General features: G+C 36.9%; 1 protein-coding gene across 1 annotated transcript; it reads right to left on the bottom strand.

Annotated features, from left to right (window-relative positions):
• Positions 1 to 36,543: 36,543 nt before the first annotated feature.
• On the bottom strand, positions 36,544 to 60,095 carry LOC306844138 (DBH-like monooxygenase protein 1 homolog; the record flags this gene model as incomplete). Its single annotated transcript, XM_079376080.1, has 12 exons — positions 36,544 to 37,618; positions 37,797 to 37,965; positions 40,634 to 40,776; positions 48,378 to 48,437; positions 49,441 to 49,632; positions 50,490 to 50,656; positions 50,904 to 51,006; positions 51,087 to 51,266; positions 57,374 to 57,457; positions 57,910 to 58,077; positions 58,338 to 58,484; positions 59,826 to 60,095. The coding sequence occupies 12 exons, from the start codon at positions 60,093 to 60,095 to the stop codon at positions 37,457 to 37,459; spliced, it is 1,845 nt and encodes a 614-aa protein (XP_079232206.1). The 3' UTR covers positions 36,544 to 37,456.
• Between the last annotated feature and the right edge of the window lie 11,994 nt (positions 60,096 to 72,089).

The following is a 72,089-nucleotide window of genomic DNA, read 5'->3' as shown; positions in this document are numbered from 1 at the left end:
TCTAATATTAAAAATATTATGTTCATTGTAAGTTCATACTATCAATGAAGAATTAACATGCTTTAAAAAATATATTTTTCATTGTTAGTTCATGTTAATTAATGCATTCCCTACTGTTAACAAATGAGACTCAATTATAAAGTGTTATCAAAACCTTTAATGCTTTAAGCATTTTTTAAGGATTTTATTGAGAAGTTTAAACAGACTCTCTCTCTCTCTCTCTCTCTCTCTCCACCCCCCTCCCCCCCTCCCCCTCCACACTCACTGAACTCACAGTCAGTCGCCCACCCAGTCACCCACCGCACACATTAGAAGCACAGTGACAGGATATCTCTGATAAGTTTTAAAATTTTCTTCTCGCCATAGTGTACTGTAAATTCATGGAATTAATCACATATCCTCAGACTGTCTTGTTCTGTGTTTGGTGTGAATTTGTGGTTTCTGCTTGGAGGTGTATGAATTTGTTTACAGCCCGTTTTGAAAAAAAAAAACACATAAAAAAAAAAAAGCCGACTTCCTGTTGGTCGTAGCTAATGTCTGTAAATTAGAAAGTTGTCCGGCTTAATGTGAACAATTTATGTACCAAGTTTGGTGTCTGTAGCTATCATTATATATATATAATCATTAATAATTATATTCCATTTAATGTTGATCAATATTAATTCCAAAATGTGTTAATATATTATTAAATTTTAAAGTTTCTCTTTTGAACATGACTATTTTTCTAACATTAAAAATATTTTGTTCATTGTTAGTTCATTGTAAGTTCATACTATCAATGAAGAATTAACATGCTGTAAAAAATTATATTTTTCATTGTTAGTTCATGTTAATTAATGCATTCCCTACTGTTAACAATTGAGACTTAATTATAAAGTGTTATGAAAACCTTTAATGCTTTATAAGCATTTTTTAAAGATTTAAAAAAAACAGACCCTCTCTCTCTTTCTCTCTCTCACCCAGCTCCTCAATCCACACAGTCACTCACACAGTCACTCACACCCCACCCCACCCCCACCCCCTCACTCAGCTGCAGGCTGACAGGGAACTCTCACTCATAGAAGCATTGTAACAACTGTCTGATAGTTTTTAAATTTTCTCCTCTGCATAGTGTATTGTAAATTCATGAAATTAATCACATATCCTCAGACTGTATTGTTCTGTGTATGTAATTTTTTATGAAGTGTTTGGAAGCTGCTCTTAAAAGATAAAAAAAAAAAAAAAATCTCTTTTTTACTGTAACTTTAATAAATTGCCATTAAATCATCGTTCAAGATATCCTAAATCCGTCCGCAATTTAGCATCTTCAGTATTTTGGCATCATGAGAAAAAATGTTTGGTGTGATTTACGTGTTTCTGCTTTGAGGAGTATGAATTTGTTTACAGCCCGTTTTAAAAAAAAACCCACATTAAAATAAATATAGCCGACGTCCTGTTGGTCGTAGCTAATGACTGTAAATTAGAAAGTTGTCCGGATTAATAAGAACAATTTATGTACCGAGTTTGGTGTCTGTAGCTAAAACTAACCCCCCCATTTTTGACAAAAGGTGGCGCTATAGAGTGCCTCTTCCACGCCCGTTTATGAGGTTTTTCCAGTGTCTAACTATCATTAAAATGGATATGTGTGTTGAGTTTCATGACATTCTAAACATGTTATCTGCCTCAAAATCACCAGAAACGAATTTTCAACTTTGACACGTTGCCATGGCAACATAATTTTAGATATCAATATTCCCTTCACAGTTTTACATCGGCCGTGTTTTGACATTATTCTGGTGAAGTTTGAAGCAAATCGAGTAAAAATAAGATGCTGAATTCAAATAATTTTGAAAACGACACACTTCCTGCAGCCAGTTGGTGGCGCTATAACTTTCAGTGATAATAGTCACATCTATCCGATCGGCATCATACAACGAACAAACCACTGGAGTTTGATCTACATCATACAATGTATGTGGACGTTATTAGGCATTTCCTGGGTCTCATTTTTCGCCATAACTTCATCGCCTCGCCACGGGCAAACCGTTCGACATATCAAAAATATCTTCGCAATTTAGCGTCCCCAATGTCTTGAGATCATGTTCACCGAGTTTGGTGGCAATCGTATGGAAATCCTCAGAGGAGTATATCAAATTCCAGAGCATGCGCTTTTTAAACAGCCCTGAATAGCCGACTTCCTGTTGGGCAGACCCTAAGACATGCAGCGTGAAAGTTGTTCAGCTCAATGAGTTCTATATGTGTACCGAGTTTCATATGAATACGTGCAAGTATGTGTGAGCTATACATCAAGCTTTCTGACAATTTTCCAGGGGGCGCCGTAGAGCCCCTGTGCCACGCCCGGGTCCCAGCCTCAGCGGCGTCCTAATGGCCGCAGGTTCCAATGTGCGTGCCAATTTTCGAGAGTTTTCGGGCACGTTAAGGCCCCCAAAAGTGCCCGGATGATTGAAATAAAAAAAAAAAAAAAAAAAAAAAAAAAAAATAATAATCCTTAGAAGAACAATAGGGCCCTGCGCCTTACTGGCTTGGGCCCTAATAAATATAGCTGCGAGCAGCGATGACGGGCCCAAGCCGTCAGCATACGCCACCCCGGTGGCATCGATAAAACGGTGCCCAGCGAGCACAAGCATCACAGTAACCCTCTGGCAGTTTGGTTTTAAGGGATACGGCAATTAAAGGGTTAATCCAAACCATCAACTCTGTGAAACACACACACACAGAACAACATATAAAACTTTAAATTCTATGAAAATATATTTTTCATTGGTAGTTGATGTTAGTTAATGCATTTACTAATGCTAACAAATGAGAAATTATTATAGTTACCAAAGGTTTTAATGATTTATAAGCATTTTTTAATGATTTATTTTTCCATTAACTAAAATGAATAATTTTTTCTAACACAAATGAATAAAGTAAAAAATATATTGTTAATATTTAATGTTATTTGTGAATTAACCAATGTTAAAAAACAACATTATTTAACTGTTGTTAATTTACATCATTAATAAATATATACCATTTAATGTTGAAATCAATGTTTTAATGTTTAAAATCAATTCCAAAATGTGTTAATATATTAAATTTTAAAGTTTTATCTTTTGAACATGACTATTTTTCTAATATTAAAAATATTATGTTCATTGTTAGCTCATTGTAAGTTCATACTATCAATGAAGAATTAACATGCTTTAAAAAATATATTTTTCATTGTTAGTTCATGTTAATTAATGCATTCCCTACTGTTAACAAATGAGACTCAATTATAAAGTGTTATCAAAACCTTTAATGCTTTAAGCATTTTTTAAGGATTTTATTGAGAAGTTTAAACAGACTCTCTCTCTCTCTCTCTCTCTCTCTCTCTCTCTCTCTCTCTCTCTCTCCCCCTCCACACTCACTGAACTCACACAGTCAGTCACTCACCCAGTCACCTACCGCACACATTAGAAGCACAGTGACAGGATATCTCTGATAAGTTTTAAAATTTTCTTCTCGCCATAGTGTACTGTAAATTCATGGAATTAATCACATATCCTCAGACTGTCTTGTTCTGTGTTTGGTGTGAATTTGTGGTTTCTGCTTGGAGGTGTATGAATTTGTTTACAGCCCGTTTTGAAAAAAAAAAACACATAAAAAAAAAAAAGCCGACTTCCTGTTGGTCGTAGCTAATGTCTGTAAATTAGAAAGTTGTCCGGCTTAATGTGAACAATTTATGTACCAAGTTTGGTGTCTGTAGCTATCATTATATATATATAATCATTAATAATTATATTCCATTTAATGTTGATCAATATTAATTCCAAAATGTGTTAATATATTATTAAATTTTAAAGTTTCTCTTTTGAACATGACTATTTTTCTAACATTAAAAATATTTTGTTCATTGTTAGTTCATTGTAAGTTCATACTATCAATGAAGAATTAACATGCTGTAAAAAATTATATTTTTCATTGTTAGTTCATGTTAATTAATGCATTCCCTACTGTTAACAATTGAGACTTAATTATAAAGTGTTATGAAAACCTTTAATGCTTTATAAGCATTTTTTAAAGATTTAAAAAAAACAGACCCTCTCTCTCTTTCTCTCTCTCACCCAGCTCCTCAATCCACACAGTCACTCACACAGTCACTCACACCCCACCCCCTCACTCAGCTGCAGGCTGACAGGGAACTCTCACTCATAGAAGCATTGTAACAACTGTCTGATAGTTTTTAAATTTTCTCCTCTGCATAGTGTATTGTAAATTCATGAAATTAATCACATATCCTCAGACTGTATTGTTCTGTGTATGTAATTTTTTATGAAGTGTTTGGAAGCTGCTCTTAAAAGATAAAAAAAAAAAAAAAATCTCTTTTTTACTGTAACTTTAATAAATTGCCATTAAATCATCGTTCAAGATATCCTAAATCCGTCCGCAATTTAGCATCTTCAGTATTTTGGCATCATGAGAAAAAATGTTTGGTGTGATTTACGTGTTTCTGCTTTGAGGAGTATGAATTTGTTTACAGCCCGTTTAAAAAAAAAACCCACATTAAAATAAATATAGCCGACGTCCTGTTGGTCGTAGCTAATGACTGTAAATTAGAAAGTTGTCCGGATTAATAAGAACAATTTATGTACCGAGTTTGGTGTCTGTAGCTAAAACTAACCCCCCCATTTTTGACAAAAGGTGGCGCTATAGAGTGCCTCTTCCACGCCCGTTTATGAGCTTTTTCCAGTGTCTAACTATCATTAATACTCATATGTGTGTTGAGTTTCATGACATTCTAAACATGTTATCTGCCTCAAAATCACCAGAAACGAATTTTCAACTTTGACACGTTGCCATGGCAACATAATTTTAGATATCAATATTCCCTTCACAGTTTTACATCGGCCGTGTTTTGACATTATTCTGGTGAAGTTTGAAGCAAATCGAGTAAAAATAAGATGCTGAATTCAAAGCATTTTGAAAACGACACACTTCCTGCAGCCAGTTGGTGGCGCTATAACTTTCAGTCATAATAGTCACATCTATCCGATCGGCATCATACAACGAACAAATCACTGAAGTTTGATCTACATCATACAATGTATGTGGACGTTATTAGGCATTTCCTGGGTCTCATTTTTCGCCATAACTTCATCGCCTCGCCACGGGCAAACCGTTCGACATATCAAAAATATCTTCGCAATTTAGCGTCCCCAATGTCTTGAGATCATGTTCACCGAGTTTGGTGGCAATCGTATGGAAATCCTCAGAGGAGTATATCAAATTCCAGAGCATGCGCTTTTTAAACAGCCCTGAATAGCCGACTTCCTGTTGGGCGGAGCCTAAGACATGCTGCGCGGAAGTTGTTCGGCTCAATGAGTTCTATATGTGTACCGAGTTTCATATGAATACGTGCAAGTATGTGTGAGCTATACATCGTGTTTTCTGACAATTTTCCAGGGGGCGCCGTAGAGCCCCTGTGCCACGCCCGAGTCCCAGCCTCAGCGGCGTCCTAATGGCCGCAGGTTCCAATGTGCGTGCCAATTTTCGAGAGTTTTCGGGCACGTTAAGGCCCCCAAAAGTGCCCGGATGATTGAAATAAAAAAAAAAAAAAAAAAAAAAAAAAAAAAAAAAAATAAAATATAGCTGCGAGCAGCGATGACGGGCCCAAGCCGTCAGCATACGCCACCCCGGTGGCATCGATAAAACGGTGCCCAGCGAGCACAAGCATTACAGTAACCCTCTGGCAGTTTGGTTTTAAGGGATACGGCAATTAAAGGGTTAATCCAAACCATCAACTCTGTGAAACACACACACACAGAACAACATATAAAACTTTAAATTCTGTGAAAATATATTTTTCATTGGTAGTTGATGTTAGTTAATGCATTTACTAATGCTAACAAATGAGAAATTATTATAGTTACCAAAGGTTTTAATGATTTATTTTTCCATTAACTAACATGAATATTTTTTTCTAACACAAATGAATAAAGTAAAAAATATATTGTTAATATTTAATGTTATTTGTGAATTAACCAATGTTAAAAAACAACATTATTTAACTGTTGTTAATTTACATCATTAATAAATATATACCATTTAATGTTGATCAAAATCAATTCCAAAATGTGTTAATATATTATTACATTTTAAAGTTTTATCTTTTGAACATGACTATTTTTCTAATATTAAAAATATTTTGTTCATTGTTAGTTCGTTGTAAGTTCATACTATCAATGAAGAATTAACATGCTGTAAAATATATATTTTTCATTGTTAGTTCATGTTAATTAATGCATTCCCTACTGTTAACAAATGAGACTTAATTATAAAGTGTTATCAAAACCTTTAATGCTTTATAAGCATTTTTTAAGGATTTTATTGAGAAGTTTAAACAGACCCTCTCTCTCTCTCTCTCTCTCTCTCTCTCTCTCTCTCCCCCTCCACACTCACTGAACTCACACAGTCAGTCACCCACCCAGTCACCTACCGCACACATTAGAAGCAGTGACAGGAGATCTCTGATAGTTTTTAAATTTTCTCCTCTCCATAGTGTATTGTAAATTCATGAAATTAATCACATATCCTCAGACTGTATTGTTCTGTGTATGTAATTTTTTATGAAGTGTTTGGAAGCTGCTCTTAAAAGATAAAAAAAAAAAAGTTCTCTTTTTTCTGTAACTTTAATAAATTGCCATTAAATCATCGTTCAAGATATCCTAAATCCGTCCACAATTTAGCATCTTCAGTATTTTGGCATCATGAGAAAAAATGTTTGGTGTGATTTCTGTGTTTCTGCTTGAAGGAGTATGAATTTGTTTACAGCCTGTTTAAAAAAAACCCACATTAAAATAAATATAGCCGACTTCCTGTTGGTCGTAGCTAATGACTGTAAATTAGAAAGTTGTCCGGATTAATAAGAACAATTTATGTACCGAGTTTGGTGTCTGTAGCTATCATTATATATATATATATATAAAAACATTAATAATTATATACCATTTAATGTTGTTCAATATTAATTCCAAAATGTGTTAATATATTATTAAATTTTAAAGTTTATCTTTTGAACATGACTATTTTTCTAACATTAAAAAGATTAATAAATGCTTTAAAAAAAAATTGTTCTTTGTTAGTTCATACTATCCTGGAAGAATTAACATGCTGTAAAAATATATTTTTCATTGTTAGTTCACGTTAATTAATGCATTTCCTAATGTTAAGAAATGAGACCTTATTATAAAGTGTTATCAAAACCTTTAATGCTTTATAAGCATTTTTTAAGGATTTTATTGAGAAGTTTAAACAGACCCTCTCTCTCTCTCTCTTTCTCTCCCCCTCCCCCTCCACACTCACTAAACTCACACAGTCAGTCACCCACCCAGTCACCTACCGCACACATTAGAAGCACAGAGACAGGAGAACTCTGATAAGTTTGAAAATTTTCTTTTCGCCATAGTGTATTGTAAATTCATGAAATAATCACATATCCTCAGACTGTCTTGTTCTGTGTATGTAATTTTTTATGAAGTGTTTGGAAGCTGCTCTTAAAAGATAAAAAAAAAAAAGTTCTCTTTTTTCTGTAACTTTAATAAATTGCCATTAAATCATCGTTCAAGATATCCTAAATCCGTCCACAATTTAGCATCTTCAGTATTTTGGCATCATGAGAAAAAATGTTTGGTGTGATTTCTGTGTTTCTGCTTGAAGGAGTATGAATTTGTTTACAGCCTGTTTAAAAAAAACCCACATTAAAATAAATATAGCCGACTTCCTGTTGGTCGTAGCTAATGACTGTAAATTAGAAAGTTGTCCGGATTAATAAGAACAATTTATGTACCGAGTTTGGTGTCTGTAGCTATCATTATATATATATATATATAAACATTAATAATTATATACCATTTAATGTTGTTCAATATTAATTCCAAAATGTGTTAATATATTATTAAATTTTAAAGTTTATCTTTTGAACATGACTATTTTTCTAACATTAAAAAGATTAATAAATGCTTTAAAAAAAAATTGTTCTTTGTTAGTTCATACTATCCTGGAAGAATTAACATGCTGTAAAAATATATTTTTCATTGTTAGTTCACGTTAATTAATGCATTTCCTAATGTTAAGAAATGAGACCTTATTATAAAGTGTTATCAAAACCTTTAATGCTTTATAAGCATTTTTTAAGGATTTTATTGAGAAGTTTAAACAGACCCTCTCTCTCTCTCTCTTTCTCTCCCCCTCCCCCTCCACACTCACTAAACTCACACAGTCAGTCACCCACCCAGTCACCTACCGCACACATTAGAAGCACAGAGACAGGAGAACTCTGATAAGTTTGAAAATTTTCTTTTCGCCATAGTGTATTGTAAATTCATGAAATAATCACATATCCTCAGACTGTCTTGTTCTGTGTATGTAATTTTTTATGAAGTGTTTGGAAGCTGCTCTTAAAAGATAAAAAAAAAAAAAGTGTTCTTTTTTACTGTAACTTTAATAAATTTCCATTAAATCATCGTTCAAGATATCCTAAATCCGTCCGCAATTTAGCATCATCAGTATTTTGGCATCATGACAAAAAATGTTTGGTGTGATTTCCGTGTTTCTGATTGGAGGAGTATGAATTTGTTTACAGCCCGTTTAAAAAAAAAAAACACACATTAAAATAAATATAGCCGACTTCCTGTTGGTCGTAGCTAATGACTGTAAATTAGAAAGTTGTCCGGATTAATAAGAACAATTTATATACCGAGTTTGGTGTCTGTAGCTATCATATATATATATATATATATATATATATATATATATATACAAATTAATAATTATATACTATTTAATGTTGATCAATATTAATTCCAAAATGTGTTAATATATTATTAAATTTTAAAGTTTATCTTTTGAACATGACTATTTTTCTAACATTAAAAAGATTAATAAATGCTTTAAAAAAAATTGCTCTTTGTTATTTCATACTATCATGGAAGAATTAACATGCTGTAAAAATATATTTTTCATTGTTAGTTCACGTTAATTAATGCATTTCCTAATGTTAAGAAATGAGACCTTATTATAAAGTGTTATCAAAATCTTTAATGATTTATAAGCATTTTTTTTTTAAGATTTTAAAAAACAGACCCTCTCTCTCTTTCTCTCTCTCACCCACTGGCTCAATCCACACTCAATCCACACAGTCACTCACACAGTCACTCACAGCCCACCCCACCCCTCACTCAGCAGCAGTGACAGGGAGCTCTCACTCAGAGGCAGGCTGGCAGGGAGCTCTCACTCAAAAGCAGCTCTGATAGTTTTTAAATTTTCTCCTCCGCATAGTGTATTGTAAATTCATGAAATTAATCCCATAACCTCAGACTGTATTGTTCTGTGTATGTAATTTTTTATGAAGTGTTTGGAAGCTGCTCTTAAAAGATAAAAAAAAAAATGTTTTTTCTTGTTTACTGTAACTTTAATAAATTTCCATTAAATCATCGTTCAAGATATCCTAAATCCGTCCGCAATTTAGCATCATCAGTATTTTGGCATCATGAGAAAAAATGTTTGGTGTGATTTCCGTGTTTCTGTTTGGAGGAGTATGAATTTGTTTACAGCCCGTTTAAAAAAAAAACCCACATTAAAATAAATATAGCCGACTTCCTGTTGGTCGTAGCTAATGACTGTAAATTAGAAAGTTGTCCGGATTAATAAGAACAATTTATGTACCGAGTTTGGTGTCTGTAGCTAAAACTAACCCCCCCATTTTTGACAAAAGGTGGCGCTATAGAGTGCCTCTTCCACGCCCGTTTATGAGCTTTTTCCAGTGTCTAACTATCATTAAAATGGATATGTGTGTTGAGTTTCATGACATTCTAAACATGTTATCTGCCTCAAAATCACCAGAAACGAATTTTCAACTTTGACACGTTGCCATGGCAACACAATTTTAGATATCAATATTCCCTTCACAGTTTTACATCGGCCGTGTTTTGACATTATTCTGGTGAAGTTTGAAGCAAATCGAGTAAAAATAAGATGCTGAATTCAAAGCATTTTGAAAACGACACACTTCCTGCAGCCAGTTGGTGGCGCTATAACTTTCAGTCATAATAGTCACATCTATCCGATCGGCATCATACAACGAACAAATCTCTGAAGTTTGATCTACATCATACAATGTATGTGGACGTTATTAGGCATTTCCTGGGTCTCATTTTTCGCCATAACTTCATCGCCTCGCCACGGGCAAACCGTTCGACATATCAAAAATATCTTCGCAATTTAGCGTCCCCAATGTCTTGAGATCATGTTCACCGAGTTTGGTGGCAATCGTATGGAAATCCTCAGAGGAGTATATCAAATTCCAGAGCATGCGCTTTTTAAACAGCCCTGAATAGCCGACTTCCTGTTGGGCGGAGCCTAAGACATGCTGCACGGAAGTTGTTCGGCTCAATGAGTTCTATATGTGTACCGAGTTTCATATGAATACGTGCAAGTATGTGTGAGCTATACATCAAGCTTTCTGACAATTTTGCAGGGGGCGCCGTAGAGCCCCTGTGCCACGCCCGGGTCCCAGCCTCAGCGGCGTCCTAATGGCCGCAGGTTCCAATGTGTGTGCCAATTTTCAAGAGTTTTCGGGCACGTTAAGGCCCCCAAAAGTACCCGGATAGTCGAAATAAAAAATAATAAAAAAAAAAAAAAAAAAAAAAAAAAAAAATAAATATAGCTGCGAGCAGCGATGACGGGCCCAAGCCGCCAGTGCATACGCCACCCCGGTGGCATCGAAAAACGGTGCCCAGCGAGCACACACAATACAGTAACCCTCTGGCAGTTTGGTTTTAAGGGATACGGCAATTAAAGGGTTAATCCAAACCATCAACTCTGTGAAACACAGACACACAGAACAACATATAAAACTTTAAATTCTGTCAAAATATATTTTTCATTGGTACTTGATGTTAGTTAATGCATTTACTAATGTTAACAAATGAGAAATTATTAGTTATCAAAGCTTTTAATGATTTATAAGCATTTTTTAATGATTTATTTTTCCATTAACAAACATGAATAATTTTTACTAACACAAATAAATAAAGTAAAAAATATATTGTTAATATTTAATGTTATTTGTGAATTTACCAATGTTAAAAAACAACATTATTTAACTGTTGTTAATTTACATCATTAATAATTATATACCATTTAATGGTGATCAATATTAAAAAAATGTAAAGTTTTATCTTTTGAGCATGACTATTTTTCTAATATTAAAAATATTTTGTTCATTGTTAGTTCATTGTAAGGTCATACTATCAATGAAGAATTAACATGCTGTAAAAAATATATTTTTCATTGTTAGTTCATGTTAATTAATGCATTCCCTACTGTTAACAAATGAGACTTCATTATAAAGTGTTATCAAAACCTGTAATGCTTTATAAGCATTTTTTAAGGATTTTATTGAGAAGTTTAAACAGACTCACTCTCTCTCTCTCTCTCTCTTTCTCTCTCTCTCTCTCTCTCTCTCTCTCTCTCTCTCTCTCTCCCCCCCTCCACACTCACTGAACTCACACAGTCAGTCACTCACCCAGTCACCTACCGCACACATTAGAAGTACAGTGACAGGAGATCTCTAAGTTTTAAATTTTTCTCCTAAGCATAGTGTATTGTAAATTCATGAAATTAAGCACATATCCTTACACTGTATTGTTCTGTGTATGTAATTTTTTATGAAGTGTTTGGAAGCTGCTCTTAAAAGATAAAAAAAAAAAGTTTTCTCTTTTTTCTGTAACTTTAATAAATTGCCATTAAAACACCGTTCAAGATATCCTAAATCCGTCCGCAATTTAGCATCTTCAGTATTTTGGCATCATGAGAAAAAATGTTTGGTGTGATTTCCGTGTTTCTGTTTGGAGGAGTATGAATTTGTTTACAGCTCGTTTTTAAAAAAAAACCACATTAAAATAAATATAGCCGACTTCCTGTTGGTCGTAGCTAATGACTGTAAATTAGAAAGTTGTCCGGATTAATAAGAACAATTTATATACCGAGTTTGGTGTCTGTAGCTATCATTATATATATATATATATATATATATATATATATATATATATAATCATTAATAATTATATACCATTTAATGTTGATCAATATTAATTCCAAAATGTGTTAATATATTATTAAATTTTAAAGTTTATCTTTTGAACATGACTATTTTTCTAACATTAAAAAGATTAATAAATGCTTTTAAAAAAAATGTTCTTTGTTAGTTCATACTATCATGGAAGAATTAACATGCTGTAAAAATATATTTTTCATTGTTAGTTCATGTTAAATAATGCATTTCCTAATGTTAAGAAATGAGACCTTATTATAAAGTGTTATCAAAATCTTTAATGATTTATAAGCATTTTTTTAAGATTTTAAAAAACAGACCCTCTCTCTCTCTTTCTCTCTCTCACCCACTGCCTCAATCCACACAGTCACTCACACAGTCACTCACACCCCACCCCACCCCCACCCCTCACTCAGCTGCAGTGACAGGGAGCTCTCATGAAATTAATCACATATCCTCAGACTGTATTGTTCTGTGTATGTAATTTTTTATGAAGTGTTTGGAAGCTGCTCTTAAAAGATAAAAAAAAAAAGTTTTCTCTTTTTTCTGTAACTTTAATAAATTGCCATTAAAACACCGTTCAAGATATCCTAAATCCGTCCGCAATGAAGCATCTTCAGTATTTTGGCATCATGATAAAAAATGTTTGGTGTGATTTCTGTGTTTCTGCTTGAAGGAGTAAGAATTTGTTTACAGCTCGTTTTAAATAAAAACCCACGTTAAAATAAATATAGCCGACTTCCTGTTGGTCGTAGCTAATGACTGTAAATTAGAAAGTTGTCCGGATTAATAAGAACAATTTATGTACCGAGTTTGGTGTCTGTAGCTATCATTATATATATAAAAACATTAATAATTATATACCATTTAATGTTGATCAATATTAATTCCAAAATGTGTTAATATATTATTACATTTTAAAGTTTATCTTTTGAACATGACTATTTTTCTAACATTAAAAAGATTAATAAATGCTTTAAAAAAAATTGTTCTTTGTTAGTTCATACTATCATGGAAGAATTAACATGCTGTAAAAATATATTTTTCATTGTTAGTTCACGTTAATTAATGCATTTCCTAATGTTAAGAAATGAGACCTCATTATAAAGTGTTATCAAAATCTTTAATGATTTATAAGCATTTTTTAAAGATTTTAAAAAACAGACCCCCTCTCTCTCTTTCTCTCTCTCACCCACTGGCTCAATCCACACAGTCACTCACACAGTCACTGACAGCCCACCCCACCCCCACCCCTCACTCAGCTGCAGTGACAGGGAGCTCTCACTCAGAAGCAGCTCTGATAGTTTTTCAATTTTCTCCTCTGCATAGTGTATTGTAAATTCATGAAATTAATCACATATTCTCAGACTGTATTGTTCTGTGTATGTAATTTTTTATGAAGTGTTTGGAAGCTGTTCTTAAAAGAAAAAAAAAAAAAAAAGTTTTCTCTTTTTTACTGTAACTTTAATAAATTGCCATTAAATCGCCGTTCAAGATATCCTAAATCCGTCCGCAATTTAGCATCTTCAGTATTTTGGTATCATGAGAAAAAATGTTTGGTGTGATTTCCGTGTTTCTGCTTGGAGGAGTATGAATTTGTTTACAGCCCGTTTTTTAAAAAAAAACCACATTAAAATAAATATAGCCGACGTCCTGTTGGTCGTAGCTAATGACTGTAAATTAGAAAGTTGTCCGGATTAATAAGAACAATTTATGTACCGAGTTTGGTGTCTGTAGCTAAAACTAACCCCCCCATTTTTGACAAAAGGTGGCGCTATAGAGTGCCTCTTCCATGCCCGTTTATGATCTTTTTCCAGTGTCTAACTATCATTAATACTGATATGTGTGTTGAGTTTCATGACATTCTAAACATGTTATCTGCCTCAAAATCACCAGAAACGAATTTTCAACTTTGACACATTGCCATGGCAACAGTATTTTAGATATCAATATTCCCTTCACAGTTTCACATCGGCCGTGTTTTGACATTATTCTGGTGAAGTTTGAAGCAAATCGAGTAAAAATAAGATGCTGAATTTAAAGCATTTTGAAAACGACACACTTCCTGCAGCCAGTTGGTGGCGCTATAACTTTCAGTCATAATAGTCACTTCTATCCGATCGGCATCATACAACGAACAAATCACTGAAGTTTGATCAACATCAAACAATGTATGTGGACGTTATTAGGCATTTCCTGGGTCTCATTTTTCGCCATAACTTCATCGCCTCGCCACGGGCAAACCGTTCGACATATCAAATATATCTTCGCAATTTAGCGTCCCCAATGTCTTGAGATCATGTTCACCAAGTTTGGTGGCAATCGTATGGAAATCCTCAGAGGAGTATATCAAATTCCAGAGCATGCGCTTTTTAAACAGCCCTGAATAGCCGACTTCCTGTTGGGCGGAGCCTAAGACATGCTGCGCGGAAGTTGTTCAGCTCAATGAGTTCTATATGTGTACCAAGTTTCATATGAATACGTGCAAGTATGTGTGAGCTATACATCAAGCTTTCTGACAATTTTCCAGGGGGCGCCGTAGAGCCCCTGTGCCCCGCCCGGGTCCCAGCCTCAGCGGCGTCCTAATGGCCGCAGGTTCCAACGTGCGTGCCAATTTTCAAGAGTTTTCGGGCACGTTAAGGCCCCCAAAACCCCCCGGATAGTTGAAATTAAAAAAAAATTCTTAGGGGAACAATGATTCAATATAGCTGCAAGCAGCGATGACGGGCCCAAGCCGTCAGCATACGCCACCCCGGTGGCATCGATAAAACGGTGCCCAGCGAGCACACGCATCACAGTAACCCTCTGGCAGTTTGGTTTTAAGGGATACGGCAATTAAAGAGTTAATCCAAACCATCAACTCTGTGAAACACACACACACACAGAACAACATATAAAACTTTAAATTCTGTGAAAATATATTTTTCATTGGTAGTTCATGTTAGTTAATGCATTTACTAATGCTAACAAATGAGAAATTATTATAGTTACCAAAAGGTTTTAATGATTTATAAGAATTTTTTAATGATTTATTTTTCCATTAACTAACATGAATAATTTTTTCTAACACAAATGAATAAAGTAAAAAATATATTGTTAATATTTAATGTTATTTGTGAATTAACCAATGTTAAAAAACATTATTTAACTGTTGTTAGTTAACATCATTAATAAATATATACCATTTAATGTTGATCAAAATCAATTCCAAAATGTGTTAATATATTTTTAAATTTTAAAGTTTTATTTTTTGAACATGACTATTTTTCTAATATTAAAAATATTTTGTTCATCGCTAGTTCATTGTAAGTTCATACTATCAATGAAGAATTAACATGCTGTAAAAATATATTTTTCATTGTTAGTTCACGTTAATTAATGCATTTCCTAATGTTAAGAAATGAGACCTTATTATAAAGTGTTATCAAAATCTTTAATGATTTATAAGCATTTTTTTAAGATTTTAAAAAACAGACCCTCTCTCTCTCTTTCTCTCTCTCACCCAGCTCCTCAATCCACACAGTCACTCACACAGTCACTCACAGCCCACCCCACCCCACCCCTCACTCAGATGCAGTGACAGGAGCTCTCACTCAGATGCATTGAAACAGCTCTCTGATAGTTTTTAAATTTTCTCCTCTGCATAGTGTATTGCAAATTCATGAAATTAATCACATATCCTCAGACTGTATTGTTCTGTGTATGTAATTTTTTATGAAGTGGTTGGAAGCTGTTCTTAAAAGATAAAAAAAAAAAAAAAAGTTTTCTCTTTTTTACTGTAACTTTAATAAATTGCCATTAAATCATCGTTCAAGATATCCTAAATCCGTCCGCAATTTAGCATCTTCAGTATTTTGGCATCATGAGAAAAAATGTTTGGTGTGATTTCCGTGTTTTTGCTTTGAGGAGTATTAATTTGTTTACAGCCCGTTTTTAAAAAAAACCCACATTAAAATAAATATAGCCGACTTCCTGTTGGTCGTAGCTAATGACTGTAAATTAGAAAGTTGTCCGGATTAATTAGAACAATTTATGTACCGAGTTTGGTGTCTGTAGCTATCATTATATATATAATCATTAATAATTATATACCATTTAATGTTGATCAATATTAATTCCAAAATGTGTTAATATATTATTAAATTTTAAAGTTTATCTTTTGAACATGATTATTTTTCTAACATTAAAAAGATTAATAAATGCTTTTAAAAAAATTGTTCTTTGTTAGTTCATACTATCATGGAAGAATTAACATGCTGTAAAAATATATTTTTCATTGTTAGTTCACGTTAATTAATGCATTTCCTAATGTTAAGAATTGAGACCTAATTATAAAGTGTTATCAAAATCTTTAATGATTTATAAGCATTTTTTAAAGATTTAAAAAAACAGACCCTCTCTCTCTCTCTTTCTCTCTCTCACCCACTGGCTCAATCCACACAGTCACTCACAGTCACTCACAGCCCACCCCACCCCCACCCCTCACTCAGATGCAGTGACAGGAGCTCTCACTCAGAAGCAGTATATCAACTCTCTGATAGTTTTTTAATTTTCTCCTCTGCATAGTGTATTGTAAATTCATGAAATTAATCACATATCCTCACACTGTATTGTTCTGTGTATGTAATTTTTTATGAAGTGTTTGGAAGCTGCTCTTAAAAGATAAAAAAAAAAAAAAATCTATTTTTTACTGTAACTTTAATAAATTGCCATTAAATCATCGTTCAAGATATCCTAAATCCGTCCGCAATTTAGCATCTTCAGTATTTTGGCATCATGATAAAAAATGTTTGGTGTGATTTCCGTGTTTCTGCTTGGAGGAGTATTAATTTGTTTACAGCCCGTTTTTTTTAAAAAACCCACATTAAAATAAATATAGCCGACTTCCTGTTGGTCGTAGCTAATGACTGTAAATTAGAAAGTTGTCCGGATTAATAAGAACAATTTATGTACCGAGTTTGGTGTCTGTAGCTAAAACTAACCCCCCCATTTTTGACAAAAGGTGGCGCTATAGAGTGCCTCTTCCACGCCCGTTTATGAGCTTTTTCCAGTGTCTAACTATCATTAATACTGATATGTGTGTTGAGTTTCATGACATTCTAAACATGTTATCTGCCTCAAAATCACCAGAAACGAATTTTCAACTTTGACACGTTGCCATGGTAACATAATTTTAGATATCAATATTCCTTTCACAGTTTTACATCGGCCGTGTTTTGACATTATTCTGGTGAAGTTTGAAGCAAATCGAGTAAAAATAAGATGCTGAATTCAAAGCATTTTGAAAACGACACACTTCCTGCAGCCAGTTGGTGGCGCTATAACTTTCAGTCATAATAGTCACATCTATCCGATCGGCATCATACAACGAACAAATCACTGAAGTTTGATCTACATCATACAATGTATGTGGACGTTATTAGGCATTTCCTGGGTCTCATTTTTCGCCATAACTTCATCGCCTCGCCACGGGCAAACCGTTCGACATATCAAAAATATCTTCGCAATTTAGCGTCCCCAATGTCTTGAGATCATGTTCACCGAGTTTGGTGGCAATCGTATGGAAATCCTCAGAGGAGTATATCAAATTCCAGAGCATGCGCTTTTTAAACAGCCCTGAATAGCCGACTTCCTGTTGGGCGGAGCCTAAAACATGCAGCGTGAAAGTTGTTCAGCTCAATGAGTTCTATATGTGTACCAAGTTTCATATGAATACGTGCAAGTATGTGTGAGCTATACATCAAGCTTTCTGACAATTTTGCAGGGGGCGCCGTAGAGCCCCTGTGCCACGCCCGGGTCCCAGCCTCAGCGGCGTCCTAATGGCCGCAGGTTCCAACGTGCGTGCCAATTTTCAAGAGTTTTCGGGCACGTTAAGGCCCCCAAAAGTACCCGGATAGTCGAAATAAAAAATAATAAAAAAAAAAAAAATAAATATAGCTGCGAGCAGCGATGACGGGCCCAAGCCGTCAGCATACGCCACCCCGGTGGCATCGATAAAACGGTGCCCAGCGAGCACAAGCATCACAGTAACCCTCTGGCAGTTTGGTTTTAAGGGATACGGCAATTAAAGGGTTAATCCAAACCATCAACTCTGTGAAACACACACACACAGAACAACATATAAAACTTTAAATTCTGTGAAAATATATTTTTCATTGGTAGTTCATGTTAGTTAATGCATTTACTAATGCTAAAAAATGAGAAATTATTATAGTTACCAAAAGCTTTTAATGATTTATAAGCATTTTTTAATGATTTATTTTTCCATTAACTAACATGAATAATTTTTTCTAACAAATTAATAAAGTAAAAAAAATATTGTTAATATTTAATGTTATTTGTGAATTAACCAATCTTAAAAACCTATATTATTTAACTGTTGTTAGTTAACATCAACAATAATTATATTCCATTTAATGTTTATCAAAATTAATTCCAAAATGTGTTAATATATTATTCAAATTTAAAGTTTTATTTTTTGAACATGACTATTTTTCTAACATTAAAAACATTTTGTTCATTGTTAGTTCATTGTAAGTTCATACTATCAATGAAGAATTAACATGCTGTGAAAAATAAATTTTTCATTGTTAGTTCATGTTAATTAATGCATTTCCCAATGTTAACAATTGAGACCTTATTATAAAGTGTTATCAAAATCTTTAATGCTTTATAAGCATTTTTTAAGGATTTTATTGAGAAGTTTAAACAGACCCTCTCTCTCTCTCTCTCTCTCTCTCTCTCTCTCCCCCTCCACACTCACTGAACTCACACAGTCAGTCACTCACCCAGTCACCCACCGCACACATTAGGAGCACAGTGACAGCAGATCTCTGATAGTTTTAATTTTCTGCTCTCCATAGTGTATTGTAAATTCATGAAATTAAGCACATATCCTCACACTGTATTGTTCTGTGTATGTAATTTTTTTATGAAGTGTTTGGAAGCTGCTCTTAAAAGATAAAAAAAAATTGTGTTCTCTTTTTTCTGTAACTTTAATAAATTGCCATTAAAACACCGTTCAAGATATTCTAAATCCGTCCGCAATTTAGCATCTTCAGTATTTTGGCATCATGAGAAAAAATGTTTGGTGTGATTTCCGTGTTTCTGCTTGGAGGAGTATGAATTTGTTTACAGCCCGTTTAAAAAAAAAAAAAACACAAAAAAAAAAATAGCCGATTTCCTGTTGGTCGTAGCTAATGACTGTAAATTAGAAAGTTGTCCGGCTTAACATGAACAATTTATGTACCGAGTTTGGTGTCTGTAGCTATCATTATATATATATAATCATTAATAATTATATACCATTTAATGTTGATCAATATTAATTCCAAAATGTGTTTATATATTATTACATTTTAAAGTTTATCTTTTGAACATGACTATTTTTCTAACATTAAAAAGATTAATAAATGCTTTAAAAAAAATTGTTCTTTGTTAGTTCATACTATCATGGAAGAATTAACATGCTGTAAAAATATATTTTTCATTGTTAGTTCACGTTAATTAATGCATTTCCTACTGTTAAGAATTGAGACCTTATTATAAAGTGTTATCAAAATCTTTAATGATTTATAAGCATTTTTTAAAGATTTTAAAAAACAGACCCTCTCTCTCTCTTTCTCTCTCTCACCCAGCTCCTCAATCCACACAGTCACTCACACAGTCACTCACAGCCCACCCCACCCCCACCCCTCACTCAGCTGCAGGCTGACAGGGATCTCTCACTCAGAAGCAGTATATCAACTCTCTGATAGTTTTAAAATTTTCTCCTAAGCATAGTGTATTGTAAATTCATGAAATTAATCACATATCCTCAGACTGTATTGTTCTGTGTATGTAATTTTTTATGAAGTGTTTGGAAGCTGCTTTAAAAAGAAGAAAAAAAAATAAAAAATCTATTTTTTACTGTAACTTGAATAAATTGCCATTAAATCATCGTTCAAGATATCCTAAATCCGTCCGCAATTTAGCATCTTCAGTATTTTGGCATCATGATAAAAAATGTTTGGTGTGATTTCCGTGTTTTTGCTTGGAGGAGTATGAATTTGTTTACAGCCTGTTTTAAAAAAAAACCCACATTAAAATAAATATAGCCGACTTCCTGTTGGTCGTAGCTAATGACTGTAAATTAGAAAGTTGTCCGGATTAATAAGAACAATTTATGTACCGAGTTTGGGGTCTGTAGCTAAAACTAACCCCCCCATTTTTGACAAAAGGTGGCGCTATAGAGTGCCTCTTCCACGCCCGTTTATGAGCTTTTTCCAGTGTCTAACTATCATTAATACTCATATGTGTGTTGAGTTTCATGACATTCTAAACATGTTATCTGCCTCAAAATCACCAGAAACGAATTTTCAACTTTGACACGTTGCCATGGTAACATAATTTTAGATATCAATATTCCCTTCACAGTTTTACATCGGCCGTGTTTTGACATTATTCTGGTGAAGTTTGAAGCAAATCGAGTAAAAATAAGATGCTGAATTCAAAGCATTTTGAAAACGACACACTTCCTGCAGCCAGTTGGTGGCGCTATAACTTTCAGTCATAATAGTCACATCTATCCGATCGGCATCATACAACGAACAAATCTCTGAAGTTTGATCTACATCATACAATGTATGTGGACGTTATTAGGCATTTCCTGGGTCTCATTTTTCGCCATAACTTCATCGCCTCGCCACGGGCAAACCGTTCGACATATCAAAAATATCTTCGCAATTTAGCGTCCCCAATGTCTTGAGATCATGTTCACCGAGTTTGGTGGCAATCGTATGGAAATCCTCAGAGGAGTATATCAAATTCCAGAGCATGCGCTTTTTAAACAGCCCTGAATAGCCGACTTCCTGTTGGGCGGAGCCTAAGACATGCTGCACGGAAGTTGTTCGGCTCAATGAGTTCTATATGTGTACCGAGTTTCATATGAATACGTGCAAGTATGTGTGAGCTATACATCAAGCTTTCTGACAATTTTGCAGGGGGCGCCGTAGAGCCCCTGTGCCACGCCCGGGTCCCAGCCTCAGCGGCGTCCTAATGGCCGCAGGTTCCAATGTGTGTGCCAATTTTCAAGAGTTTTCGGGCACGTTAAGGCCCCCAAAAGTACCCGGATAGTCGAAATAAAAAATAATAAAAAAAAAAAAAAAAAAAAAAAAAAAAAAAAAAAAAAATAATAATCCTTAGGGGAACAATAGGGCCCTGCGCCTTACTGGCTTGGGCCCTAATAAATATAGCTGCGAGCAGCGATGACGGGCCCAAGCCGTCAGCATACGCCACCCCGGTGGCATCGATAAAACGGTGCCCAGCGAGCACACGCATTACAGTAACCCTCTGGCAGTTTGGTTTTAAGGGATACGGCAATTAAAGGGTTAATCCAAACCATCAACTCTGTGAAACACACACACACAGAACAACATATAAAACTTTAAATTCTGTGAAAATATATTTTTCATTGGTAGTTGATGTTAGTTAATGCATTTACTAATGCTAACAAATGAGAAATTATTATAGTTACCAAAGGTTTTAATGATTTATTTTTCCATTAACTAACATGAATAATTTTTTCTAACACAAATGAATAAAGTAAAAAATATATTGTTAATATTTAATGTTATTTGTGAATTAACCAATGTTAAAAAACATCATTATTTAACTGTTGTTAATTTACATCATTAATAAATATATACCATTTAATGTTGATCAAAATCAATTCCAAAATGTGTTAATATATTATTAAATTTTAAAGTTTTATCTTTTGAACATGACTATTTTTCTAATATTAAAAATATTTTGTTCATTGTTAGTTCGTTGTAAGTTCATACTATCAATGAAGAATTAACATGCTGTAAAATATATATTTTTCATTGTTAGTTCATGTTAATTAATGCATTCCCTACTGTTAACAAATGAGACTTAATTATAAAGTGTTATCAAAACCTTTAATGCTTTATAAGCATTTTTTAAGGATTTTATTGAGAAGTTTAAACAGACCCTCTCTCTCTCTCTCTCTCTCTCTCTCTCTCTCTCTCTCTCTCTCTCCCTCCACACTCACTGAACTCACACAGTCAGTCACCCACCCAGTCACCCACCGCACACATTAGAAGCACAGTGACAGGATATCTCTGATAAGTTTGAAAATTTTCTCCTCTGCATAGTGTATTGTATATTCATGAAATTAATCACATATCCTCAGACTGTATTGTTCTGTGCATGTAATTTTTTATGAAGTGTTTGGAAGCTGCTCTTAAAAGATAAAAAAAAAAAAGTTCTCTTTTTTCTGTAACTTTAATAAATTGCCATTAAATCATCGTTCAAGATATCCTAAATCCGTCCACAATTTAGCATCTTCAGTATTTTGGCATCATGAGAAAAAATGTTTGGTGTGATTTCTGTGTTTCTGCTTGAAGGAGTATGAATTTGTTTACAGCCTGTTTAAAAAAAACCCACATTAAAATAAATATAGCCGACTTCCTGTTGGTCGTAGCTAATGACTGTAAATTAGAAAGTTGTCCGGATTAATAAGAACAATTTATGTACCGAGTTTGGTGTCTGTAGCTATCATTATATATATATATATATATATATATATACAAATTAATAATTATATACCATTTAATGTTGATCAATATTAATTCCAAAATGTGTTAATATATTATTAAATTTTAAAGTTTATCTTTTGAACATGACTATTTTTCTAACATTAAAAAGATTAATAAATGCTTTAAAAAAAAATTGTTCTTTGTTAGTTCATACTATCCTGGAAGAATTAACATGCTGTAAAAATATATTTTTCATTGTTAGTTCACGTTAATTAATGCATTTCCTAATGTTAAGAAATGAGACCTTATTATAAAGTGTTATCAAAATCTTTAATGATTTATAAGCATTTTTTTAAGATTTTAAAAAACAGACCCTCTCTCTCTTTCTCTCTCTCACCCACTGGCTCAATCCACACAGTCACTCACACAGTCACTCACAGCCCACCCCACCCCTCACTCAGCAGCAGTGACAGGGAGCTCTCACTCAGAGGCAGGCTGGCAGGGAGCTCTCACTCAAAAGCAGCTCTGATAGTTTTTAAATTTTCTCCTCCGCATAGTGTATTGTAAATTCATGAAATTAATCCCATAACCTCAGACTGTATTGTTCTGTGTATGTAATTTTTTATGAAGTGTTTGGAAGCTGCTCTTAAAAGATAAAAAAAAAAATATATATCTTTTTTACTGTAACTTTAATAAATTTCCATTAAATCATCGTTCAAGATATCCTAAATCCGTCCGCAATTTAGCATCATCAGTATTTTGGCATCATGATAAAAAATGTTTGGTGTGATTTCCGTGTTTCTGCTTGGAGGAGTATTAATTTGTTTACAGCCCGTTTTTAAAAAAAACCCACATTAAAATAAATATAGCCGACTTCCTGTTGGTCGTAGCTAATGACTGTAAATTAGAAAGTTGTCCGGATTAATTAGAACAATGTATGTACCGAGTTTGGGGTCTGTAGCTAAAACTAACCCCCTCATTTTTGACAAAAGGTGGCGCTATAGAGTGTCTCTTCCACGCCCGTTTATGAGCTTTTTCCAGTGTCTAACTATCATTAATACTGATATGTGTGTTGAGTTTCATGACATTCTAAACATGTTATCTGCCTCAAAATCACCAGAAACGAATTTTCAACTTTGACACGTTGCCATGGCAACATAATTTTAGATATCAATATTCCCTTCACAGTTTTACATCGGCCGTGTTTTGACATTATTCTGGTGAAGTTTGAAGCAAATCGAGTAAAAAGAAGATGCTGAATTCAAAGCATTTTGAAAACGACACACTTCCTGCAGCCAGTTGGTGGCGCTATAACTTTCAGTCATAATAGTCACATCTATCCGATCGGCATCATACAACGAACAAACCACTGAAGTTTGATCTGCATCATACAATGTATGTGGACGTTATTAGGCATTTCCTGGGTCTCATTTTTCGCCATAACTTCATCGCCTCGCCACGGGCAAACCGTTCGACATATCAAAAATATCTTCGCAATTTAGCGTCCCCAATGTCTTGAGATCATGTTCACCGAGTTTGGTGGCAATCGTATGGAAATCCTCAGAGGAGTATATCAAATTCCAGAGCATGCGCTTTTTAAACAGCCCTGAATAGCCGACTTCCTGTTGGGCGGAGCCTATGACATGCTGCGCGGAAGTTGTTCGGCTCAATGAGTTCTATATGTGTACCGAGTTTCATATGAATACGTGCAAGTATGTGTGAGCTATACATCAAGCTTTCTGACAATTTTCCAGGGGGCGCCGTAGAGCCCCTGTGCCACGCCCGGGTCCCAGCCTCAGCGGCGTCCTAATGGCCGCAGGTTCCAACGTGCGTGCCAATTTTCGAGAGTTTTCGGGCACGTTAAGGCCCCCAAAAGTGCCCGGATGATTGAAATAAAAAAAAAAAAAAAAAAAAAAAAAAAAAAAAAAAAAAAATAATAATAATCCTTAGAAGAACAATAGGGCCCTGCGCCTTACTGGCTTGGGCCCTAAATATAGCTGCGAGCAGCGATGACGGGCCCAAGCCGTCAGCATACGCCACCCCCGGTGGCATCGATAAAACGGTGCCCAGCGAGCACAAGCATCACAGTAACCCTCTGGCAGTTTGGTTTTAAGGGATACGGCAATTAAAGGGTTAATCCAAACCATCAACTCAGTGAAACACACACACACAGAACAACATATAAAACTTTAAATTCTGTGAAAATATATTTTTCATTGGTAGTTGATGTTAGTTAATGCATTTACTAATGCTAACAAATGAGAAATTATTATAGTTACCAAAGGTTTTAATGATTTATAAGCTTTTTTTTAATGATTTATTTTTCCATTAACTAACATGAATAATTTTTTCTAACACAAATTAATAAAGTAAAAAATATATTGTTAATATTTAATGTTATTTGTGAATTAACCAATGTTAAAAAACAACATTATTTAACTGTTGTTAATTTACATCATTAATAAATATATACCATTTAATGTTTATCAAAATCAATTCCAAAATGTGTTAATATATTATTACATTTTAAAGTTTTATTTTTTGAACATGACTATTTTTCTAATATTAAAAATATTTTGTTCATTGTTAGTTCATTGTAAGTTCATACTATCAATGAAGAATTAACATGCTGTAAAAAATATATTTTTCATTGTTAGTTCATGTTAATTAATGCATTCCCTACTGTTAACAAATGAGACTTAATTATAAAGTGTTATCAAAACCTTTAATGCTTTATAAGCATTTTTTAAGGATTTTATTGAGAAGTTTAAACAGACCCTCCCTCTCTCTCTCTCTCTCTCTCTCTCTCCCTCCACACTCACTGAACTCACACAGTCAGTCACCCACCCAGTCACCTACCGCACACATTAGAAGCACAGAGACAGGAGAACTCTGATAAGTTTGAAAATGTTCTCCTAAGCATAGTGTATTGTAAATTCATGGAATTAATAACATATCCTCAGACTGTATTGTTCTGTGTATGTAATTTTTTATGAAGTGTTTTGAAGCTGCTCTTAAAAGATAAAAAAAAAGAAAAGTGTTATTTTTTACTGTGACTTTAATAAATTGCCATTAAATCACCGTTCAAGATATCCTAAATCCGTCCGCAATGTAGTATCTTCAGTATCTTGGAAGCATGTGAAAAAATGTTTGGTGTGAATTGTTGGTTTCTGCTTGAAGGAGTATGAATTTGTTTACGGCCCGTTTAAAAAAAAAAAAAACACATAAAAAAAAAAAATAGCCGATTTCCTGTTGGTCGTAGCTAATGACTGTAAATTAGAAAGTTGTCCGGATTAATAAGAACAATTTATGTACCGAGTTTGGTGTCTGTAGCTATCATTATATATATATAATCATTAATAATTATATACCATTTAATGTTGATGAATATTAATTCCAAAATGTGTTTATATATTATTACATTTTAAAGTTAATCTTTTGAACATGATTATTTTTCTAACATTAAAAAGATTAATAAATGCTTTAAAAAAAAGTTCTTTGTTAGTTCATACTATCATGGAAGAATTAACATGCTGTAAAAATATATTTTTCATTGTTAGTTCACGTTAATTATTGCATTTCCTAATGTTAAGAATTGAGACCTTATTATAAAGTGTTATCAAAATCTTTAATGATTTATAAGCATTTTTTAAAGATTTTAAAAAAACAGACCCTCTCTCTCTCTTTCTCTCTCTCACCCACTGCCTCAATCCACACAGTCACTCACACAGTCACTCACAGCCCACCCCACCCCACCCCTCACTCAGCTGCAGGCTGACAGGACCTCTCACTCAGAAGCATTATATCAACTCTCTGATAGTTTTAAAATTTTCTCCTAAGCATAGTGTATTGTAAATTCATGAAATTAATCACATATTCTCAGACTGTATTGTTCTGTGTATGTAATTTTTTATGAAGTGTTTGGAAGCTGCTCTTAAAAGATAAAAAAAAATAAAAATTATCTTTTTTACTGTAACTTTAATAAATTGCCATTAAATCATCGTTCAAGATATCCTAAATCCGTCCGCAATTTAGCATCTTCAGTATTTTGGCATCATGATAAAAAATGTTTCGTGTGATTTCCGTGTTTCTGTTTGGAGGAGTATTAATTTGTTTACAGCCCGTTTTTAAAAAAAACCCACATTAAAATAAATATAGCCGACTTCCTGTTGGTCGTAGCTAATGACTGTAAATTAGAAAGTTGTCCGGATTAATAAGAACAATTTATGTACCAAGTTTGGTGTCTGTAGCTAAAACTAACCCCCCCATTTTTGACAAAAGGTGGCGCTATAGAGTGCCTCTTCCACGCCCGTTTATGAGCTTTTTCCAGTGTCTAACTATCATTAATACTGATATGTGTGTTGAGTTTCATGACATTCTAAACATGTTATCTGCCTCAAAATCACCAGAAACGAATTTTCAACTTTGACACGTTGCCATGGCAACATAAGTTTAGATATCAATATTGCCTTCACAGTTTTACATCGGCCGTGTTTTGACATTATTCTGGTGAAGTTTGAAGCAAATCGAGTAAAAATAAGATGCTGAATTCAAAGCATTTTGAAAACGACACACTTCCTGCAGCCAGTTGGTGGCGCTATAACTTTCAGTCATAATAGTCACATCTATCCGATCGGCATCATACAACGAACAAATCACTGAAGTTTGATCTACATCATACAATGTATGTGGACGTTATTAGGCATTTCCTGGGTCTCATTTTTCGCCATAACTTCATCGCCTCGCCACGGGCAAACCGTTCGACATATCAAAAATATCTTCGCAATTTAGCGTCCCCAATGTCTTGAGATCATGTTCACCGAGTTTGGTGGCAATCGTATGGAAATCCTCAGAGGAGTATATCAAATTCCAGAGCATGCGCTTTTTAAACAGCCCTGAATAGCCGACTTCCTGTTGGGCGGAGCCTATGACATGCTGCGCGGAAGTTGTTCAGCTCAATGAGTTCTATATGTGTACCGAGTTTCATATGAATACGTGCAAGTATGTGTGAGCTATACATCAAGTTTTCTGACAATTTTCCAGGGGGCGCCGTAGAGCCCCTGTGCCACGCCCGGGTCCCAGCCTCAGCGGCGTCCTAATGGCCGCAGGTTCCAATGTGCGTGCCAATTTTCGAGAGTTTTCGGGCACGTTAAGGCCCCCAAAAGTGCCCGGATGATTGAAATAAAAAAAAAAAAAAAAAAAAAAAAAAAAAAAAAATAATAATCCTTAGAAGAACAATAGGGCCCTGCGCCTTACTGGCTTGGGCCCTAATAATCCTTAGGGGAACAATAGGGCCCTGCGCCTTACTGGCTTGGGCCCTAATAATAATCCTTAGAAGAACAATAGGGCCCTGCGCCTTACTGGCTTGGGCCCTAAAAAATAATAATCCTTAGAAGAACAATAGGGCCCTGCGCCTTACTGGCTTGGGCCCTAATAATAATCCTTAGAAGAACAATAGGGCCCTGCGCCTTACTGGCTTGGGCCCTAATAATAATCCTTAGAAGAACAATAGGGCCCTGCGCCTTACTGGCTTGGGCCCTAATAAAATCAAGAGCCAGATCACGTAAACTGTTAAAACTGGCAACTGTAATACCAGCGCCAGCGTCAGATTAACGTTACTCACCTTCATTTCTGCACTCAATTATGTTTTAATTACATATGTACCTTTATGAAAATTAAACATGGTTTTTCTTCAAATAAAATAAATAAATGTTAAACTAAAGTAAGCACACATTAACCATGCTTTTGCTATACTAGCCATATAACTTCACCATGGTGTTTGTAGTAAAACATTGGTTAAACTATCAATCCGAATGACTAGCCTACACAATGCACACATGAGTGTGTGATCCTTGCGACGCCCAGATGTTCAAACATCTGGAGATGTCCCACCTCTGTATTAAACACGGAGAAGTTAGTCCCCTCTGAATTGGTACATGAAAATCGCAGACGTCAAGTGATAAGAATCGAAACTCAAACGTAGTTTAGAAAACTAGTCCTGTCCGAATAGGGCTTTAGGCTAGACATCTGTGCCCATCATACACCACATGATTTTCAGAAATCTGTCAACTCTGACATCCCAAAATCTGCAGACTGGCTTTGATTTTCAGTAACTAATGTTGACTCCTCGAGACTACAATCTTGGCCAAAAATCTGGGAATCTGTGCTGTTTTTTTTTTACGGGCGTCTGAGTTCGAATCCCAACTTGAGGCCCTTTCCCAATCCTGCCTCCTATCATTCTCCCACTTTGCTTCCTGTCAGCTCTGAACTTTCCTATCATAATAAAGGCAAAAATGGCAAAAAAATAAATCTTACAGAAAAAGAAAAAAACAAAACAAACAAACAAAAAAAAAAACTGGGAAAAAGTTGTATAGTGTATTCCGGATATAAGGAATATTTTACCCAAAATAATAATTAAAAAGGTCAATAAAAATAAATCTTTTTTATACAGTTAGGAAAACAGTGTCCAAGATTTTTAGACTTAAATTTCAGTTTCTTTCTCACAGAAAGCTATTGTATGGCTTCAAAGACAGAATATAGTGCACACGTATAAACTTATTTTATTATGCTTTTTTCCCATTCTTTTTGAAACTTGATTTCCTCCGGTCCCCTTCCACTTTCATTGTATCAAAGAAAGCAGCACTGACAGTTTACAAACCTTCTCCTTCTGTGTTCCATGGATGAAATAAAGTATATGGAACAAAATAAGAGTGAGCAAATGATGACAGCAATTTCCTTTTTGGCTGAACTGTCTTTTTAAAGCATATTCCTGGTCAAGACAGTGCTGTGTCTGGCCTAATGTAAGAGGCAGTTCTTACCATGATGGAGAACAGGAAAAGGAAAAGTGTTTGTATTTGTAATATTAAAAGTATAAAAGTATTTGTTAATAATGCCCTAAGGCGCTGAACTCAGGGCATTTGGTTCCTGAGTCTGAAAGTGATATTGTCTAGAAGTGGAAAGTAAGCAGGTTTTGCATGGACAACAGCTTAGCAGCGCTCTGTGTTTTGAGTTTCCACCATGCGATTTTAACAACAAACAGTGTCTGCTGACATGGTAACATGGGCCGTAATGGTTTACTCTGGCAAAGTTGATGTCACACGCTTGGCAGGGTGGACCTGATTTACATCACTCATTTCTATCCATTTTTCTGTTTGCTTTGACGCAATATGCCGTGATTTCTTCTGGCACTATGTGGTGTGGTGCAGTCCAGCCAGCCGAATATGAAATGCAGGAGTCATTTAACGCTGAGTCCTCCGAATAAGATACAATGAAGCGATGCCATACAACATGTTTTTTTCTGGACAGGCCTCCAGCCAGAGAGGAAACAGACAGGTGAAAGGAAATGTTTGCCGTCAGTTGTGTGCGTCACTAGCGTTGGCACATCAAATGTTCCACATTCCTTGCAGACCTGAGAGAAATCCTGACCATCCAGAGGCCATGTTGCCAGACTCAAAAACACTGTGGAGCAGACTAACCCTCGTACTAAACTTAACTCAAAGGTCCCATCCTTCAAGTACCAAGGCTTGAGGCCTGAGGCCAGATGTGAACTGTAATTTTTTACAGAGCTCAAATATGCCCTTTCATGAGCAAACACACAGCATCTGCACACATGGAGCTGCTACAACATGGACAACGCGATCGCTCCAAAGTAAAGTTTGCATTCTGTGGAGGTTTTGATGAATTTCACAGAATGTGTTGTGGAGGAGCCCCTTGAATCTACCCGTAAACGAATCCTAGCTGGAACTGTTTTATTGAGCAGTAGAGGAATGTACGTTTCAAACTAGAGTTGTAGCATTTTGGTTTGCAGTTATTTCCTTTCCCTCCGGATAAAGATAAATACAGAAATGTATTTCCCGTGGGCTGGCACAGTGTCTAAAAATATGGCTGGCAGAACACTCTGGTACATTTGGCCCAGCTCTCAGAGGGATTCTGACAGGAATCAAAGACAGACAAATGAAACTGGCCATGAATTCTGCTCTCAAGTCCACAGTGAAAAGAAGAAAAAAAACAACAAGACATATTATTTATATTGTATATTATTATATATATTTTTTTTTTCCTGCTTTATTTTTTCAGTTTTATTTAGTATTATTTATATACTGCAATAGCAACACTGCATGTACTGCATTAAAAATGATAAAGAATAATAATATAAATCTTAAATTATTTTAATGCAGTACAGAAAAAAATGGTATGGACTCATTTAAAGGGATAGTTCAACCAAAAATGAAAATTCATTAATTATTCACCCTCATGTCGTTCCAAACCCCAAAGACTTTCGTTCATTTTCAGAACACAAATGATATTTTTGATGAAATCTGAGAGCTTTCTGACCCTGCATAGAGAGCAACACAACTGACATGTTCAAGGCCCAGAAATGTACATAGTCACATGTGATATCAGTGGTTCAACTGATGTCACTTGTGACTATTGTTATATAGATATGATTTATTTTCTTTACAATAAATTTTTTGGCATTTTTGCCTTTATTATTGTAGGAAAGACCAGAGCTGACAGGAAGCAAAGTGGTAGAATGATTGGGAAAGGGCCTTGAGTTGGGATGAGGTACACCTGTGGAGCAACAGCACTATGAATTAACAGATTTTTGCCCTAGTTTTTAGTCTCGAGGCGTCAATGTTAGTTACTGACAGTCAAAGCCAGTCTACAAGTTTTGGGCGGTCGGAGTTGAAAAATTTCTGAAAATCGAGGTGTATGATGGACACAGATTCTGAAGAAGTTGTTTTCTATGTCCATCTCACATATATCAGATGTCTCTTATTAAGAGTCTTATTAACATCTTTTTCTAAACAAAAATCCCGTTAATACAGCACCGCTTAGTGCATGTCAGTTTTTATGTTATGTCTGAAATCAAATATAAAACATTTATGTTCTAAAGATGAATGAATGTCTTATGGGGTTTGGAGAGACATGAGAGTGAATAATTATGACAGAATTATTATATTTGGGTGAACTATCCTTAAGCTAGCTAGACTAGGGAAACTAGTTTAACCAGAGCTAATTAGGTTAGTCTAAGGCAGAGGTTCCCAAATCCCAAATAAATCAGGTGTTAACTAAGCGAGACGTGCAAAATATGCAGAACAGGGGGGGCGCAAGGACTGGGATTGGGAACCACTGGTCTTAGGTGTTTTTTTTCTCAACAGGACCATTTACCGGAAAACAGTAAAAGTTTGGTTTTAGGTCTATAGCGGAATATTTAGGTCAGTGTGCTCCCAGACTATACTCTGGTTACATTCTAAACGCTGACCTCGGCTCAAACTCCTAATGAGGAAACCAAGATTGGGAGACAAACAGTGGGTTTTTACCTCGGCCACAGTAGTTTGGAGCATGTGCAGTGCCTCAAAGCTCCTCATTCCATAGTCATATAATATTTAGATTAGTGCTGTCAATCGATTCAAAAATGTAATCACGTTAATCAAAGTCCTGGACTGTGATTAATCACGATTAATCGCAAATTTAAAATACTAGGATTTACCTGTAAATGTGTTGAAATAAAGGAATGCATGACAAACTAGTTTAAGGAAACAGAACCTTTCACATCTCTGCCAGGAATGAGACATAATCCTTATTATTCTTTTGTTTTAATTCAGTCATTATCAGCCTTTTATTGCCAGCCTACTGGCAATAAAACATTTACCAAGCCACATCGCTTCAATCCCAGTACACAATTACCCAACTATTATCAAAAGTATTTCTAAATAAATACAACAAAACATTTTCTTGCGACCTTTTTGGCAGAATAAAATAAGCACATGAGTGGGGACAGAATGTACTAAAGGAGCAGATGGGATTTGCCATTTACAAGCATACTTTAGCAATTGAATGGAAAAAAAATAAAAAAAATGCTTTAAATGACGCAGATGTTACAAGCCAACTAATAAAAGGCAGACTTGGTGCATATGTCAGAAAACCATTAAACAATCTTTAAATATTTGTATCAACTTGCTTATAGTACTACAATGTTATTTGGACATGCAATTTAAGATAGCAATAAAAAATAGAATAGTACTATTTATATACCATTGTATTCAAATGGTACACCAACATGCTTCAAAAAATATCATGGTAAAAGTCCAAACCATGGTATCATGTCCAAAAAACACAGTGGAACATTTTTTTTTTTTGATAATAACAAAGTATCATGTGAATATAGATTTATAGATAAAACATAGAAACATGAGGCTGTAAACACTTACTAGTGAACATTTTTCAATGTTCTCCAAATCAGTCAAGAGAACATCTCTGTGTTTAGAGATCACTGTGACAGAAAGGATCCCTGGCAAACACTGTCCTCTGCTGGCTATTATGGGAATGATCTGAAATACCGTGAAGCTACACAAAATGGCCAAAAATCTCACGTCAGGTCTTTAGTCGTTCACAAAATTTAAAACTATTAAAAATTTATCAATAATAACGTCAACAACATTAATATTGCTAAATGTTTTCAAGCCAAACAGTTGGTAGGACATGTATTTTTAAAACCATAGAGGTCAGTACAGTTTTATATAAAGCCTTAGTCAAAATGGAAACAAAACCAACAGGAAGTTGTCTTGGCAGTACAGGATGTGTTAGCTTTCTCGTTACCCTGCCATATTCTCAACCGTCTGTGATGTTCCATTACAAGAAAAACTCAGTTAAAGTTCAGCTCAGACTGTTAGACTCCCAAACATGACTTTCAACTAATCCTCTCTACTTTATATAACTCAGTTTAGGCCACAGTACAAACAATAACTCAACCACAAATACTGTACATGTTTAAAAATTCTGTCTTTTAATCCTTGTTTCTTTACATTAGTTGAGATTTTGGACACCATCTAAGCATCTGTGGTTCCTGTGATGTGGCTAAACTGATGAAGATCGGTTTTCCCACACCAAAACCTGGAAAGTCTCAGTCACAAAAACTCTTTTCACGGCACCAGCTGACAAGAAGAAGAAGTGTAGTCCCAAACCAAAGGCTATTGTACTTGTATTACATCAGTGACTTCCTCTCTTAAACTCTGCTATGACTGCAACCTCCTATAGCAGGCCGTTAACCATTAAGACCCATAATGCCTGGCTGCTGTTTTCCATATGCCTATTATAATACGACTAAACACACCAACATAAAAGGCATGAGGTATAAAAGACATTCTGTGGAAGAGAAAGAAAAAGAAGTGAGATCATACTTCCTCTCTCTCCCTCTTTCATTCTCAGGTTGTCAATTGTGGTACAGTCATCTTTTCAACACAACTAGCCCTTCATTAGAGCTATCATGGGCTAAGCTGGAAACAGTAAACAAATAACAAATCTTACCGCATTTGAAGAACATCTTGGGGCTGGTCGGAAAGAGTTAGGAATGAGAGACTGAGGGAAGGACACCGGTCTGTGGCATTCTCGAGCACACATTGGCACATTTTTGCTGTGTTGGTGTGTGTGAGAGTGAGAGAGCCTGGAGGCCTTAACAAGAGATGTTCCGTGCTGTACCAGGGACTCCCAGGCGGTAACAGTGGGCTTACAGTACCCCACTGTAACACTGGATAAATCTACTGCGAGCCTTCAGAACAATCACATCCCTTCAGCTTCAACTTCACCAACTCAAATACAGTGGAGATCAAATTAGAGAACAATCTATAAATACTTTTTTCTGAAATATTGTTGATCTTCATCGCTCAATTTGAAGGAGTATCAGCTGTAAGTATACTGTACCACTGTTCTACTAACGTTTGACAAAATGTACAAGGCTTTTCAACGAAAACCTTTATTTTGTGGAAAACACAGTGAACAAAATTAACAGTAACTACTGTAGCATAGAAGATTACAAGTAAAATTTTGGAGGGTTACAGCTGTCAGAAATTAGTAGGAAGTACAGAGGCCCTTGCTTTGAATGACTTCAGCACATCTGCAGCCGCAGGACATCACTAGTTTCTCACACAACTCTAGTGTGATCTTGGTCCACTCTTCTACTCTCTTCCACAGTTCAGTGACTGTAGTGAGTTTTTTAGCCATAACTTTGTTGCCAATGATTTTCCAGAGAATTTCAGTTGGGTTTAGATCAGGACACTGGCTTTACTGGAAACTGCTTTACCTATTCTGCAGTGTGACAGGAGTATTATCATGATAATTGCTGGCTGATTGGGATAAGCTTGCAGTGAAGGAACTGCATGTTGCTGAAGGAGTGTCTGATAAACATTTGCATTCACACTGACATGAAGGTGTATAAGAGTCCCAACTCCTGCTGAAGAAAACATCTCCCAAAGCATGACAATTTCTCCTCCATCTTCACTGAGTGTTTTATGCACTTGGGCAGTCTTTCCCCAGTTTGACGACAAATGTTTCGCTGTAAAATGTTCTCCTTTTCTATTATATGAAAGAATTTCGGATGAACAAAACCTTAAAAGCAAACAAGCAAGTGAAATGTGAAAGGAGAGAAGTCTTTGAGATTGATGGATTTATTTAGTTTTTATCTCAAATTGCAAGAGTGATGAACAAGATTTGATCCCATGTGTCTGAAGACCTTGTGGCTTGTGGTTTCAGAGTGTCTTTCTGTTTTAGCTCTCTTAGAATGAGACAAACAAATTTTACAATGACCATTCCAGATGTTGCTGTGGGTCGGACAAACAATTTGTACTTTCTGATGGGAGCAAGATGGCACATCTTCTTGTAAAGCTCTTGTGCTGACATGACAACCAGAACTTTTGGATAAGTGAAAACATTTATCCTCATTTGATCATCCAGCCATCAATCAATCACTGTTAAGCTATTTATGGGTCTATGATAGTGACGCCGGTCTTATGTGAACTAGGCTGTCATTGGAAGGTCTCCCATTTCAAGTTGGCTTCATTTAAATGAACTTTTCATACTTGAACTTTCTTTCCATGGTTTTACTTCTCCCATTGTTTCTGTTTTCTTTTGTTTCATAACCTACTGTATGTCCCACAGTTCTCTTTTTTATCTGTAGCTTTCTGCTTATTACTGTACCTCCTTTTGTCATTTCAATTGTATTTTAAAGGAGCTGTAAGTGATGTTAGCTCATAGAGTATCCAGATCAACCTAAAAGCGGTACAAAAATGTACAAAAACAGTCCATTATGCTGCTTGATATTGCAAACTGTATTTGTTATATTATTTTCATTTATCATCATAATCTTAAACTCGTTTGCAGCACAAATAGCTTTATGGTTTACTTTGACGACAAATGTTTCCCATCAGACCCAAATAAATTAAACTTGCTCTCATCACTAATGTGAACCTTGGACCAGTTCTCCACACAACATCCTCCTCAGCAAAGGCTTGGTAACTACAGAGTGGGCTTTCAGTTCAAATTCTCTTAAACGTGCTGAGACAGATCCTTACTCTGTTCATCGCTGAACTGGCAAGCAATTTCAGCTGCAGTGTTGAACCAATTCCCCATCGAGAGTCTCCAAATTGTGCTGTCTTCTCATTCATTTGTCTTACGTAGACGACCGGCCAATAATTTAGGTAGCTGTAAGTGTTCTCAAATTTTGATCAGTTCTTTTTAAAATATTTAATTCAAGTTTTTTATACTGTGCTTCAGAATACAATTAATTTATGAAACATGCCCTTCTGCTCCTGTTAGGATAACTTCAAATAGGACTAAGCAATGACCTTGAAATTTAGGAAATTTGTTCTCTAATTTTGATCTCCACTTTAACTGAGAAATACATCCTAACTAGTTCTAGTCTTGAAGAAGACCCTGTTTAAGACATTCAACATTTGTAAAATGTTCTCCTTTTCTATTATATGAAAGAATTTCGGATGAACAAAACCTTAAAAGCAAACAAGCAAGTAAACTAAATTTAAATAATGCAAAGAAAACACAATAACATTGTTTACCTAACATAGCCTACATGTGTAATATAAAATGCCATTACTCTTTTCATTAAAAACTCCAGCTACAAATACAGTCTCTAAATATTTACACGAAATAAACATTTAAAAAAAAAAAAAAAAAAAAAAAAATTTATTGCTTAAAAATACATAGACAGCATGTAAAATGTAATGGTTTTGAATATAATGCCAGCATTTCTTTATGAAACACACATTTAGCTTATAATGAGAGGAACACAGTTCGCAGAGCTCTGGACTGAACGCATTTACATGTGTTAGACGGTGACTTTTTAAAAGCATTTTTCACTTTTTTTTTACTTTTAAAAAAACTACCAGAAGAATGTATTGAAAAATTTGCACCACTTCTGAGGAAGCCTGCATGACAGTGCTCATAGTAGAATTTTTGACTGTTTTTGTTCTTACAATGAAAGTCAATGGGGTATAACACAACAGTGGAACTCACTGACTTTAAATGTATATACAAAAATAAACATCAATACAATTTTTCAAAATATCTTCTTCTGTGTTCCAGAGAAGAATGTCATACAGAACTGGAATGACATGAGAATGAGTAAATGATGACAAAATATTAATTTTTGGGTGGACTATCCCTTTAACCCACAAGACGTAATTTGTGGTGTACTGGAGTGTGACAGCCTATTTCAAACATGTGGTGAGATTATTAAGATTTACAACTATAAAGAAAAATTTGTTAGAGAGGCTGTCAAGACCGCAGTATCTCCTAACCAAGGATATTCCATGTGAAGAATGTATGATGCTTACATCCTACATGAATACAGCACAGTTGTGATCAGTGTTAGTGATAAACTTGATTTAGGCTAAGTAAGAGTGAGTCACACTGTGCAGGTATTCTATAGTATCTGCAAGATGTAAATCTTGAGCATCACTGTTTCTGGGAAACACTAGGCCTGATGGAAACCTGCTGTATATATGTTTATGAGTGGGGGGGGGGGGGGGGGGGATTACAGGAGACATTAGAGGTGTAAGCAGGTCTGTAGTATGAAAAATAGACATGCAGTGAGGAGCAGAGTGAAGGAGCATCCACACTGAATCTCCGAGACACTCCTACAGGCCACGACAGCAGCCGACGTCTGCTCTGACTTCAGCTCTGGAGGAGAGATGATCACCCCTTGAATCTAATAGAGACAGAAAGAAGAACTTGAATCAGCTTTCTGATGTGGAAAAGCTACATTAGTTAAAAAACTTGGGGTCAGTAAGAAGTCTGTCATGCTCACCAAGGATGCATTTATTCGCATGTGCATATATAGAAAATAAAAGAATATGGTAGACCCCTGTGTAATCAAAATCACTCACCGACCACTCATCCTGACCGATCTTAGAGCAACGAATGTTCATGGGGAGTTTGCGTACTATGTCGTTGAATGCTTTCCCTCTCTTCCTCGTCCACTTGTATTTGTCCATGGCCTCCGTGAAGGAGAGGTTGCTGTATTTCTTAGGACTTTTAATCACAAAGGGCCAAGTTCTTCAAAGAGCAAAAGAGATAGTTTGATACGGTACATTTACTTAATATCACAACCTTACTTGCAAAGTGATATAGATTTTGATAGTGTTTTCTATAATGGAGCTTACAAGCTTCAAAAAGGATGCAAAACACCTGAAAAGTACCATAAAATGTGTTTATATAGATCTTATAAATTTAGAGACACTTTTGTCCATATTACACTCTTAAAAATAAAGGTGCTTCACGATGCAATAGAAGAACCTTTTTGTCTAAATGATTCTATAAAGAACCTTTAACATCTGGGGAACCTTTCTGTTTCACAAAAGGTTCTTTGTGGCGAAAAAAGGTTCTTCAGGTAAGAAAGAGATAGTTCTTTAAAGAACCTTTGACTGAATGGTTCTTTGTGGAACCAAAAATGGTTCTTCTATGACATGTGAATAATATATGGTATATTTATAGCCTGTATATGGTTTGAGTGATTTACTGACTGATCAAAGATAATACTGAGGCAACTATAGCTGCTCAATGTGCTTTATATGTGTGTGAGTGATGGTGATCGAAAGACAGAGGGCGCTTGGGGCAGAGCTTTGAAACTAAATCTGTTTAGAGTTGCCAGGTCTATCCTCTTATAATCCCCCTTATTCCAGCATCTGAGCACAATACTGCTCTGAGCCTCAGGGGGTCGAATAAACACACTCCACCAGCAGGGCTCTTCAGATGTTCCTCATTTATAGACGTACACACCCACACCCACGTCCATCCAAAACACCACATTCACCCGCTCACACGCGAAATCACAAACAAACATGTGCGGACATAACAAACCACACATCTCTCTTTCTCTATACAAAGCAGTGAAAGAAATCAGTACAAAACACCAGCGGCTAAGCAGACGCCCACAGAACCGGTGAGTCGCAGCTGCTTTGAGACATGAACCTCCCTTAAAACTCATACAGTATATCTTTAGATTTATACTGTGGCTGTGATAACACCTCAAAGAGCTAGTTCTGCCTAAAACTAGCCAAGATGTTTTTATCTTTCTAGATGACTGTTGGAGAACCACCATGTATGAATGTGTTGCTAACTGTTATACAACAGTGGTGTTATAATGACCACAGATGTCATGTTTAGCTCAACTAAAATTCCAGAAATATGTGAAAGGAGAGAAGTCTTTGAGATTGATGGATTTATTTAGTTTTTATCTCAAATTGCAAGAGTGATGAACAAGATTTGATCCCATGTGTCTGAAGACCTTGTGGCTTGTGGTTTCAGAGTGTCTTTCTGTTTTAGCTCTCTTAGAATGAGACAAACAAATTTTACAATGACCATTCCAGATGTTGCTGTGGGTCGGACAAACAATTTGTACTTTCTGATGGGAGCAAGATGGCACATCTTCTTGTAAAGCTCTTGTGCTGACATGACAACCAGAACTTTTGGATAAGTGAAAACATTTATCCTCATTTGATTATCCAGCCATCAATCAATCACTGTTAAGCTATTTATGGGTCTATGATAGTGACACTGGCCTTATGTGAACTAGGCTGTCATTGGAAGGTCTCCCATTTCAAGTTGGCTTCATTTAAATGAACTTTTCATACTTGAACTTTCTTTCCATGGTTTTACTTCTCCCATTGTTTCTGTTTTCTTTTGTTTCATAACCTACTGTATGTCCCACAGTTCTCTTTTTTATCTGTAGCTTTCTGCTTATTACTGTACCTCCTTTTGTCATTTCAATTGTATTTTAAAGGAGCTGTAAGTGATGTTAGCTCAGAGTATCCAGATTAACCTAAAAGCGGTACAAAAATGTACAAAAACAGTCCATTATGCTGCTTGATATTGCAAACTGTATTTGTTATATTATTTTCATTTATCATCATAATCTTAAACTCGTTTGCTGCACAAATAGCTTTATGGTTTACTAGACTCAAAAATTGGGCCACGTGTGTACTGTGATGTTCACATCACACATATTGTAAGCATACCCTAGTGTACGTGTAAAAACATAAGTATACTTGGGGCTTTACAGTGGAATGCAGAGGCTTTCAAAGCTTCAAAATATTCAATTTGAACACATACTCCATGTGCGTGCTAGAAAAAGTTTCATCTTTGTCCAGTGTCTGCGTTATTTCTCTCCAGAAGTTATGTCCAATAAAATTGCCTTTGTACACATTTAACCTAAAGTTGTGGAGATCTCTTAACTCTCTCACACAATCGCTCGGTCATCTACTGCTGTTGCCGTCTCCATTAGTTTGTTGTTGTCATTCCATCTCATCTGTTTCTTTTTTAGACTGTGAAAAAATAGCCTGGGAAAGTGTTGCCATCTTGTGGACCAACCAATTAGTTAAAAAAGGCACACGTGTGAGTCCTTTGATTGGCTAAACAAAACAAACAAACAAAAAAATCTAATTTTTGCAGTTTACAGAGTCTCAGGCACAGAGACATATTGGATATTTTGGGATGCTAAATACAGTCATTGGAATATTTTTGGACTGACTTTGCATTAAATCGCTTACAGCACCTTTAACATGAACATAATATAAAATTGGGTATATACAGGGATGTTCATAATAATGAGATAAAACAATGAATTCATACTACAGCACCATGTGTGTATTCATAATTATGAGGCTAATCTGGGTATTTGCCACTAATAAAGAAACCTTTCACTGAAGTGCTTTCTCAGACTTACGTAACAGGCTCCTGGATCTCTTTGACCCCAATGAAATTAAGCTGGCCAGTTATTTCGGGTAAACTTTCACACCTGGCTAGGTTGACCCTGGGGTAGTACAGCAGATATGACAAACACATCTCATCCCGTGTACTAAGACCTCCCTGTAGAAAAAAAAAAATCCCCATTACTAGGGTCAAGACTTTGAAATACTACACTGACATAATGCATCTGAATCACTGTTACAGCCAGAAGCCTGTGACAAATTATGCCCAGTACTGAGCAAAGCTGAACTGACATGCACAGAGCAGCAAATATATCTTGATCTCTCTAATATGAATCCAAAACACCAGCGATTTGGCCCTGATATTTATGGATTGTGGACAGTCTACAGAGAAAAAGCAGCTCAGCTCAGACTATCAAGAGTGCAGCTCCTGGCTGCATGTGTATGGGAAAACGTCATCGGCTGGATCCGTCTCCAGAGACCTGCAGCTGTTTGCAGACATATTGTTTAGCCAAAAGAGCATGCAGTCTTTCACAGATTGGCTAGGAAAAAAAAGAGATTCAAAGGCATTTTTCTAATAGAGCTGTTCAATTTGTAGTCCTAAAATGTGGAAAAGGATTTGCATTGTCGTGCAGTGGGTTCCTTCTGAATAGTTTTTAGAATGTTTAATTAATATAAATAATTTGTGTTTTTTTGTGTGTAAATGTTTTTGTTGCTAGCAAGTTGATACAGTACATTTGGACTATATAATGGTTGAGCGGTCAAGCATGTAAACTGCCATCCTTATGGTAATTCTTATTAGCAACTTACATTTTTAAAAGACATAACAGGTTATCTATTCATATTTGAGCTAATTTGTCATTTAAACCCGTAAGACCTTCGTTCATCTTCGGAACACAAATTAACATAATTTTGATGGAATCTGAGAGCTCTCTGACCCTCCATAGACAGCAGTGATATTACAACGATCAATGCACAGAAATGTAGCAAGGACATCGGTAAAATAGTCTGTAATTTTATGAAGCTACGAGAATGCTTTTTGTGTGCAAAGAAAACAATAATTTTCAGAAACAATTTTTCTTCCCGAGTTATTGTCTTCTGCCATTTTGGGGAGTACCCCAAAACATAATGAACATAATCAGCGTTGTTTACATTCAGCATGTGCGAAGGTCTTACGGGTTTGGGACGACATGAGGGTGAGTAATTGATGACAGAATTTTCATTTTTGGGTGAACTAACCCTTTAATATATTATTTATGTTCAACAGAAGAAAGTCAGTCACACAGGTTTGGAATGACATTAAAGGGCATGTATTATGCAAATTTTACTTTTAGATGTTGTTTGAACATAAATGTGTGTTGACAATGTGTGTACACCACCCTTAATAATAAAAATCCACCCACTCGTTCCTCTTCAGGAACTCGAGCTGCGTCAACGACGCTTTGGGGAACGCCAATAGCGTAACCGGCTCTGAATACCAATCAAATCTGTCCAGAAATGGGAAGGGATGTCACGGGCGAGGTGACGTAATGACCAGCTGGTACAAAAGCACGTGCGGTGAAACCGGCATCAGCTTTTTGTCATTCAGCGAAGCGCTCTGTGACTGGTGAGTCCTTTTTACCGTTGTCTGTCTGTTTGTAAAACATGTCAAAGCGAAGTGGGGAGAGGAGTGAGGCGCAATACGGGCTGTGTGTTCCTCCGTGCAAAACGCTGTTTGTGTACGGAGGATACACACAGTCTGTGTGTGCTTTGCTTGGGAGCGAGGCATGCGGAGGCAGCCCTCGAGGGGGCTGATTGTCCGCACTGCGAGGGTTTTCCTCTGCGTGTGCTTCGCTCCCGAAAGGCTCTTTTCTCCGGAGAGGGCTCTTTCACTAGCGTTCCCCGCGGCACTGACCCGCTTCCGCTAAGGCGGAGCGGAGACGGCGTTCGTGGGGTTCGCAACGGGATCTGGCAGAGGGATCGGAGACGAGCGAGCTCTTTCTCCATCCGCACCTGCCGGATCCCGCGACCGCTCCCCGAGTCCGGAAGCACGCGTGGCGGTTTCTTCCCCTCGGGCAGCGGCATCGGCGCTTCTCGCGTCTTCCTCCGAGGAGGTTGACATGGGAGGCGTCGAGCATGTTGCACCCACTCTGTCGTCCCATATGAGGAGCCTGTGGAGTGTTTTGTCGAACCGCAGAGAGGGTTATACTGCGTTCTCTGCGGTTTCAGACTCACCTCCACATCTGAGCCTGCCCTTTTTTTCCCCGACCTCCACACTGAGGTGTCGAGGTTGTAGGGAAAATATTTCGGCCCGCCTCTTCATCCCCTCATTCTGTTATTTCGGTAGTGTCATGGGGACGAGTGAGCGCGGTTACAGAGCGATGCCGCGGGTGGAACAGACGCTTGCGAGCTATCTGTCCCCTGACGCTGCGTCGTCTCTGAAGGCAAAGGGTACGCGTCAGCAGGTCGGTCTGGCTTATGTTTGCACATCATGGTGGCATGCCAGGCTGACCTGCTCAAGGAGTTGGATGAGGACGGGGGATTAATGCGGAGCACATCTGTGGAGCAAACCGTTGATTTGTCTCTCCGCGCCGCCAGGGAGACCGTCAAGGCGATCTATGGCAGCCCTGGTGGCGGCGGAGAGGCATCTTTGGTGGACCCTGTCGGATTTATGGTAAGCAATCGTGACAGGGCCTTCCTTCTGGATGCCCCACTTTGCCGCCTGGCCTTTTTTGGTTCAGGAGGCAGGTGGCGGAGTTCCAGCGGTTTCTCCCTCGCCGCTCTCTAGCTCATGGGGCTGCTGGGCGAGAGCAGCCCCTGCCGCGTGCTGGCTCCTCGTATAGGCAAGCTGCCCCCGCAGGAGCGGATTGGGGCGGTAAGAAGGGTGCACGGTCAAAGACCTCCCAGCCAAGCAGGCGAAGACGTCTTCGGCCAAGAAGCCCTGATGTGAGTGGGATCAGGGCTTATGAGGGTAGCCCCCGCTGCGGTAGAGCGACGATCGCACGGCGATCGTCACCCCCCCCCCAGCGCCCTCAGGAGATCGTTCTGCCAACCCTGCCACCTATGGTGCTTCAGGGCGCAGCGGTCTCCAGCGAGCGCATATCTCAGTCTCTTCCGCCCGGTATCGTAGCGGAGCTGAGATGCTCGCCACCCCTTCGGGGGTCTCTGGAGCAGCTAGCTCTGGTTACACCAGAGGCCAGTCTCGAGAGACTGGTTCCCTTAGTAGACTATTTTGCAGCGTGGATACTACTGCCAAATGTGTCTCGATGGGTCCTGCGCACTGTAGAGAGAGGCTACAGAATCCAGTTTGATTCTCGTCCGCCTCAATTCAATGGGGTGAATTCCACGTTGTGGGCCCCGAGCAGGCTCTGGTAATGGAACAAGAGGTAGATACTCTCTTAAGGAAAGATACCATCGAGGTGGGTCTTCCTTCCGAAGAGAGTCCGGGTACTACAGCCGGTACTTCATAGTTCCAAGGAGGATGGAGGTTTGCGTCCCTTTTTTAGATCTGCATCAATTGAACCGCTCAGTCTGCAAGACTGAAGTTCAAGATGCTCAGGTAAGTACTCAGATCAAGTCCGAGGACTGGTCTGATAGCAGGTAAGTATCTCAGATCAAGTCCGAGGACTGGTTTGACACGTAGATCTAAAAGACGCATACTTCCATGTCTCCGTCCTTCCCACTCACAGGAAGTTCCTGAGGTTTGCTTTTGGGGGCAAAAGCTTACCAATATCGGGTACTTCCCTTCGGCCTAGCACTCTCACCCCACACTTTTACGAGTGTGTGGGCGCCGCGTTAGCTACGGGGCGCCCGCATACTCAATTACATCGGCCTTTGGTTGATTCTCGCTCTATCAGAGCGGAGGGCGGCTCAACATTGAGGTGTTGTTCTCGCTCACTTAAAAGTGTTGGGGTTAAGACTGAACCCCAAGGAAAGTGTGCTTTCTCCATTACAGAGAACCACTTATCTGGGGGTGGTGGGGATTTGACCACGGTGCAGGCACGTATGTCTCCTGCTCGGATCGAGTCAATCCTCACGAAAGTCAGGAGGGTGAAAGAAGGCCAGTCACTCACTGTCAAGCAGTTTAGATACTGCTGGGTCTGGTGGCAGCTGCGTCCAACGGGATACCTTTTGGCCTGCTGTACATGAGACCCCTACAGTGGTGACTCAAGACCAAGGGGTTCTCCCCGAGGGGAAACCCGCTTCGCATGATCAAGGTCACGCGGCGGTGCCTACGTGCCTTGGACATGTGGAGACAACCTTGGTTCTTGTCCCAGGGCCTGGTGTTGGGAGCTCCTTGTCGCCGCGTATGCTAGCGACGGACGCATCCCTCACCGGTTGGGGAGCGGTCATGAGTGGCCACCCTGCCCACGGTCGGTGGAGGGGTCATCATCTCGCCTGGCACATCAACAGGCTCGAGATGCTGGCCGTATTTCAGTACTTCTCCTAGACCTAAGAGGTTGCCATGTGTTAGTTCGCAAGCGACAACACATCGGTGGTCTCTTATAGCAACCACCAAGGAGGTCTGCGGTTCGCGCCCCCTGTACAGGCTGGCACACCAGATCCTTGTGTGGGCTATGAGGCCTAGCTCTCCTGGTTGGTCGAGCTGGCATTGCTCCCCTCAACTTTGAGGGTCACCTTTGAGCATGCCGCTCCCTTCTGAGTGTCTTGAGTTCCCTCTCATGCAGAGAGTTAAGTGCTCCGCTCTCCAGAGATCTGCCTTGGTAGAGCTAGCATTGCTCCCCTCAACTTAGAGGGTCACCTTGAGCATGCCGCTCCCTTCTGAGCATCTGAGTTAGTACCTCATGGGGAGCAGACACCCTGTCGAGGCAGGGGCTGTTATCCGGGAATGCTTCACACCGAGGTGGGGAAGCAGATCTAGAGAGTGTTTGGCCAGGCCCAGGTGGACCTCTTCGCTACTCGGGCAGCGCAATGTCCCCTCTGGTACTCTCTACGTCATCCAGCTCCGAGGGGCTGGATGCCGTGGTACAGACGTGGCCGAGGCTTCGTCTTTATGCCTTTCCCCCGATTGCTCTGCTCCCCGGAGTTCTGGAGAGAGTGCGCCGGGACGGACACCGGCAGCTATTGGTAGCCCCGTTCTGGCCGGGCCGAGTATGGTTCTCGGACCTGATTTTCCTCCTCGACGGCTCTCCATGGGAGATTCCAGTCAGGAGGGATCTCCTCTCACAGGCAGGAGGCACCCTTGTGCACCCCTGCCTGGAGTTATAGAAGCTGTGGGTGTGGCCCCTGAGGGGGCACAGCTGATAGCCTCTGGTCTCTCAACCGAGGTTGTTGAGACCATTCTCCAGTCCAGAGCTCCCTCTACGAGGAAACTGTATGCCCTGAAGTGGAGACTCTTCACTTCATGGTGCGGAGATCGCCAGCTCGACCCAGTTAACTGCCCAGTAAGTACAGTGCTGGAGTTCCTGCAGGCTCGACTCTCCGCAGGGTTAGCCCACTCCACCTTGAAGGTCTATGTGGCGGCAATTTCTGCTTACCACACCCCTCTTGGTGGATTGACAGTGGGCGCACAACCCCTAGTTACATGTTTCCTCCGTGGTGCACTGAGGCTTAGTCCTCCTCCCTTTCGGGAGCCTGACCAGGTGCGAGCACGTCCACACAGCTGCCATGTGGAGAAGGACGGACCAGTTGCTAGTGTGCTACGGTCCTTCTAAGAGGGGTCTGCCTGCTTCCAAGCAGACCCTCAGTCGGTGGATTGTGGATGCCATTCACATGGCTTATGAGTCTTCTGACCTCCCCTCGCCGATGGGAGTCAGGGCTCATTCCACTAGGAGTGTGGCGGCCTCCAAGGCCTTTCTCGCAGTTGTCCCTATTCAGGACATCTGCAACGCTGCGGGTTGGTCCACGCCTCTGACCTTAGTCAGATCCTTGGCCTGGACATGTGAGCCACTCCAGTCTCTTCCGTTCTCTTGCCCTAGCTGTGCGCCTCTTTTGGACACACAGGGCAGGGGTGCGGAAGTCTGGAGCCGTTGGTATCTCGTTCCCCAAAGCGTCGTTGACGCAGCTCGAGTTCCTGAAGAGGAACGTCTTAGGTTACTTGTGTAACCCTAGTTCCTCGAGGGAACGAGACGCTGCGTCACGGAGCCACACTTCCGGCATCCCTGCCAGCGCTTGCTTCATTCTATAAGCTGATGCCGGTTTCACCGCACGTGCTTTTGTACCAGCTGGTCATTACGTCACCTCGCCCGTGACATCCCTTCCCATTTCTGGACAGATTTGATTGGTATTCAGAGCCGGTTACGCTATTGGCGTTCCCCAAAGCGTCGTTGACGCAGCGTCTCGTTCCCTCGAGGAACTAGGGTTACACAAGTAACCTAAGACGTTTTTATAATCCCCATAAATAAGCAGTGTCTCAAAACAATTTTTAACAAACTTGTGAGTATTTGACAGTTTAAGCACAATAAGACAATGACATAAACTTAATTTAGTACTTGCATGTCATGTAACAGCCGCTTTCTGCACGTGTTTCAGATATGCATACATATATCAGAAGTTTAAACTGAAATGCCTTTAAAACACATGATAACCAAAACCAGAGTTATCTGAAGTAAGAGGTGTAGAGGCACAGCCCTATTCTGGAAAAGCGGGTGGGGAGCAGCAGCTCATTTGCATTTAAAGATACATGTACACCAACTGAAAATACACCAACACATTCTAGTTACACCTGAGACTTATATTACATCTTGCAGAAAGGGACATAATAGGTGTCCTTTAAAGGGGTCATCAGATGCTAAATTCACCTTACAAGTTGTTTGAACATAAATGTGTGTTAGAAGCGTGTGTACACATCCATCCTATAATGATAAAAATCCACCCAATGTTTTTTTTTTTTTTTTTTTTTTTTTTTTTTTTTAAATCTCCTTTCTCAAACCAGGCTGCTCCCACGACAGTTGAATGACAGGACCATCTTACCTTAGTCCCGCCCTGAGTGAGCTGTCATCAGTCCGCCATTGTGTCGACTCCGGTGCAGGGGAAGACAAGATGTCTTCAATTAAGCGATTGAAGCGTTTTGTTGTTGGATGTAATAATGAATATAGCAGTCGTCATTTACTCCCCCAACATCTGAGCCGCTGAAGACGCAGAGGATTAACGTTACTTTCGTTTAGAAAGGAATGCGATGATTCCCGATCTGCCTAAATGCATCTATGTTCGCGCAAATCATTTGTGATCCAGCTTCATCTACACAAGAAGTGAGTATAAGGTTTTTTTTCATGAATCATTGCAAATTGCCTTTCCTAATAATGTGCTAGTTAGCCAGTTTCGCGGCTGAAGTTTAAAGTCTGCTCGTCACTCCACGGAAGAGAGGGGCAGGGTGAGCAGAGCTCATTAGCATTTAAAGCAACATGGACTAAAATGGCTTGATGAAAACAGCTGATTCTGTATGTTATAGACTTTTCATTAAGACCCTAAAGAATCATATCAACTTGGCATCCGATGACCCCTTTAAGGATGAGCAAATCAAGACAAAATTTAGATTTTTGTGTGAACTAAGGTTGTGAATGAAATGAGAAAGTTAAAAAAATGCTATTTTAAAAGGAAAGGAAGGAAGCCATGTTAAATTAGCCCCTAGAATGGCAAATCAGACATCATGATTGAACAGCTCTATTATGTTTGACTAAGCTTGGTGTTAACCAGGATTTCTATCACGAATAACACTCTAATTGGTGTAATTCATAAGAAAACCTAGCCAAACTATATGACACAAATCTATGTAATTGTTGTTAGTAAAAACATACAAGGCTTTAGAAGCCTTAATCTTACCCAGGTCATGTTCATTCTGCCTTTAGTGTTGTATCTACATTCAGTGATTAGAGAATCCCCCTGGTAACAGAAAAACATGTCAGTTAACAGATATTAAAAGCGAATTACAAAAAACATTTGCTTATCAATTATGCTCACTGTTGGGTGCTTGCCAAACAGAATAGGCAATTGAATCTCTGATTGTTATCACACAACAGAACAGGATAACAAGTCACAACTCACACATGAGTCACCTCTCGCCTGTAAGCACTTTTAAACAGACACCAGTCCTGCAGATGCACAGTGTGTGCTCTTTACATGTTGAATTTATTACACCACTATTAGGTAATACAAAGTGCTTGGCTATGGCTGAGACACTGGAGCAGAAAATGATAATTGCTCCATTCTTTACTGCTAAAACACTACCAATCTCTCAGCTATAAACTCGGAGCACTGAAAAGAATCTAAAGACTTAAGTCAGAGTAAACAGCATATTTAATTTGACCCAAACAAGACTGTGAGGGATAAAAGCCTTCACATCTAAATTTAATAACCCATGTTTTCTGGAGTTCTTACAAGGCCTGAAAATTTGTGAGAACAGATTGTATTGTTTAACCACTATTTACACGCAGATACAAACTCATCTGGCATATTGAACAGACTGTACTTATGTCCCTCAGACAGCCACACCTTTTGACCATTTGATTTTTCCATTACTTTTCCAAGCCAAGAATTCACCATTTTGTAATTCACTGCTATTTCCACACTCTAAAAAAAATGGTGCTATATAGCACTAAAAGTGGTTCTTTGGCTCGTGATCATAGGGGAACCACTTTTGGTGCTGCATAGCACCAAATCTTGGTGCTTTAGTGGTTCTTTGGCATGACTGAGGGGCTATATAGCACCGCTACCATATACAGAAACTGTTAAGCTCCTGTATGGTTCTTCAGTGGTTCTTTGGGGTGATTAAGGTGCTATATAGCATCACTGCTGTACAAAGAATTATCTGTATCTGATGATTAATGCAACATCAATTTCACCCTCAGATGGCGCAATGATGATTATGAAACTGAAATGGACTGACAGGCAGGATGATCTTCTCCTGGCTGAGCGGCTGGAACTCCTGGAAGTTGAAATCAAACTGATCGTCTGAGGCTAGTGGCTGGAGCTCGACCTGCTGGCGGAAGTGTCTGGCTCTGATAGCCCGTCCTGCCAGGTGAGCATGGAGTAGAACTGCAAACACATGAATTCCACTGGGCATCTCGCTGTCTAATGACTTACAGGAAGAGAGACACATGTTATACTTCTTTTTTTTAAACTTGCACTAGCATTCAAATGTTAGGAATTACCAAGATATATATATTTTTTTTATGTTTTTGATGACAATTATTGTTTGTAATTTGATTTAAATAGTAATTAAAAAAACAAACAATTAAAATATTTATATTTTTATACACTACCATTACACTACCATGCACTTACTATTTTATACACTACCAATTCATACTTTTATTCAGCAAGTATGAATTAAATTGATCAAAAGGAACAGTAATGGTATTTCTAATGAAACAAAAGATTTCCATTTCAAATAAATGGTGGTCATCAAAAATCCTGAAAAAAAAAATAAAATAATTTCCTCTGAAATATTGAAGAGCACAAGTGTTTTAAACATTGATAATAATAAGAAATGTCACTTCAGCAGCAAATCAGCCAATTAGAATGATTTCTGAAAAAGCATGTGACACTGAAAACTGGAGTAAAGGCTGCTGAAAAATCAGCGTTTGCCATTATAGGAATCAATGCCATTTTAAATATATTAAAAACGTTTTATTATTTTAAATTGTAATAATATTAAACAATAATACTATTATTACTTTATTTTGATCAAACAGATAGAGTCTTGGTGAGCGTAAAAGATTTTTAGAACAGTTTATTATATAAATAGTCATTTGTAATAATATGTAATTAACTGTAATTTAATGCATCCTGAGTATTGGTTTCTTTCTAAAGCACTCTTTCATAGTGATTACAAATGCTTCAATAGTAGTGTAGGTTTCAAATATGATTTTATAAAGTGTAAATGGAGTGTAACCACAATAATTATTTATTATTCTTTTTTCTGTGCTGTCCCACCTCTTGTAGACACTCCTGTGTGCAGTGTCCTTCTGTAATATAATCCTGGATGCCTGGAGGCAGCATGTGGTAGAGACTGACCCACACTCCTGTCTCGATGACCCCAGCATCATAGCGCCTCAGGCTGGGGCTGTAGTACAAACGCAGTCCTGAACTGTCCACTATCCCTGTGGTGAAACCAAAACTCTGAGAAGCTCAGACTCAAACCTTACAGAAAAGTTCATTATTTATTAGCTGAAAATCACTGCAATATACCATGGAGCTATACTGATTACTTAACAGATACTCACAGATATATACAATATACTAAAAAAAAGACACAGGAAATAAGGTTCTTTAGTTGTGCCTTATGTCACTTAGGGCAGAAAGTGAGGCAGGCTTTAAACTGTTGAAGTGTATCATGACATGTAGTACCTCTTTGTAAAGATGGGTTATCGAAGTGCATCTCCATTTGAACATAGACTGGGTCTATTGAGGTTCCTATAGACATTCCAACATGAGGAGGGTAGGTGAAGCCCTGCAAGGAATAAAAATAATTTCTATTCAATATCTGAAACTTTTTATTATTAGAATGAATATGAACTTATGAAATACCACCTCTCCCCCAATTGCCCAAGCAAACAGGACGGTTTCACAGGTGAAGAAGGAGTCTGGCATATTTGGATGGTAGCATTCATGTCCTCTGTTGATCTCGCTCTTGTTCAGATTACTGTCACACTGGTAGAGCAGAATGTGATGAACCAGATTCTCATGACCCTTTTGAATCTTTGGCTCTATCTGAAAACAACAACAAACAGAGAGGAATATGAATAGCTGCGCTGTGCGCTCTCAGAATTGAATTGAGAATGCCTTTTGTATTACAAATTCTACTTCTGAATTTGAACAAAGTATGCAGAATTGTTAGTATTTGAATGTAATGAATTCAAATGGTATTAAAATCAAATAGGTAAAATAGTAAAACTGCTAAAATCTCATTTAGCAGTAGAGAAACCCTTGCTATGAAGGACTAATAGATTATCTATTTATTTCTTTATTATTATTAGTAGTATTATAGCATTATAGTATCAGTATTATTATTGTAGCAGTTCATTTATAGTTATAGACTGAATCTGAAAATTGTATCATAAATGTCAATAAATATGTCAAACAATGTGGTAAACATTTTGTGTTGCTGTTTGTTAATGATCTCTTTTTATGGCTATATTAATATATGCATAAATTTTGTTGAATTTTGTTACAAGCGTTTAACTTGTAATATGCATATCAGAGAATGAACAGACATAATTAATCCAAATTGTTTATATTTGTTCACAAAATTCAGTAAATTGTCTTCTGGTTACACCAGTTCAAATTCTAGTTCAACAACAAATTATTACATAAAATCTTAATTTAAACTAACCTTGATTAATATTTAGTTAATGTACATTAACATTCAAAAGTTTGGAGTTTGTAAGATTTTTAAATGTTTTTTTAAAGAAGTCTCTCATACTCACCTATGTATTTTGATCAAAAATACAGTAAAAAGGTGTTAGTGTGAATTATTATTAAAATTAAAAATATTTTTCTATTTGTTTTCTATTTGGGGGGTGGTGATGGCGCAGTGGATAAGACACATGCCTTTGGTGTGAGAGACCCGGGTTCGAATCCACTGTGAGACACCAATGTGTCCCTGAGTAAGACACTTAACCCCTAGTTGCTCCAGAGGCGTGCGACCTCTGACATATATAGCAATTGTAAGTCGCTTTGGATAAAAGCGTCAGCTAAATGAATAAATGTAAATGTAAATGTATTCTGTTTTAATTTGTTTTCCTGTGATGGCAAAACTGAATTTATTTTCATAATTAATAACAATGTCTTTACTTTCACTTTTGATTTAATGTGACCTGCTTACTAACAATTTGGATGTAGAAAAAGTAGTAACTGATCAAATTGTGAATTTCGTAGATATACATAATTTATTGTGTCCTATGCAATTTGGGTTTCGTAAACAGTATTCGACAGAAACTGCTGTATGTTATTTTCTTGAGCAAATTCGGTCAAACTTAGATGAGGTTTAATTTTTCAGAAGATACAATAAAATGGATTGAGTCTTATCTTACATCAAGGAAACAGTGTACCCGGATTAATATCTTCTTTACGAGATTGCCCCACAGGGGTTCCTCAGGGGTCAACCCTAGGGCCATTACTCTTTATTTGTATTTGAATGATCTTCCAGATGTTTGTCCTGATGTACATATTCAAATGTACGCAGATGACACTGTGATTTATGTACATGACAAAACAAAAGAAAAGGTGGCACAAAAATGATCTATTGCAATGACAAAAATTTTAGATTGATTTACTCAGTGCTGCTTAACATTAAATGTTTGTAAAAGTGCATGTATGTTTTTTTTAATTAAAAAGGAGGAGGAGGAGGTCCAACCAGCTATATTAGTTAATGGTGAAAAATTACAAATTTTACCAGATTTTAAGTATCTTGGACTTATTTTAGATTCTCATTTAACATTTGAAATGCATGTTCGAAAAATAGTTTGTGTAGTGTCACCTCAACTTAGAAATTTTAAATTTATACGGAGTCAACTTTCAATAGAAGCTTCAAGAGTTTTTTTGAATTCTTTGATCTTTTCTCATTTCTCTTATTGTATTACTTCATGGTCGCAAGCAGGGAAATCTAGTCTTAGACCTTTATATACTTTGTATAAACGTGCTCTAAAAGTATTTGATAGGAAACCTTGCAGGTATCATCATTATTTGATTATTGATAAGTACAATTTTTTTTACTTTTGACAATTTTATTGTGTTTTATAATTGTTGTCTAATGTACAAAATCGTTAACAATCTTGCACCCTCACCCTTGAAGGAATTCGTTTTTTCTTGTACTGAAAATATAAGACAAACTAGAGCTTCGTCTAGAGGTGATTGTGCAGTGAATTTTAGAGCTACTGATTTTGGTCGTTCAGCTTTCTCTGTAAGGGCTGTTAATAACGAATAATTTACCAATTACTATAAGACAGTGTTCTACCTTAGCACAATTTAAGCTACATTTGAAATCATGTTAAAAACGAGTCAGGTGTGTGACCATTGAGTATTTCTGTATTTTGAATGAAACTTTGAGTTGTAAAATTTTTATAATTGTTTGTAGGATGATGCTTTGTATTATTTATAGGGGATATTTTCTGTGAGAAATCATATTTTTTATCTGTTAAATTTGGGAGGGATTTTACTGTAAATGGTATTATACTGATGTTTTTTGTCACATAATTTGTTTAGTATTTTCCTACCCAGGGACAGCAGATTAAATTTAGCTCTTTAGCTAATTCTGGGGCAGTTTTCTGACTGTCTATTGTCCCTGTCAAATAATTAATTAAATAAAAAAATAAACAACAGTAGTGCATATATAATGTAGTGAAAGTATTGCTTTAATGAATCTGAGAAGTTATTTTCTTTAATCCAAAACAAGAACACTTTTCACCACACTGTTCCAAGCTTTGACAAAGGGATCAGCCATACAGATTTGATAAAAGTAGGTTATCTTTTTAAACCACTCTATTTTGATCCTCTACAAGAAAACTCTCTCTCTCTCTCTCTCTCTCTCTCTCTCTCTCTCTCTCTCTCTCCCTTTCTGTCTCTAAAACTAGCTTGGATATCTCTGGAATAGGAAGTGGGGGATTTTAGTATTATTTTTCTCCTCACAGTGGGCTTCTTCAGTCGGAACTGGAATTCTAAATAAAAGCATATCCAACAGAGTGAACTGTGTACTTCTCTTCCAGGGGTCTCTGCCTGAAGCAGTGTGACCCAGGGCCAAACAGTGGCTGAATAAATATTCAAACATTCCTTTATTTCCCTTCCACTTCCTATTTTTTACCCATTGGGAGCCATTTTGTTTTGAAGAACCAAAATCTAACATGTAGATTGTGTAGTAGCATTCTGTTGTTAACAACATGTCTGATCCATCCATCTAAATCCATCACAGATTCAGATCTTACCATCCTTATAATGCTGTTGTCATTATACTGTAATACATCAAACAGTAGGATTTTATGCACAAGGCTGTATCAATGTCACTCAAATGGATGCTTTAAAAGATGCAACAACATTTTGTGCGTTTTGTCACTGAGAAGTCACTAACATTGCTCGCAATCATTCAGAAATGTCGCACTGGGGTATTAAAGTAAATTGCTCATCACAGAGCCCAGAAAATGAGCTGGATGACAAACATTTGTGACAATTACCACAAGCACAAGCCTAATTTACTGTAAGTAAGTGTGTGCGTATTTGCATTAGCCGATTTACGCGTTTATTCTTAGTAAATCATCTGCAATATGCCAAAGCAAATAAAGTACACTGAAAAAAAAAAAAAGATTATGATCATTAGAGCACATTTACAAGCCTTTATATTTCCAAATTTCAAGCTTAATTCAATGTGTTTCTTTGTAATTGTGAAATTTACTATCAATTTCTGAGTGGAAATCCTATACCTTTTTTTTAGTGTACCTTTTATTTGGGATCTTAGTAGCACTATACTGTATAAAGTACACCCAGACAGCCTCTGGCATCACTAGCATGAGGTTTTTGACAATGTTTTTGACAATAAGGACAGTGACAATATGGCCTGAATAGAGACAGTGAGAGCACAGTGTCTGGAAAATCTGCTCCTGTTTGACAGTTCAACATCTGCTCCATCAAACTGCGAGGGAACAGAGCGCGAAACATCCAGACTCTGCTGTGGTTACGGGGCAGCTGTTGGCATCTGACTAACACAGCCTGGAGCTTTCCGAATACCAGGCTACTGTATGTAGAGAGGACAGTAAAAGAGGGCGAAGGGGGGTCACAATAATTATTCACTAGCTGGTTTCAACTGATTTGTGTTCAGTTGATGTTAATGAAAGGTTAAATGGAGGCAAAATGTAATATCTAACTCAAACATGATCCGTTTAAATGTACCCAAGCAATATTTAGGCCACGATTAAAGTGCATCTAGTGAATGTCAGAATGTGTCAGTGTGCACTTGTCTTTACGTTTCATCATCTTGTGAAACACGGAATACACACAAGTCTACTCACTGTAGAGTCGTTATATCCGGCGCATTACATACTGAACACTGCAGCAAACTAAATGGGTTACATTCATTCTGTGAGCTGCTCACTTCTGCATGTGCAGCGCTTATGTTTTTGCTAAAAACGTGGCGCTGTAGCCATAGTGATGAATTCATGTAGATGAATGCATGCCTGTCTTTCCACAGCTGAATTTTACATGGGCACGAACTGGTGACTACAACAATTAAATTAAATTAAAGGTTAGTGCATCTGAAAAATTAGCCTGAAAGGATGATGCTTAATTGTAGTATTTTATCATATGATTAAAGTACCTATTCTGCCTCTAATTAAGAAAACCTGAAAAGCTTAGTTACGGGAAGACTCTTTCATCTGGGTCAGAGAGTATAATTTCAAAAAACATGTCTGATCTACAAATAGCAGCTGCAAAAGACAATAATAAGCAGGTTCCTCAAAAAAAGAAGAAGCTGGGGGAAAGAGAGACAGAATGAGATCTAAACCGATGCAGGTGACAAGATACTGTTGCAAAAAAAACAAAAACAATATAAAAACAACCATATGACGTAAAACATACCATGTTTTGAAATGAAGTCACATACAAGGAATCTAATTTATGTTTTAAACATATTCAGAAAGTATAGCATCCAACAGAGTAACAACAGTAACGGTGAAGCTACTTAATCGTAACATGAAATAAATGCTTAAACCAAAACTGTGTTTAGCATTCACACTGACGCCAATTAAATCTGTAAAGATCACAGATTTGGATCCTCTCTGTCTTACATTGTACAGTTTTTTTATTTTATTCCAATGAATCAGTTGTCACCCATAAATGGTCATCTCATACGTGGTGTTGGAATAATCTGATTCGTTCTAGTGAATTATGAACAGTCCTTTCTTATATGATGCTGCCACAGCCTGGTTGCAAATGAAGTTGAGAGATTGGATCTAAGCACAGCAATTTAGTTGTATATACACAAAGTCCAAAATTGGAAACAGGAACAGAACAGAACAACTAGGTTACACGCAAACTCGCAAAGACAACTGACAGGGAACAGAAGAAAACACAGGGCTCATAATTATAATGAAACACACCAATCAAACAGGTGCAGACACTAATCAAATCAATGAGCAATTAGGAACAAAGGAAACTAGGACATACAACATATACAGAAGATACATGTGACAGATGCATTGTAAAGTTTGATTAATTCTTTTGAATTGTTCGCAGTGGTCCTCCTTCACATATTATTCGAGGAAATCTGTTCATTTCCAAATTCACAAAAATGATTCACCAATTTCAGTTGTTGTGCTTTGTAAGTTATTGTTATTGTCCCAGGAAATATACAGTATGTATATTTTAATGTAGCTACTTTTGAAAAACAGAAGATTGACTGAAGTTTAACTGCTTCATACTATGATTATCTTGTAGCTTGGCAAGCTACAGTCATTAGCTGCCCCAACACTGTAGTATTATCTAGACTTTCTTGGCATTTACATTTTGTGAAGATCATATCAGTTAATTAAAGTTCTTGACTGACAGGAATCTGTTTAAAACTGCAGACATAAGAAAATGCACAAGCTTCATGAAAGCCACATAAATGTAAGTACAGAAGAAGTGAACTGAAATAGTAGAAGGTACTTCACAACAGGGAGCATTTAATTAGCCAAATGTAAGCCTGTAATTTCCTAAGCATGCATCTCTGGAATAATAGTCGCTGTATATCTCCTCTGGTTTAAAGCATGACTTGAATGAATTTAAATGTTTTAAAACATTAGGATTTGATTATGATGGGCATTCTTGAAAATGTAAAGAGTTTTATTACTCACTCTGATTATATGATGTTTCTTCTTCAGCTCTGGAAATTTAAAGATCTGACACCAGTATGTTGTATCCTTATGAGGTACAGGAACCTACAATATTTGAACATGTTAACAAATTTACAGATAAAAGGTTTGCATCAGTCACAAAACAGTTAAATTTAGCAGTTAGACGGCAACAAGCAGAAGTATTCCGTTGTGGACTGGAGAGCATGGACGTTTTATTAATCCCATTTCCTGTTTTTTTTTCCTATTCAATGCCGAGTATTTGTTATGTGGTTGTAAATATGTACACTCTTATAAAATCTGTTGTTTCGCAGTATCCCACAAGCATAAAAAGGACCTTGTTTTCATTCAAAAGACCCAATCAGGACTCAAAAGGGTCTGTATTTAAAAAGGATTCATATGTAACCACAAGGACCTTGATTCCTAAGCATGCAAAAATAGATGAAACGGTAGGTATAACACTGCCTAGGGCTAAGCCGTTCTCTGTCACTCCTAGCTCATCAAACGCTCTAGCAGTCTGCTGAATGCACTTTCCTCACCTCCTTGTTTTGAAGGTCAAAGAAAGCTGTTCCTGCCGGGATGCTGGAGCTGGTTCCAGGATTGAGTAATCGCAGACTCTTTCTGCCTCTGTTCATCCCATGGTAGACTGGTCCTGACACTCCCACGTCCTCCGCATGGAACGCCCAGATCACTCTCACTGTACTGCCCTGGGCATTGACAAATTATGGGTAATTGTAGACTTCAGTGCAAGAGATTTTATATACAAGAAATAATTTGACAACATTTCGGGGGAAGTGAGTTTATTTAACTCCTTAATAAAACAACGTACTATTATGTCCCCTGAACAATAGGCAATGTGCTAAAATTACAACCAACAGTTCAAAGAAATGGCTCCAAAAAACTGGTTACAGACACTGCCCCTGATGGTTCTTTGAGACTTACGGAGCCAAATGTAAGTCAAACCTACCGTAATGACTTTGTCATTGTCATCACAGGTCTGTAGGTTTCTGCTGAAAGACAGGACGGTATGAGTGTCATTCTCTCTGCCGTACAGTAGTTGGTAGCTCTGCAGCGCATCTTTATGGACCTTTCTGTTTGAATCTGTATAGTAGTCCTGAGCAGAGTGAGGAGGAACAAAGTTAGTCCATCTCAGGTTTGAATCAGAAAAGAAGCTATTTTTAAGCAGTACTGGGATCATGTGAGTAAATGCATGTGCGTGTGGTCACATTTAATAACCTTTGCTCAAAATGTTTGGTTCGCTGCACTGGCAAATATCGTATTTGTTTCCAGTACATTCAGACACCATTATGAATATGTTTTGGAACAAAAGACGTCATGACTCATGCTTACAAAACTAAAACAGAAATGTATTGATATAATTGAGCTTCATTAGACAATACTGATGAATAGTGCTGTGTTGACATCTAATTGTATACATCAGCTGGATGGAGATTACAGTGTGCAGAGAATATACAACACTTTGGATGTATTGAAATATTTCTCTGCTTGAATTTGAAACAGTACTGTTTATGTGAGTACTCTGAATAAAATCCAGGTCACAACAGGGCAGCTGATTGTAGTCAGGTCAGTGGATGATCTCATTGCAGTGAATTTCAGGACACAAAAAGCTATCACTGCAGATTTAAATGTTCGAAAGTGGTCTTGGAGAGTGGATATAAATATAATTTTATAACATACCCTAAGAACATTGCATGTTTAAGATTCCCATTCACAGTAAAAAATTATGGAAGTCAACTAAAAATGACAAATTATAACAATAATAAATATAGTTTTAGCGACCACTACCATGTTTCGGTAATATACAAAATATAGAATATGCATTTTATTTCTGCTTTATTGACACCCAATAAATAAATAATAATAATTACATTAATAATTACTAATATTTATGCAAAGTTGTTTTGGGATCCAAAGTAGTGCAAACAATTTTTCATGTTTTGGGATAAGTCTACTCTTTAAGTTTAAAAAGCTAGGCTCATATGAGAATGAATGGCTGTAAAAAGTTGAGCAATTAATATATAAATTATATATTATATATAACTTTATTAGTTATATATTCTGCCTGTGGAGTGTGGACTGCATTTTCTGAGAAATGCACAGTGGCATTATGGGATAGTAAACAAACAAACAAACAAACAAACAAAAATGTTATTCAATTTATACAATTATTGTTATATAGTTAAATAGATGGAAGAAAAGATTATCCAAATTATCCTATATTTTTTAGAAAATAGAGTTAAAATAAAAATACCTCAAATGACTTAATTTCAGTAGGCTATACTTAAAACAGAAATAATAATAATCAATCCAGCCCGGCATTTACAGAGATCAAATGCAGCAGACTGATTTTAAATTATGAGTCAGTGTTCTCTTACTGAGATAATCAGGACTGAATGTGAGATGCGTTCAAACCCAAAGGTGCGTGCACACTTACCAGCAGATATGGACTTCCGTTGAGCACACCACCTATCACGATATCAGACGAGGACATCGCACCGGTCGGTGATAAACCGAATCCTATATATCCTCTCGTTTCCACTTCTACTTCAAAAGTTATCGTGGACTCGTCAAATCCCCACTTAATGTTGTATCTCCCATCCGCATCTAGTGCAGCTGAATGAACGAATCGTGTCCCCTGTGAGCACGCCGAGCAGAAGAGTGAAGTTAAGAAAACTAGAGCGCAAAGAGGCTGATTTTCAGACATATCGAGCTTAATCGCAAACAACACCGACTGCACTAAAGGACGCTTTTTATCCATAGAGCAGTTTATGGAAATATGCAACTTCCGAGGGCAAGAGTGTTTGTTTGCTTTGGTGCATTGGAGGCGAATGATCCTTTCAAGCGCTGGCAGCCTCCCACCGCTGAACTGTTGGAACTTGTGTGATTTCCCTTTGATGTGGAAAGACATGTAGAGCTGAACACCATACGAGCGCGACGCGACAAAAGTAGAACGCTCGCGTTACAGTATTATCAAGCAGCTGCCTTACAGTCATTAGAATCAACGGCGTGATTACAATAGGCTACACTGTTAAATCTGTGTAATGTAGCCTATCGTATTTCAAGTACAAGGTGAAGAATGTTACTTTGACCCAAACGTTGTTTAAATAAAATCCTGCTTCGCTGGATTTTGCTCTGCTATACACTTTAATTAAAACAGTTAATAACCTAATTAATGTCTTCATAAGTATGTGAAAATGTAGCCTTAAGCTTATCTACTAGATAGTATGCAAAAATAAATACTTCAAATGAGTAGGATGTCAGCATGTGTAGTATTTATAGTATGAGAACAATCCTGGATGACCTCTACTACAGTGGTTCTCAACCAGGGGTCCGGGGCCCACCTAGGGGCCTCAGCAAATTTCCAAGGGGGACTCAAGATCCAAGGCAGCATAGCAAGCATTAAATAGGCCCAAAACAATGAAAAATCAAGATGTCTGTTTTAAATCACTTTTTAATTCCCTTAACTGTTTTTTTTTCTTTTGAAGAAGGATACCAGCTGTTATTTACATATGAGAAAGAATCATTTTAAAAATGTAAGGCCTGCATAAATCGTGAAATGAAACTCTGATAACTCAGTAGGCATTTAGTTATGTCAAGCACTAAATATTTTATTGGGTTGAACAATATTTATAATCACAAACAACTGAAAAAGTCACGGGACGTATAAATATTGTTGTGGACCGTGGGGTGCCTTTGAGTCAAAAAGGTTGGGAACCACTGCTTCATGCATCCAGTTAGATTCTGAAGTGTGCTTTACATATCACTTTGGTACAACAACTGTGGCTACAACAAACTGTTGGTACAACGAACAGTGACTCATCTTAATTAAACTAGTTTAATTACTGTACCATATGTTTTGTGTGAGAAAAAGGTGCACAAGTAGATCAAGTTTGGCAAGTTTTGGCAAGCTGTGAGCAGGTTCTATGTATAAGAGAGATATAGAGATGAGAGAGATGTTCTTATTTTAAAAGATTAAAAGAAGGTGCAAAGACATGTAGGCCTCCTAAAGTCTTCTGGAAGTTATGACGTAAAAAAAAAAAAAAAAGATAGTCTCTGAGGGGTTTAGAGATCCTTGTCGATTTAGCCTACTACTGAAATACCAATAATTAAAAAAAAAAAACAGTCTCAAATGGCACCGGTTGTATGGCAATAAAATATTTATTCTATTCTATTCTATTCTATTCTATTGTATTCTATTCTATTCTATTCTATTCTATTCTACAATTCTGAGGTGTACATTTGTGACTGATGACTGCCATCTACTGGTAACAAAGCATATTATATTTTAAGAGTACACTTAATGACAATGTCCGTCAATCAAATCCTATTCAGGGTGATGACAAACACACATTTTGTGCTGCTTTAGATAAATTATTGTTTAGTTATTTTCTGGTCTGAATCTTAGAAATCGTAGACAAAGTACCAAGTATGAATGATTTCAGTAATGAGATAACTAGGGTGTTTTAATTTATGTAGATTGCGTTTGACATCAACTAGTGGACAGAAAAATGTCAAGTGTGTGTTAGCTCTTATGGCTTGCTTTGGATATTTAAGAATGCTGTTATGGAAGCAGATTGAGGTGGTCGAAACAAATGAATTTTCTTTAGTCATAATATCAGAAATTGTATTTTGTTTAACTATTTTTTGAAACACCTGAGGCTCATTTGTTTCTTGTGCCCCTCTCATTAATACATCCACTACAGCAGGGCCATCTTTTTTCATAGACATTCCTGGGACCTGCTTCGTAGTTTCATCTAAAGACACTAGAGGGCAGCAGAGGACAGGGATTAAATAATTACATCAACGTTCCTAAACACCAAAATGTAGATGTATTTTTTACACCGCGGTAACACGTACCGTCGTCCTAGTGGATGAGTTCAAATTAAACTCCCATGAGATCGGGATCCGACACATTTTTTTTTTTAACCTGCTTGGTAAGTCTTCCTCAAATAGCCCTTTTTTGCTGCATGACTTCCCGAATTCACTCCAAAATCTAAATAGGTGGGCTATTTAGACATGTTTATAAATTAAATAGTTTAAATGGGCAATTTAGGTATTTGGTGATGCCACTGTAACGAGGTTACACTACTGATTATTTAATATCATGGTAAGTGTTGTTAACATGGTGTGCTATCATACTTATAATTAAGGGGTTTTAATGTGCAAACAAAGTTTTCTAGTCTTGATGTGTAATAGTGCTAATTCCAATAAGGTGGTGTTCAGATCTTGGAATGAAGCGTGAAATTGCTTTTCTTTTGGAAATGTAGAACACTCCTCCGCCTAAGTTTCAAAGTTGTTAAAAAACAACTTTCCTTAATTTCCTCACTAAGAAGAAGTGTTAGAAAAGCTCTTTTAAAAAGTTACTCTTTTCTTCAAGTGATGCAGCTTTCCTCTCTGGAGGCCTTCAACAGCGTTCTGAGAGCTTACTCATTGAGACTGAGTCATATTCACATATATTAGACCAATGAACATTACTGTATTTGTACAGCTATTTTATAGACACTGTAAGTACTTTACGTCAAATGGGTGCTTTCAGTCACATGTAATATGCAGCATAATTGACTTCAGAAGCTTGTGCTGAGTTAAACTGCTGATAATAGCTTCTGACTACTCAGCTGAACTTTCAATATATATCACATTGAAGATATTTAGCCTTCACCAGAAGCAGCTGCCCAGACTGAGATTAGCACGCTGTCAGAAGCACATGGATGCATGCTGACCCATCCTTGTAAAATGAGCATATGGAATAAATATTGTCAAACTGAGGGAAAAAAATAAATAAATAAATGACATTTTCCATTATAGGTGACTCATCTGCCCATGTTTCAAAAGCCTTAAGGACATACATATTGCATTTAAATAAATGTTAAAGATGTTTTATATATATGTGTTTCATATATTATCCACAAGCAATAAATTACTAAATTAATATTTTTTGTATGTAATTAAGGGCTTTTTGAATTCCTGCATCTTAAATTCAGACATAAAATAATATGTTTTGCATTATGGGAGGCATAGAGATCTGTCCAAGTTTCACAGTTGTTTATGAAATAAATCTGACCATGGACCACAAAACCAGTCATAAGGGTCATTTTTTTTTTAATTGAGATTTATATATCAACTGAAAGCTGAATAAATAAGTTTTGCATTGATGTGTAGTTTGTTAGGACAGGACAATATTTGGTCGAGATACAACTATTAGAAAATCTGGAATCTGAGGATCTAATTGCCTTGAAGTTCTTAGCAATGCATATTACTATTCAAAAATTACGTTTTGATATATTTACGGTAGGAAATTTACAAAATATCTTCATGGAACATGATCTTTACTTAATATCCTAATGATTTTTGGCATTAAAGAAAAATTGATTTGATTTTGACCCACACAATGTATTGTTGGCTATTTCTACAAATATACCCGTGCTACTTATGACTGGTCACAATTATGAAAGTTAGAAGAATATTTTTCAGAATAAATAAATTTTTCTGTATTAATTACCAATTGAAGAAGTGTATATTGTAGCTCTACATGCATTAAATAAGTTGTACGCCATGTAACTTCTACTGTTTAAATAAGTTCCAACATTTCAAGTATCTGAGTTTAAATCAGGACTTCATGAATCTCTATACCTGCATCGGCATGGTCCCATAGAGACAGAGACTGAAGCAATACCACTCCTCAGCACTCAACACCTGCATTTTCACTGATGCACATCACACACATACAGCACCCGATGTAGCGCTGACTCACAGACAGACCCACTGCGGAGGGTTCAAAAGGTCTCTGAGGGCAGCCGAGCCTCTCTAAACATGCCTCCTGTCCCTGTGAGTTTCCATCCTGATGAATATTTCTGTCTGTTTTTGACTTTGTGTCTCACACTCCCTGTTCTCTTAGTCTCTCTGATGCTTTGCAGTCTGTCTGCATTACTGTCGTCCTCCTAGTGTTTCTCTCTCTCTTTCTCTCTCTCTTTCTCACCCCCTCTGATTAACCCTAGGCCCCCGCTGAGCTGACTGCCAGACGGAGCCATTTAATTTTCACTCGGATCCTTTTCATTTCTCTCCTCCAGGCATATCCCTCCATCACCTCAGAGTGGATAAAATACGAGCAGCTTTCAGGGGACACTCTCTCTGCGAGAGGAGACTCGGTCGCACAGCTTTCATACATGAAATGTGAGTTATGTATGAACTTTTAAATTTTTGGCGTCTTTTATAGCGTGTCACCATAAGCTACAGTTGTTTTAATGTTCAATCAACTTCATTTACCGTCTGTTCCTCCACGTATAATTGGAAATACCTGTGCATGCATTTCAGACTCTCCCACCCGATGAGACTCACCTGAAAGTGTGTGATGTGAACAAAAGAATAAAGGATAAAAGAAATAAACTCTTGTTTCAGTTACGCTAAAGAAACATTTAGTAATAAACCGATACAAAAAATTTCTTTCATTTGGGCCGCTCAAATGCTGAAACATCTAAACAATGGCTTTCTGGCAGGTTAGATTGGGCTGTGGGCAGTGAGTGTGTATAAATGTTTACTATAGTACATCTTATGCTATGAGGTTTTATCACTGTGTCCACCTAGCCAATCAGCCAGGTCTAAAATAATGGGGTTTTGGATTTCACGCAGCATTAATCTGGCATGAGTGCTTCATTTCTTTACGCATAACCAGTGATGTTAGTGTATTTTTGTGAATAAAAAGACAATATCATTTTATTTTATTGTGCAATTGAAAATTAAATGTTTATGTGCATTAGGTACCAAAACAATTTTGGCCATTGGACTGAAACAAAGCCGTGCATGTCCTTCAGGCACACACACACACACACACACACACCGACCGAGGACGTCACAGTCAGGCTGCAGTGCATCACTCCAGTTCTGGGGTTAAGTGCCTCGTTCTAGCACAACACTGGCAGACGGACCACAACAAGCTTCTGCCTGTTAGTTCACTCCCAACACCCTTTGCCAGCCCTGGAAACCAGCAATTTTATGTTGATTTCCCCACCTTGAGATTCACTGACCACCTAGTGTATCGTCATCTTAACACAATATCTTTTATAAAACATTAAAATTTTACATTTTAAAGGTCCATTCATACCTGAGATGATTACTATAATAATAGCAATATAAATATAGTGTTCTAGATTCAAAACAATAGCTGAGTCCACACCACAACTAGAACAGTAACGGCACAGAGAAACAATATCAAGGGAATATATATATTTTTTCTAGCTGATGGACAAAAACATCAAAAGCCAATCAGAATCCATCCTCTTCAAGCATTTAAAGCGGCAGACGACAAAACTGCAGCTCGTGCCTATGTGTGTTGGTGTGGACACTAATATGGTTATTGTTATTATAGTTATCTTTATTGGTGTAAACGGGCCTTAAAATGGACTCTTCACATGATCACTTCCACATTTGGCCACTGTACTGCTGTTTGCAGTAATTGTGAGAAAATTAAGCACAAAATGAAATCGTCTTGAGGAAATGTCACATAACAGGACAAAGCAATATTAATATTAATAATATTAATTTGAATAATATTAAAATATTAATAATATCAATGTTTACTATAGTTAATACACACACACACACACACACACAAAAACCAAAGACTGTCCTATTATATAGTTTGCTATATGGGAATAATACACAAAAATATTTTAGGGAAATACATTGGCAGTAGACGTCCATTCAAGATTTTAAGGGGGATTAAAGTTACATCCCAATTTGTGTACTTGTGCACTATTCTATGCCACCTTGTAGTATAAATAGTGTGTTCACATTGAAAATTCTAAAGAAGAAAGAATTTGTGGCACTGTAAATATTCTCTATTTAGAGCCATATTTATTATTCAGCAAGTGAAATTGAGTAATATTAAGCTGTTTATGTTCAATACAATAAAAACAGCTTTTATTATGCCATTGATATAGCCTTTATCTCATGCGAAAATGCATGCTTTCAAAGAGATGTAATGCACAATGTAGTGCACCTAAGGGGCAGTCGTGGGCTAATGGATAGAGAGTTGGACTTGTAACCAGAAGGTTGTGGGTTTGAGTCTCGGATCTGGCAGGGATTGTAGGTGGGGGAGTGAATAACCAGCGCTCTCTCCACCTTCAATACCATGACTGAGGTGAGACCCTGAACCCCCAATTGCTGCCCGGGCGCCGCTGCATTGGCTGCCCACTGCTCCGGGTGTATGTTCAGTACTGTGTGTACACTTGGATGGGTTACATGCAGAGCACAAATTCCGAGTATGGGTCACCATACTTGGCCACACACCTGTTCCCTTTCCTTTGAAGTTTTAACTTATCGCTGGGCTTATATAGGGAGTCTATGGTTTTAATAAAAGGATAATTTATGATTAACAACTATGTTCTTTTTAAAATTATGCTTAAGTTGTATGTGTATTCTGTAAATTGAAGTAGGTTAAAATTGTTCACTACAAACAAATCTAATCTGTACAATAAACAATGCATCTCTGTCTCCCTCTATACAAGTAGCACAATAGCAGGTGAGAGCACAACAGCTGGAGAGGGAAGGAACATTAACACCCATACACAAAACTGTTACTAGGTGTTCCCAGCTTTCTCCATTTAGAGATAATTATGTAATTGGTGTTAACACTGAGCTAACATCAGCTAAATTTTTTCCCCATTCCCTTCTCTCTGACACCTTCGTTCTGTAGCCTTCAGCTTGTGTTACTTTGTCATTGATTGCTTGTGACTGAGAATGAATTTTCCAGCATACTGCATACACGTATATGATAGAGTACAGACATGCATGAATCTAATTTGAGCTGTTTCCAGTGAATGGTCACTGTGCTACCCAGTAAGACCACCATGCTCCCTTAATCGAAAAATAAACTCCGGGTGAGAATTAGCCTTCAGGTGCTAATTACAGTCCTTCAGCTGCCCGCTGTCTCCTCAGAGGAGCTGCGAGCACGAGCTGAGTGAAAGAATAAATGCTTTCATAGTCTGCACGTTCCTAAAGGAGACTACAGAGGTGGCACAATTGGTGGCTTTCACATTATTTCGCTAGTATGGTTAGGCAGCAAAGTGGCCATTGAGTGTGACTGATTTACATTCTGTGAAGTTGTTTCAAATGTTCATTATTCTGCTAAACCCATTGTTCTAGACGGAGAAAATAAACGGCACTTTATTACCTTAAATATTTAAGGGAACTCTACAGCAGCATTAAAGTGAGAAACCTTTGTCTTGGGGCAATTCATCTGCGTTACCCTTTTTCTAATCCTGAAGGCTGATATGAAATATTAATTGCTGCCTTTGAATATATGTCCTAACATATACAGACGCCTGCATGTGGAGTGTTTTGCTGTGGATCAATTGTTTGAATGCCTCAAAAGCATTAAGTCAGATTATGAATAAATAAGAAGCAGAACTGATAAGGCGTCATTGCGCTAAAGGAGGGGCAAGAGTTCATGTGTCTAATTCTAGACTTCAAAGACCGCCGTGCCTTTTTCATGTGTAGACAGTCTTTCAAGAAATTAGGTCGAGTTTTCTCAGTGATTTACAAATTAAGAGGGTGCCTCTTTGAAATATAATCACAGAGGAGAGCATGTAGAAACACGTAACTTTCATTGGTTTTTGCTCTTTCATTTGCATATTAGGCCTACGGATTCAAGATTCAAGATTTTTATTTGTCACATACACAATTATACAGAGTATAACCAGCAGTGAAATGTAGAAATGAGCAGTGAAATGAGTTAACTAATCTGGGCTAGACTAATAGTGTCTCTAAAAACAGAGAGTAAAAACCAGAAATGCACTCAGTAATAATAATATTGTATGCCTTATGCTTGTTTTTATATTAATAAATTATTCAATTAATAAATCAATATAGCCTATTCATTGATAATATTCATGACAAATAACCATCAGATTTATTTGGTAGAAAAACATGAATTTACCAGTTAACCAATCTGGGCTATAGTGTCTCTAAAACAGAGAGTAAAAAAACAAAATGTGCTCAATAATAATAATAATAATTCCTCCTAATTAATTTTGGATTAATACATTATTAACTTAATAAATTAAAATATTAAATAATTATATTTAATATACAGTACTTAAAATCAGTCAGTATTAAATATATTTATTTATTTATGGTAGGAACACAAATATTTACCAATGATCTTACTTTGTTTTGTTCTTTAATTTCCATATTAAGCCAATAATAATAAGAAGAATAATAAGAATAAATAATGAATATGTTATCTGTTAAATGCATATAACCAATTGTGACACTTTTTTTTAATTTTTTTTATTTATTCACTTGTTTATTATTATTTTTTTTACAGAATATTGTTTACAGATAGATAACTTTAACATGGTGCTAAAAAGATTAATGAGGTTGAAATGGTTATTTGTTGCACATCTGAGTTTCCATTCAGCTTATAATACTGTCCTTCCACATCTACCCAGAAGTCAAGCTTTCTGCTTTTTATTACTAGTCATCCGCTGTGTAGAGCTCATTGGGAGCGATGCTGATGGCAGGCACTGAGTTGTAGAGATATGTTGCTAGGCTGACGCTGGTGTTCTCGAGGTGTGTGTGCATGTGGGAGGGAGATAAGTTATGCAGGAGAAGTCGTTGTTTAGCCTGGTGAAGCACTCCACAGAGATCTATAGCAGCATGATGAGGAGATGAAATTAAGGTCAGCAACACCACAACTTTTCCTGTCACAAGAAAGATGCAGTGAATGGGTGGGGGAGAAAATGACTTAAACTGTCCCTGGTTGTCTGTGTGGGAATCTGATTTCTGGAGTCATTAATTTTGTTCTCTAGCTATTAACACAGCTCAGTTATGAAGGGCTGAACTGCTGAATTATGTAAGGATACCTGGGATTTTCTTAATACCATAGCAGGAATTCATTGAATATTTGTTTTGTTTTTTACCATTCATGCTCAAACAGAATCCTGCTGTCATTTACTATGCCTAAAATCACGAATAACCTTTCATTTAATAACTGTCTCCACTTGACCATGAATGTCTGCCGTTATGTCTGGTCCAGCATTTCTTTTTTGTCTTGCGCACACTCACAGACTCACAGAGCCCAATTATTGACGCCAAATGCATCAATAATGTGACAAATGAAAAATTTAACAAATGAAAAATTATTTGAAGCTTTGTATGAGTGAAGCCTGCATAATTTGACTGCATAAACATCATATTAACTCTAATCTTTTACTTCCAGCTAGCAATAGCACATTTAGCATGTGCTAATGTAACTAGCAAAGTGACTAACACTACCTTTTGTAGGCTATAACCTTTTTTTGCTCACTTGGCTTTACAAATTCAAATTTGTTTTGTAATGTAATTCTTACCTTATCTAACCAAGAAAATTCCAGGTATAAAATATCACGACATTCACATCATCCTTGATACAGCAACACTTTTCTTTTTAAAGTCAGTAAACAAATATTCCCTGAATATAATATGTGGTCAAGAGCCAGTTGTGATTCTCAGAAAGTGACTGAACATAAAAGATAAAAAAATTAACATTCATAAAGAATATATATTCTACTGGACAGCATTGAAATCACTGGCCTGTTCTAAATTCTTCACATCACACCACAATGCAATGAAAAATACAATGCAATGTCAAAAGTTGCAGTAGCTGCACTTTGATGAAAATCAACGTCAATTTGTCACACCGGCTGCGATAAGAAAGTGCAAACATTAACTAGAGGTTGTACAAAATGACTGGCTCAAAAGCTATTCTATTTTATGATATATAGCAATTTTAGTCACTTTTAGCAAACATGTGCATTTATCTCCAAGCAGAAAAAAAATACACAATGCTCTTTCGATTGAACGTTGTTTCTCTTGGCAATTAGATAGGTAAACTTAGATTACATGGTCTGTTCTCAAAGAAATGGATATAATTATGAATCAGGTGCACTGTTTCCCTATGTTGGAAAAATATATGACTACAGACTAGTTTGAGGTGCTATGAGATAAAAAATATCACGTCTCTGAGGTAGTTTTTCCGAAACCCTTCTGAGAATCAACATATCAAGTTGAAGGGAACACAAAACAGTCAGTATACCATACGCTATCTCAGCTGTTGTGCAGTAGCTGAGAGAACCATGTTATCCTTCAGCAGGTTTTCTATAGGGACTGGCTATAGTCAGTTTATGACAGGACTCTCAGGTTCAGCAAAACCGACATGTCTGGCAAGAATACATTTTCCCCTTTCTTTTATTTAAGCTTATTTCATCTCTTTCCTCCTCTTCTTTCACCCTGAAACTGTCAACTTGGTGTGGTCCAAAAGTGTTCTGAGAAGCCACTCAGGGTTTGATTGCCCTCAGCAGGGTCAGCGTGCCGTAGCTTATCTGTCCGTTAACTGACAGTGAGAGAAGCCCAGTAACAGATATCAGCTCCGTTACACCAAAGGAGCCCCAGGGGACACTGGCCGGTCAGTTCCACATGTAGACCAGCCTCTCTGACACTCTCCTGTGTAGACTATGACACTGGTTACATATCTGTTTTGAGAACAGGTGAAATTATAAACTTTGAATCTGACCAGTGATAGACTTACCAATTAAATTTGCCTAATTGTATCAGAAATTATATCATAGTTATGAGATTACTTCTACAGTATGTGAAGGAAAACACAAATCAAAATGTAATTTTGCAAGTTTAAAAAGCACATCTGTCAAACTTCTGTGACAGGAACATAGAGGCGAAAAAGAGTAAAACATAGTATGCTATGGCTGTAATTTTTCTTCCAATAACATTTCTTCCTCCACAACGTGTCAAAACTTTTTTTATTTTTTTTTTTTCCTCAAGGCAATTTAGCAAAAGAACAAGAGTTTCCTTCGTGTTTTGGTGGCATCAAAGCATGGGTGAGGGTTGATTCATAGTGATGTCCCAGCATGCAACTGTCAGTCTGAGGGGTTCTCTGCTGAGAGATCTCCTTGACTGGCCCGCTAAAGCCAACTTGACAGATAGCTGGGGTTTTCCATGGTAGAACTTCTAATGTCTGGAAATGAGGTTAAGCCATAAAAGTAATTTAAATATTTATTTATATTACTAATTTTACTGCATATAGTATAATGCCACACACCATATGAGGGAAATGATTTATGTGAACAGATGTCGTGGGGTCTGGATGATTGCGTGTGAATTTGATTTTGTAGGTCAGTATTTTTTCACCTTTATTGATTCTTTATGAATCCCACTGCCATTAAGGCTATAAACCAAACATGTTCTGCTTTTACTTTTATTATTAACCTTCATTTTGCATTAATATTAGTATTATTTGAGTATTGTTTTTACAACCAAAAAAAAAATGATAGTGTGAAGAGTTAAATTGCAAGTAGGATGTTTTTATATAATAAAAACATTCATCGTCTGATGAAGAGCTTTTAGGCTCGAAGCGCCACCTGTTGTGAGAACATAAATATTTTTTTTTTTACTTTTGGAGCTTTGGTGTGCCAACTTTGCTTTTCCTGTTTGAAAATGTTTTATATAATACCTAAATAAAAATGAGTTCAAGAAAAAAAATAGTTACACATCATCAAGCAAAACGTCGTGTTTTGTTCTTGAATTCATGTTTCGTGTCTATATACTACAGTATATAGGTGAAAAAGCATCATGTGAAAAGAGTACTAGGTCCCAGTATTCATAAAACAGTAGACAAAAAGTCTAAATGACCAATTACTTTTGACAA

This window comes from Barbus barbus (genome assembly GCF_936440315.1).
Source record: "Barbus barbus genome assembly, chromosome: 24".
NCBI classification, from domain to species: Eukaryota; Metazoa; Chordata; class Actinopteri; order Cypriniformes; family Cyprinidae; genus Barbus; species Barbus barbus.
Note: the sequence above shows the minus strand (reverse complement) of the source record. Positions and strands in the feature narration are given on the sequence as shown.